Source organism: Aristolochia californica, unplaced genomic scaffold, assembly GCF_029961685.1.
Source record: "Aristolochia californica isolate CCGP_79_NKW_82.1479 unplaced genomic scaffold, dmAriCali1.0.hap1 SCAF_10, whole genome shotgun sequence".
Taxonomy (NCBI): domain Eukaryota; kingdom Viridiplantae; phylum Streptophyta; class Magnoliopsida; order Piperales; family Aristolochiaceae; genus Aristolochia; species Aristolochia californica.
The window spans coordinates 34,892,527-34,962,115 of NW_027181771.1; the positions used below are offsets into that span (position 1 = coordinate 34,892,527).

The window sequence follows — 69,589 nt, forward strand, 5'->3', positions numbered from 1 at the left end:
TGTATGGGAACATGTGATGTCCAGATTTTTCCAAAGTCTTCAATTTCATAAAAGAAAACTAGGAAATGGCCAAGGGGGCATTCCCCCCTCCAATTAATGAGCACCGGATAATATGCTTGGACAATAGGTGGGGCCTCATTATGCTGGTCACAGGGTGCAAAGTAAGATTATACCTGATGAGTCCCTAATAGCTCTATCCCCATCCAGCTGATCTGGGGTTACCCGATGAGCTGTCATCAAAGTTTTCACAAGAGGAGGAGACCTAGGTACTGGATTGGGAATTGCAGGGTCAACTGAGTTGATGATATCCTTCCAACTTCTGATAACTGAGCTTGGAAGATGGGGAGCCCTTGTGAAGCTTACTTGCCTAAAATAAAACAAAATGGCATGTTGCTCCAATAAATCCCTGCATGGACTTTTAATTGCCTTAAAAAATCCTCCATTTTCTTTCTTTCCAAAGGTTCCAAATAATGGCAACAAGATAACATCCAAAGTTCTCTCCACTTGTCCTCCTCAACTATTTGGTCAAGGACGCCAATTAAGCAGAAGAGAAAACAAGATTGTAAACCAAATTTTAGAAGAAAAACACTCCTAAACCTCCCTGAGAGTGGCAGTGAAGGAATCAATGATCTATAGTTACAAAGCTTACAAGTTCAGTCTCCAATAATAATTCACATCGAGCAGAGTTGGTCAATTGTATGAATGTTTCTATTGCTGCGTGCCATAAGTAGTGGATAATTTTTGGAGGTGCTGGGATTTTCCAAATGTTGGATGCTGATATCTTTAGCTTAAGCTCATAGCGTCTAATATAAACATACTTGGACCTGACAGTGCATGAACCAAGGGAGTCTTTTTTTAAGATCATAATGTCCTCAAACCTCTGATGTAATTGCCCTTGAGGATTGGTAAGAGATTTTGAGCCTCTGAAGCCTTATTATCTATTAAACTCTGTCTCAATTTGAGGTCCCAACATCTTACACTATTGATGATGTTATAAGAGTTCCTTACCTCAATACCTTGGTCTCTAGTAATTCTGGAAAGTGTTGAGAAGATTTTGCTTCCCCACCCAGGAATCTAGCCAGAAAGATGTGTTTTCCCTTACTTCTGACATGGATGGAGAGTTCGTTTCCAACATGGTGATAAAGCTTGCAGATATTTTACCAACTAGATGTCCTAGCAGGTGGGCAAGCTGGTGGGAACCATAAATGCTCAACATGTTGGTGTGAACCATCGGTAGCAGATTGAACAAGTTTCGATGTCTGCAAAATGAGTACTGTTTGCCTGAAAATTGAATGAGAACAACCTTAATCAGCTCAAATGATTCATTCTTATTTATATCCAGATCTAGTGCAAATGGACAGTTTATTGTTTTGTGGGGAAGAGTGCAAGGGTTTCAGCTTTCAAAACATCTTTTTCCATCGCAAGAGCATTTGGCCTCAGATTTTTGCTTGTAATTTATTTCAATTTTTCTCATTGTATGGTGTGTTGTACCCTGTATTAATCTCTCTCTCTCTTTCTCTCTCTAATATATGTATATGTGTGTACGTATGTATATGTATATGTATTGGAATATCCTGTCTCTGATCTCTCCTTTGAAGAATATAACATATGCTGCAGCTCATTTTCTTGCTTCTGCTGGAATGGATCATATTATCTGTGTCTGGAATGTGTGGAACCGAGTTCAGCAGAAAGCACGTGTTTTCAGCTGCCGTGAAGCAGCAGTCAAAGATGTGAGATGGTCCTCAGAAGAGTTATCGTTGCTTTCCTGTGGATATGACTGTTCACCAAGGTTAATTGATGTTGAGAAGGGGACAGTAAAACAGGTTTTCGAGGAAGACAAGGTTTTGACTACTGTTAGATTCCAACCTGTCAATTCCAATCTCTCTTCTTCAAGGAGTTCAAAGGTTTCCCTAAGATTCAGGGATATAAGGCTGGGGAAGATTGTATGTAAGCATGTTTGAGGTCTTAGGCCCATTCTTGATATTGAATTTAGCGCTGATACGAGACATTTTTATCTCATCTATTGATGCCACTAGAAGCGATCAGTTCAAATGCTTTTGTTGTTTGGGATGTCCTTAGACAAGTTCCACTATCTATCCAGGTATGTATCTGGAAACCTCGCTCTCTTTCTCATCTGTGTTGTGTCTTAAAGTTAGCATCTATTCTAGATTTTGTTCTCACTTCATTACTTTTAGAGTCGTGGGAAATTTTATTTAGATGACGAGTCTTAGGAAAATTAACTGAAGGGTTCCTTTTTGCATTGGCCATTTTGCAAAGGTGTTCTTATTCTATTTACATTGAGATCCAGTGGATGTATAGATGTAGTATGCCTGTCTACTATAAAAACTAGTTTCTAATTCCGAGCAAAGTGTTTTGTCAATTGAGTCAACGTGCTACACTGTTTGTTTCTGTTCATATCAGGTCTATGCAGAAGCCTATAGTTGCTCCTGCATTAGATACCACCCGTTTGAATCATGCTCAATCAAATGGGAATTATATTGCTATATTCTCCTCTAGGCACCCATTTAAGTTGGGATCAGTACAAGATGTGCGAGCAGCACAGGTATCCGGTTTCCCCATTTAACTGTAACTTCAGTTTGGATGGCACAAAACTTGCATCCGGATCTTCTGATGGGTGTATGTACATTTACAGTTATAGATCACCTGAGCTTGTAAAAAAAAAAAAAAAAGGTGTATGAGCAGCTTTGTATAGACTTTGCTTTTCATCCCATCTTAGCGAATATGATGACTTCTTGGAGTAGGAGTGGTGATGTTTCCATCTTTGAATGAGATGTTTATGTCACAGTTTTCTGCATTGGTTGTCACTCTCATGGTTCTTGCCTTTGTTTGGGAATGAATGCCCACTAATGGGTGAGGTATGATATGACAGCGCCGCGCCCACTAGCCTGTGAAGAATGACCAATCTCAGACTCCATATTATTCTACTGAATTTGCAGTGGCAGTTCTGAAAATGTAATAAGGATGGTGACACTGCGTCTTCTTTAAATCTACCGAAAGGACCATCTTCCTCAATAGCATCATTCAATTGTCTCATCCACAGATTGTTCAAAAAATTCATTGACAGGTGATATTTACTGCCCTTAACAACCTCTCGAATCCTTGTCTGAATCTACATGAAAGAATAGACTTGGCATGAGAGGTGATTTTCGTTAGCAAACAAAAATCATCGCTTTTTGACGTTTTAAGCTGCTCTTGCTGTTATTACCAATTTTGTTTCCTGGTCATAATACTTCTGATCAGAAAACAGAAAAGAATTGCCTCAACAGATATCTACAGAAGAGATGCCACGATCCGTTGACCACTGCAACATTACCTACTCTCAAAACCCAATTTACATTGGCCTAGGCTGGAACCTAGCCAGGATACCCTCCCCCTAGTAACTTTCCCACTGGCTCAGCATAAGGAAATAAATGAATATCTATTCACCATTGACGACGGCTGTCTCACTGTAACAAAAGCTTCTCCAGAACCGAAAGTGGAGTGCAATATTGACATGTATTGACTTCCAAAATTGTGCTTCTCTTTACTTTCCTGCAACTGTCCAAAGAGCAGAAGAAGAAACACGGCAAGATCATCTTTAGCCGACACTGACGAACACCCATTTATCCTTTCACATGAGAAGTGCCCAAAAGCAGGCTCAGATTACTAACAACTGACTAACCTGAAGAACTTTTCGTTACTACTTTACTTAAAAATATTTAAAAAAGAAAAAGAAAAAGAAAAAGAAAAAGGAGATTTCGCTTCACCTGCACCAATCAGCTTCTGCCTGGTTTTGTAATGTTTCGCTTTCTTGATTAACTTTCCTTCCTTTTTCCACATAATGATGTCTTCGGAAACACCTCAATCTTAACTTAAAAGTTCCTTGATTCATTCACTAATCAAAGAATTTTTAAAAGGTAATCAGTCACCCTCCACAGATACTGGAGAGGTGATTCTGATCTCTGGGTCTGAAGAATAAAGATCTTCACCTACCAAGAACTCATGGAGGGATACAAAATTACAAATTACAAAAGACGCATCAACCCAGTTGCAGAAATGTTTCTTTCTTTCTCCCTCGACGTCTACAAAGCAAATGATTCACGGGTGAGGGGGGGTTCACAATCAAAAGGCCTGTCTCATACTTTTTTTTTCGAGATTCAGAGGGGACAAAAGAATGCTACACGAGGACATAATCATGGCTACCACCTTCCATTTGTATGGGGCGAATGGGATGTGGACACGAGAAGGCCACAGCCCTTTTTCAGGAATGCATTTACACAGAGAAGGATCCCCATTAAAGAAACCCCAGCAGTTCCTCCGAGTCAAAAGACATCAAAACTCTCTCCCTCAGTTATCCCGAATCACCTCAAGCACTAGTCAGACACTCCCCCAAATGGCTCCGGGGGGACCCCCCTCCGCCGCGTTAAAACTGTTTCAAATGGTGTGTGAGCTCATCATATTCATATAAAAAGCAGAGGGGGAAGCATTAAACGTTAAAAAACAGTAAGTTTTAAAAAAAATTCTCAACTCCCACATAATGTGCTTGCCACCTTAACTGGTCCTCGTCATCTTTCCCCCAGTCTGGGCAAAGAGAAATCCGAGACGACGACGACGACAATCATCTGCTAAAAGGAACGTCACTTTGTGCGTACTTTTGTGGGAGGGTCCACGAGTCGGGTGAATCCTCGACACGAGGCAATGGGTCGAAAGGTCCATTCATGTGATTGCCTTTCTCAGATTGGCTGCAAAGTCCTCACTTCCAAGCACCCAAACCAAGAACAGTCGACAACCCTAAAAATGGTGGAATCTGTAGAGCTTGGGGAAATCACAAAAATGCAGCAGCCGCACCACTCAGACTCTCCACACCCCCAATCTTTTGATTCCACCATGTCAAGTGGTGACATTTAATATTAACCCCATCCACCATTATTAACCATAATCAGTGTCTTCTAATGTCTCTCCAGGTCTCACTCTGCTCATCAGTATCCTCTTGGTCCACCTTTGAGAGGAAGCCCGACAGACATTTCTGTGGCCATCCACTTTCAAGTTTCTGGTCTCCCATCTCCAATTAATGAACCTCGCATGGATGAAGTGGTGCCCTTCTTCTCCATTTCCGCTCAAGTGTTCTTCTGCTTCCTTTTTCGTTTTTTTTTTTTATTATTTACTATAATATATGTCCTTTAAGCAACCCCACCCCCCATCCTCCTCTCTCAACCCTTCTTTTGTCCAAATTTAGTATTTCTTATGCGTTTGTGTGGATCAACCACTAAAAGGTTTGAATGTTGTCCCTGGACAATATGTATCGAAATTCCGTTTCTTTGTTTCATAATGGTAGCATCCCATCTGAGAGACAGTACCGCCTGGATGAACCCAGTACTCTCTCATGTCTTTGAAAAACAAAATATTATACACAATTGAATGAAAGTTGTCCACTCACTTCAGAAGCTTTTAAGCTCAGAATTCACTCAGTTTAGCTTACAATTATTCATCTACAAGTGTCATTGATGATGGGACATGCTTCCTTACTATGTAGCTCTTTTTGCCCAGGAGCACTCTTTATCTGGTAATTTCATGGTTCATTCACGGAAATCCTTTTGGTCTATTATTAAGCATTTTCTTTAGGTGGGTCATTTCAGATTTTCAGTGATCAGAAGGGGAAAGCAGCTTGACTTTGGCTTCTTCCCTTTCAAGCTTGTCACTGCTCCACCAGGAGCCTGTTCAGGAACATGATAAATCTCGAGTCTTCCATGAGAGTCCGGCTGATTGGAGGGACAAGAACAGTACCTCTAACGTAAGGTCACTGGACCGACAAGAGTGTAAAAACAGTAAGCAGAAAAGAAAAGATGAGGCTCCCCCATCCCTCCAAATTTCAGATCGACCTGAGATCGCTATCCATGAAAGTGAAAGAAAAAGGGTGAAGGACGACAAAGTGCACGTTCAGAGGCCATGATCACAGACAACCAGCTATCAAGATGAGAAGGGGGGAGAAACCCCATCAGATAAGGACTTCTCTCCACAAGGAAAATACCTTTCCAGTGAAATGCCGCAGAGCGAAAGCTATCATATCTTCAACAGAACTCGACTGCTCTCAGGCTTCGTGCTGGTGGCCGTTTGCGTGTAATTCTTTCTCAATGGAGCTTAAAAGAACTGACGGGGATTACACATGGGAGATATTGCCCTACTGTATCAACTTTTTTCGGTAAATGAAGTGGAGAACATGACATTATAGCGTCCACGAAGTTTGATCTTCTGGGTCGTCGATAGCTACTCTTTCCAGAGCATGCATGGCCATGTAATAACAGTACAAGCCAAGTACATGTGGATGCTAAGATTACATGTGGGTCTACCTAAACGCCGATATTACCCACCCACAGAAACTTCTCCTTTCCTTCTCCATTGAAATGCTGAAAATTACTTCACTGAACTGTTCTTAACTTCACTGTACCTTATTCTTCTCTCGATCTGATTCACATGCAGGGTAATTAAAATTTGAAAAGGGAGAAGATGGTTGCATGAGACTGACGTCTACTCTTACCTCTGCTTAAATTAAAAGGTGATTCACATACAGAAGAGTGTAAAATATACAGCACCCAGAAAATCTAATCCCTTGATTGCGAGATTTGGGAAACCAGACATCCTGTGGGCAAGGTTTTAAGCTAAAAAAAGTCGACAATCACAGTTCTATAATAGTAAGACAACAGTTTGTGCGATTTCCCAAGCAGCTGCACATCTCAAAAGTCGCCTTCTTCTTCTACGCCTCTGAAGCAGCAGCCTGGGACGCATGTGACTCGTCAAATATCCCTGCTTTAGGTTGATTCGGAAGTTAGGACAGCTTTATCGAACGTTGATGCAATAATTAAACCTCGTTAATTAAGAGTTATTAAAATTAAAACTGCTCGTCGACACGCTAATGTTGTCCCCCTCATGCAGGATTCTGCTCTTATGAAGTACCCCAAGCATCGTTTTCTGTAATCTAAACCAACAAACAGTTCCAATATTCTACCAGTGGTAGAAAGCAACGGTGACATCTGTCAGGCTTATGCTTTAGATAAGGATTAAAAGTAAAAGAGATAATCTAGCTAGCAAAAAAGCTGCTTCTGCCTTTCCCGCTTACTTTCAGTGGGCAACTTCTGTTCCACATCTCCTGTTTAATCAATCAAAAATTCCTTCTCGACATTCCCCGCAACACAGACTCAAAACGGTGCGTATCTCGTACAAAACATACAATCACAATTCCTAACCCAATGGTACGTGTGCAAGCAGAAAATTACGAACTTCTAGCAGCAACCTGGGTGGGTGGCGGCCGGTGGTGAGTGGTGGGTGGTGGGTGGAGGCCATCGAATGAGGATTTCGAAGTGGGAAGTCAGCAGTTCTGGGAAAGGAGAAGATTAGATTTTTTTATGCATTAATGGTGACAGTCAGTGAGCATAAGTACGAGCACAGTAATGGGTACCTTGAAAAAGACTGCTTCAGGGTGATTGGGTAAAGCAGGAGGAAGGCAAAAGCAATCTAGGGAAAAGATGAAGACAGTGAGATTAGTGTACTGAAAAATGGTCAAATGAAGCAATATAAAAGTGGGGATGAACAGAGGGGAGATGGGTATATGGGAGACACAGGAGAAAGGCAGGGATTTGAGGGGGAGAAAACCCTTGTTTTTTATGGCCTTGAATAATTCAAATCCCATCAAATGTGTCTTATAGTCAATACCAGAGAACATCAATGGCTGTCCCCCCGCCCACCTCTCTCTCTTCCCACGACTACAGGTTCCCGTTAGCCGGCTCGCTAACTGTTCGAGCTTAGTTATGTGCCGTTGGGTTCGATTCGGTCTCCATGAATCTCAGGCCGAGTTCGAGATCCAGGATCAACTTATTTAAATTAACGAGTTGAGCTTGACCAAATCTAGGTTCGGCTCGATAGCTCGCGAGCCGGCTCGTTAATTTAATGAGCAGTGCGGATTTGGGAGAATCGAGACCAGGGAGCGGGACGCTGAGCGCCGAACGGAGTGGGAACGAGAGCGAAGGGGGAATTTTTTTTCCTCCCCTCATCACCGCCGAGCCCCTCCCGTCCGCTGCTTCTGTCGTTGTCAACAACTGCCTTCGCCTTTGTTTCTGTTGCAGTCATTATCCCGACGAAAGTTCCTTGTCGGCGCCGTTGGAAGTTTTTCCCTCCACGTCATTCCTCGTCCTCGGCGGAAACCAGAGGACGAAGGGAAAAATAATTTCCCTCCCCCCACATTGTTCCTCATCCTCGGCGGAAACCAAAAAGGAAAAATAATTTCCCTCACAAACCCCAACCCCTCAGCGAGATCATAAACAAGTGAAAAAAAGTCTAGGGACTAAACTATTAGTGGGTTTTTAATAAATGTTGAAAAAACCTTTTTAGTATAAATACGTTTTTAGGGACTATTAGTGCTTCATTTTTTTTTAAAATATTTTTTTAATTGGAAATTCTTATTAAAAAATCATATAATTTTCTAAGTAAGATTTTCCTGTCAAAATTCTATAGAAATTTTTTGAATAAGTATTTGACAGTTATGCTGTAATACTTTTAGCATGAGGCAATTTTCATAGCAATTTTGTGTTTGATATTTTATTTGATTAAAAATTTATCTATATGTATAGTAATATATTAGACTAATTATTAATTTTTATTTATTTCCCTATAAGAAGCAATAAGAGGTCCATTTAATTTTCCTAAGAAAAATTTAAAATATTTCTTGTAATTTTCTAGTAAGTCACTAATAGTAATAGGATTTTATTTAATTTTTTTTTTTTTGGAAATATGTATCCTAGGAAATATATTTCTTGTAATTTTCTAGTAAGTCACTAATAGTAATAGGATTTTATTTAATTTTTTTTTTTTTGGAAATATGTATCCTAGGAAATATATTTCTAGTTTCCCTATAATATAAATTTTCAACCAGAGCATTAATGAGGCCATAGTACATTTATGGCTAGATTAAAAAATTACAAAATAAGCTAGACAACATTTGGGGTAAAAAAATTAATATTAGTGCGTTCTAATCCATCATAGATATTCAATCTTGTACCTCCCCTATCATTCTTTTTTATAAAATATTTACAAAATTTTATATATAATTTATTTGACATATATTTTATGTAAACTATTAAATGTAGGTTAAGCTCGAACTCGGCTAGAGCTCAAGCTTGAACTCGGTTAAAATTATAGGCTCAAACTCAATTACAATTTTAGGCTCGAGGCTAGGGTCATCTCAAACTGGAATTTGAAATATTTAAACCAAGCTCGACTCGAACATAGGAAGGTTCAGGATCACCTCAATTCAATGCCACCCTTATTCCCAATTTTATCTAAAATGTATGCCTAATTTTATATAAAATATATATAATTTTATATATAATTTATTTAACATGTATTTTTTAAAAAATTTTAAATGAATGTTAAAGTTCGAGTTCGAGTTTAATTTAAATTATTGGACTCGAGCTTAATAACAATTTTAAGTTCAAGACTCGAGTCAGCTCAAGCTCAAATTTAAAATATTTAAATCAAAATCGGCTCAAATATAAGCAGGTTGGGGTTCGGTTTGGCTCGGCTGGATATCACCCAGTGAGTCGTGGCGACATTACGAAGAGAGACACAGGAGAAACTCGCGAAAGGCTCCAAGCACAATGCGCCCGTCTCGGCCCCTCGGTTGAGCCGTCTTCTTTGGTGTTTTCTTCTGTCTGGGTGAATCTGGTCCGTCGGCACTCCCGATTTCCTGCGATTCGGGGAGGGGCTTACAAGGGCGGCGCCAGGCGGGGACCATGTGTAAACCGGCTGAGCCGACACTGTTATGACGTTGAACTGACGTCGCGTGTGCCCCATTGCCCCGCTATTTTAGACTCTTCGGGTGACACCTGGCCCCGCCTCCCCGCCCGCTCATTTAAAAAACTCGCCGAGTCCGACTCTTGTCCTATTTTTTATATTTTATTTTTCCACCATTAATTAATCTTAATTCTTACATCCAATCATGTTTAAGTTTACATATTTACCCTCTCCCTCAATCCTCCTACAATCTCGTGACTGATCCTTAATGTGAGACGCTAAAAAAGCAGCTTGGATGTTGACTTAAGGCCCACTTCATGAATAACACTTAAATAATTAAAAAAGTAAAAAAAAAAGATATAAAATGATAATAAGGTCAACCATGCAACTTACGTGCCCAGACATGAGCCCACTCGACCACCTCCACTCCACCGAGTTGATAACATGCATAAACCAGAGGCCTAATGAATCATAAATCAATAGGCATGAACGAGGGCCAATACGTGAGATTTGAGTGGGCGTGGGCCATTGCCACCGTTAAAGATAGTTAGTTCCACAAAGTGCAGCATGTGCCTTCCCAATAGTTTATACATAGAAGCGTGATACATGTCACGTTCAATGTTGACTATTGAAGAGAGTCCGACATGCTAGAGTTGCATTTGGTCACTGCTCGTCTCTCCTCCCTTCCAGCTTCTCTGCATCAAATCTGGTTCATGCGTTGAACAACGAGTCCGCATGGTTTGTCCTCCTCCTCTTTCTCCTCTCTCTCCCTCGTTACATGTCTTTGCCTTTCCGAGCACGGCTAGGTCCACCTTTCTCATTTTTATTTCAGTTTCAACGTCGCGAGTTGCAGAAATCGTTGAGCTGTTCGGGACAAAATGCAACGGGGGAGGATCTGGAAAGGGGATTTTTCATTTTTCTTTCTTCTTTTTTTCTTTTGGATCGGAGGTTGTGTCATTGGGAAAGCTCCGTCAACCGAATTATGAGACGGGGGGTTGTTACTACTTTCAATGTCTACGGTGTTTCTGTCCATCCCATTTTTGTTTTTGAGGTGGGTGCCGTGCTCGAACTGACCAATCATCGTCTCGGTATGACAGGACACGGCTTTCATTTCGAACTGTCGGTGTTCGCTTCTGAAAGGCTAAACAATCTCCAATCTTACACCAATTATAATGGGGGAAAGAGATCTCCGGGATGCAGCAGAAACTGAGCGTTGTGCATGAATCCCACTTTTGGGCTTCAGTTTTTTACTCTACACCAAGAGAAGACATCTTCTAATTATTGGGCGAATTTCAATTTTTAACAGTGATTAACCAAACTTGACGACTAACATAGGTCTGGTTTTGGATACCAATCTCAAACCCTCGTTTCGATTTCTTTCGAGTTTCACATCAAAAGGAAGCCAGTTTACTTTAGCTGGGGAAAAACATCAAACAGTTTATCTGGGATTATGACGCAGCGAGAGAGGGACTTTGATTGCAATTAGGGGGAACCGTTACATGGAGACGTGCAAGAAAGTTTTCGTCAATTCCGTCTGAAATTTCTTTCTCTCTCCTCTTTTTTCAAGCTCCAGTAAGGATCAGAGCTTTTGCCGAGGAATTGACTCAAACCCAGAAGCTAAATTCAGCTTAACTCTCCCCCTCTCATCTTCCTGGTAAATAATAGTGAGAAACTGGAGAAGAAGGGAGACCGAGAGAGCCGGTACATGGGAGTCAGCGGTCAGAGGGGGTGTTAATGGTTTTTTTTTTTTTTTACGCGGAAGGAGGAAGAGGGAGGAGGAGGATTACGTAAGGGGGGACCTGCCGGTTCTTTGAGGGGCACCCGTGGTTCAAGCACGCATGTTCCCTAGTATATACTGGCGCATTAACAGGAGATTGCCGGTCAAAATCCCAATTTTTCTGTCGTTTGCTTCCGCCTCTTTTAACTCCATGAGATGGTGGATTCTTTACGGTTTACGGGTTTTTCTTGTACCAGAAGCAAAAAGATTAGGGTTAGTTACGAGGATGGCAGTCAATGGGTATTTAAAAAACAGAAAGAAATTCCAGAGAGTTGAAAAAGATGGAGAATTTTAGTCCCTATTACTGTTGTTGTTTAAAATCTCTTTAAGTGGAGTCCAGCCACCTGGATTCTCCCTCTATATATACACTCTTGAACCTCCTCTCAAGCACCTCCGCAAGACCATCTCCCTGTTCCTCCTCCTCCTCTCTCTCTCTCTCTCTCTGTCATTCGTTTTCTTGCCTTTCTCTTTTTAATCTTCTTGCTCGATCAGTTTCGTTCTCTTCATCTTCTTAATCTCACGGGAGTTGCTTGAGGTACCGATACCGTCATGCCTGAAGCTCCGAAGCAGTTGCAGGTGGTGGGTGGTGATAAAAATGTTTCAGACAAGAACAATAAGGCTCTGGAGTTCATTGAGGATGTGACCAGCCAAGCTGACGAAATTCAGAAGCGGGTGCTCGCTGAAATCCTCAGTAGGAACGCCCACGTCGAGTACTTGTCCCGCTACGGCCTCAATGGCAGAACGGACCGGGAGAGCTTCAAGAAGCTCGTACCTGTCGTTGTCTATGAGGATTTGCAGCCCGACATCCACCGCATCGCCAATGGCGACAAGTCCCCCATCCTCTGCTCACAGCCCATCACGGAGTTCCTGACAAGGTGAGTCTTCCTTCGTCTAGTTAATAATTTCTGATTGGTTTAACAAAAAATGTTGTACGGAGATCGATTCTGGGTAATAGTAAATAATTTTTGTTTTGATTGTTTGTGCTCTGCAGTTCTGGGACCTCGGGGGGAGAAAGGAAATTGATGCCAACTATCGATGAAGAGATGGAGAGGAGATCTCTCCTCTACAGTCTGCTGATGCCTGTTATGGACCAGTTTGTTTCTGGTTTGGATAAGGGGAAAGGAATGTACTTTCTGTTTGTGAAGTCGGAGGCGAAGACTCCAGGAGGGTTACTGGCTCGACCTGTTCTTACCAGCTATTACAAAAGCCGCCATTTCAAGGAAAGGCCTCACGATCCCTACAATGTCTACACCAGCCCCAACGAAACCATCCTCTGCCAAGATTCTTACCAGAGTATGTATTCTCAGCTTCTATGCGGGCTGTTGCAGAACAAGGAAGTGCTCCGAGTGGGAGCAGTGTTTGCCTCCGGCTTCATTCGAGCTATCCGCTTCTTGGAGAAGAACTGGACGAATCTATGCGGTGATATTCGGACGGGTGTCTTAAATGCTCAGATTACTGATCCTGGTGTGAGGGAGGCCATGATGAAGATACTGCATCCCAACTCGAAGCTCTCTGATTTTATAGAAGAAGAATGTAAGAAGGATTCGTGGAAAGGTATTATCACTAGGCTGTGGCCCAACGCCAAATACATTGAGGTAATTGTGACAGGGACCATGTCTCAGTACATTCCCATCCTCGATTTTTACAGTAATGGTCTTCCACTAGTTTGCACGATGTATGCCTCTTCCGAGTGTTATTTCGGCGTAAACCTTCAGCCCCTCGCTAAGCCAAGTGAAGTCTCTTACACCCTCATTCCCACCATGGCCTACTTCGAGTTTCTTCCCATTCATCGCAACAATGGTGTCTCTGATGCTATCGCGTTGCCCGATTCTCTATACGAGAAGGAGCAAAATGAGTTGGTGGATCTTGTCAATGTTAAACTCGGGCAAGAGTATGAGCTCGTCGTCACTACTTATGCCGGTAAAATCCCCCACTATGACCTCTTTTATTTTATTTTTTTCCTTTTCCTCTGAACGGTTTTTGTGATTAATGATCTCGATTGCTTCTCATGTAGGGCTCTATCGTTACAGAGTTGGCGATGTGCTCCGTGTTGCAGGGTTCAAGAACAAAGTCCCCCAGTTCAATTTTATTTGTCGGAAGAACGTCGTGTTGAGCATAGATGCCGATAAGACTGATGAGGTAGAGCTTCAAAATGCAGTAAGGAATGCTGTTAACCATCTGGAGCCATTCGGTGCAACGTTGATCGAGTACACGAGCTATGCCGACACTTCGACAGTCCCCGGCCACTATGTTGTCTTTTGGGAGCTTCGCGTTGGCTCTACTCCAGTTCCGCCTTCCGTTTTTGAGGATTGTTGCTTAGCCATTGAAGAGTCCCTGAACAGCGTTTATCGCCAAGGTCGAGTCTCCGACAAATCTATTGGCCCTCTAGAAATCAAGATTGTAGAAACCGGTACCTTTGATAAGCTCATGGACTACGCCCTTAGCCGGGGCGCCTCCATCAATCAGTACAAAACACCTCGGTGCGTCAAATATGCCCCCATTGTCGAGCTGCTCAACTCGAGGATTATTTCCAGCTACTTGAGTCCCAAATGCCCGAAATGGGCTCCTGGGCACAAGCAGTGGAACAGTCAGATCTGAACCAAGGGGCGTCACCTCGCCAGACTAGTGTTTTGTTTCTGGTGAAATTTCCATGCAAATGTGAAGAAAGCGGAGCAGTTTCTGTTAGTAACATCAATCATCTCAGAAGAAGAAAGACTCGCTTTAGGATAACTTTTTTTTCTTTTAGCTGTTGTTTTATATTTTTAGGCCTAATCAGCTATGTACAAAAACACTTCCTGTTCAAGGAAGTTTTTTTTTTTTTTGTTTGTTTTTAATCTTGACAAAGAGTTGTTCTTCCCGTTTTCTAATTAAACTTTGATTCGAAGAGCATTGAATTTTTGCCTTTTCTTTTATCTTCTCCGTTACATTCCTGAACCCCATGGCCTGCATCTTAAACGGCAAAAGGAGATCAATGCTTTACTCCTTTCTCCTTTCTTCTGAACCCAGAATTACTCGATTGCTCTCGTTCTGTTCCTTAAAGATGATGTTGTTCAGTTCCTCAGCAGAAACACTCCCGCAGGCTGCAAAAGATGAATTTGAAATGTAAAGAACTAAATCACTAATTTCTGTAGCTGCGATTTCTCCACAAGAAAAACACAGATTTCGGTGATGTATTGTTGCGTCTCTGGCTTTAAATAAGCTTCAAAATGTTCCAGACCACATTTACGTGCTTCTTTCAGTGGGCGGACATGGCGGATGTCAACCGTTCTCTGATATTAAATGATGCTAAAAATGTGTAGAAATCGCTAACAAATGCACAGAGACGGTAGACTTAAATTTCAGCAGATGAAAAGACGTGAACGACACGCCAAGCATCATGGTCTGAGCAATACTTTGTTCCGTTCGCTGATTCTTGACTTGTTTGAACTTGGGTTTTGCCTCTTTTCTTGTCTTTTGATGAATTGAACCAGAAATTTTCCTGCATCAATCCAATATTTCTGGATACAACTAGACCCATCTCTTTCTAGCCCTTTTTTTCTTGACAAAAAAATAACACAAGGTCAACATTCAGAACCCTCTACTCAATCCAATGCTATCCACAAAAAAATGAACTAGAAGACGTGAGGTATTCTCTTAGCGATAAATTTGAACAAAATTGGAAAAGAACTCATCGGAGTTGCTTCAGAGTTCTTTACGCAATAGCAGACAAAAACTGCCAAAGGGACGGAAAGTTTAAAATCCAAGCAGACAAGATAGAGATGATTCGATCAGAAGCTGTTCCTCCGTTGCCTCGTGTGATGAAACAAAGACTCCATGTATTTTAAAAATGAAAACAATGCATCAGGAAGATGTTTCATGAGACTTTCAGAAGCTGCCATACACCAGAAACCTGCAAAAGAGAAAGCTGTGGAGCTTTAATGAGAGGCACCAACCGATGCGTAGCTATCACCTCAGAGGAAGACAGGCAAAGCAGCAGAACCCGTCTGCTCTTGCTGGTCTAATTACTCAGTACAATTACACGAATGTGAACTTGCTTACGTCCAAACAGTATTCCACTCCTACTCTCCAACGCTTTCATTTCGGCTCTTAAATCCTGAATCTCAATCGGGTAGGACATGGAAGACGAGATGGTGCCAAAGGTGGGATCGCCCAGAAAGGATAAGCACGAAGTCGAAAAGCTGTGCAGGGTAAAATAATTGACAGAGTCTAGTCATTAGTCATTCCCGAGGCTTGAAAGATTACTGCAAAAATATCAGATTCAGCCAAAGTATTCGACGAAATGCCTATGAGAATCCACCCTCATTTAGAAACAAAAAAAATGACGGATAAGTGGCAATGTCCCAATGCTCAATTATTGAGGGTTTGGGCTGGGATCACTCTTACAGCCAGTGATTGGGATGCCATTTACAGCCAAAGAGTAACACTGGATGATTAAGCTACTCTTGCTTGATTCATAACCTAGGCCTCAGGCACTCATCTTCTTCACTCGATTAAAACTTGTTCAAACACTCCCAACTAATTTGATTTGATCAATTGTTAACTTAGGTTGGTTTAGATTAAACCACCAAGAGGAAAAGATTGATCCCCTTTGAGATGGTTTAGGGAGAGGGATACATTCACGTAGGGGGTGGGTAGATCCAACAGTTCTTCTACCAAAAACAGTGAGACATTTCAGGAGCTCCATGTTTTTGTTTTTAAAGGGTCTCATTCCATTTGACAGGTAGCTGCATAGTGGAGTTTGAGTAAGTTCAGCCATGCATGTAAAGGTAACTAAGACAAGTTGGTGAGTGAGAAAGTATTAAAACATGTACCTATACAAATACCTTTTATAGAGAACATTATCGACGTATAAGAAATGTAAAAAGGGTTATACGACTTACCAAATGAACTCGGTTGAAAGATATCGAATCCATTTTAATGATTCACCCTAAATGTAGTTGGACACTAATTAATCTTTCGAGCACTCCAACTCAAATTTAACTCAAAAACTCGACTTGGTTTTGATTGCATCCCTTTCTAACTCATTTTGGTTTGGGTTTGGTATTGATAGAACCATGAATTAAATACTCCTTTATTGAGGTCCACATTGTCAATACATAATTGTGACTAGGGATGACAATGAAGCAAGTTTAACAAGGTACCGACCCGGCCGTGACTCGCTTGAGGGATAAATTTCTCATTTTACACCACAATCTATGGACAAGTGTTACTTTAAACTTGCCCAAACACAATTTGACCTAACGTATTGCAATTCTTATTGGATTTTTTTTTTCTCTCTAGAAAGTAGACTTGTAGTGTGCTAGGCAAATTTGCAGAAAAATGAATTCAGAGAAAAATTCAAACCCTAATTTAACCCGTCCTTCCAAAATCCGGGTTAACTCAAGCTAGTTGCGAGTTAACCCAACGAGTCAGTCGTAAAACTATGCAATGTTACACTGCGCCGCTCTAATAGGGGCCCCCATTCGCCCATTCACGCCACGTTTCTAGCAAATTTAACTATTCTGTTTGGAAAGATACGGTGACGTGTACAGGTCGCCGGGGGTGGGACGCTTTATAGAAGCAGTACAGAAAATCCACGTGGGGCTTGTCGTGTGCGTGTACGTGGGCCTATCATTGACGTCCTGTCGCCTTCCTCCATCAGCTCCCACCAGCCTTTTTGTTCTATTTCGCCGTCTGTTGCTTAGGATGAGAAGGAAACACGCCGGCGGAATAGTAAAACTCGAAGCAATCAGCAGACGCTCACCAGAAAGTAACAGATAACAGGGGGTTCAAAGCGAAGTATGTACGCCTCCAACAATCAGATGAAAGCTCCTTTAATATCTATTATGAATAATTCAAAGTTAAACGAGAGTAATCGGAATGAGCAGAGGCGGCGGGAACTGGAACCACAGAAGCAGACCCAGCAGCTTCTTAAAGCACGGAAGAACAGAGAAGAAAATAATGAATTGAGAATTGTTAGTCAAAGAAACCAATCGATGCATCCAATTGGACGACCCTTTCGATAAAATAATATGGAGGATTAGTGGACAAGCCGGGGGTTGGGTAACCGCCACGTGAGCCGCGTGGAGTTGTCACTGTCGAGAAGGTGACGCCACCGGTAACAGCCTGTCGTCGTGTCCGGCGACGGGCGGCGGCTTCCATACGTGGCAACCTTCGACACGCCCCTGGCTCTCTGTTCACTTTGACCGATCGTGTCCCACCACTCGTGGGAAATTCACTTATTTTATGTTTCTTGACAAGATGAACGGGGACGCCATTGACTGGTAATCGGCATTTATGCGCAATGAGATGGGACAGACGACAGGACGGATCTTCAGGGATGGGTTTTCCTTTTCATGGCGAAAGCCGACTGCGGAAGTCTAGGAAACGTACATCTTTGATTGAAGCAAGACGGAAATAATGTGTGTACGTTAACAGTGAACAGTAACCTCTTCCGGATTCGAATTTTTTTCTCAAAAGTCGTCTGATATATCAGACCAGACAGTCCTGTTTTACGAGACCTACTGCTGGGTTTCTAAATACAATTTCACCTTCTCCTACGTCCGTAAACTCTTCTCAAGTTATTCGGGAGTGCATGTAATATCTATAAAATCAAGCAATAAGAAAAACGTAACAAGCTGCTGCGATGAGACGATGGAGAAGACGATTCTGATTTCTTCCCCGATGGGAACATTTTCTGTAAAGCTGAAATGCTTCGGAAGAGATTGGAACTTTGCAGGAGCGGTGATGCCTGGGAAAGAGTTTATAATTAAGAATAATGATTTTTTACTAAATTACTTATTTTTAATAAATATTAACAAAAATAACCCACTTATAAACTTAATATTAAGAATACCTAACTTGGACCGGTCAACTGCACACAAATACGGTCCTAGTTGACATGTCAGCTTTTACTACTTAAATGATGCCACGTCAGCAATTTATGCATCGCATTAGCATTCCACACAAGTATACCTTTTATCACCCATTTTTTCTTTCATTATTGATTTAACTTCTTTTGTAATTTTAACATATTTTAAAAATATTAATTACTATTTTTAAAATCTTACAAATTTCTTTACATTCTATTTAATATAATAAAAATATAAATTTAGTTTATTAATTATTTAAAAATATTTTATAAAGTAATTAGTATATTACATTATCAATTTAAGATATTATTTAATTTAATTTTTTTAATAAATTAATTTAGTTTTTAAAAGCTTATTTGTTGGTACATAATTTATTACATTTTTTATAACAAAAAATATAAATTTTATATATTAATTAACTAAAAATCATACTCTTACCTATTTAACACCTTTCATTATATAATTAAGATATCTTTTAATTTTAAAAAATATTTTATTTTTTAAAAATATTATTTATTGGTACGTATTTCATTACCTTCTATTTATTGTAATAAAATATCTAAATTTTACATTAATTAGTAAAAAAATATTTTATGTAATTAAAAACTTATATTATCGATTTAAGATATTTTATAATTAAAATTTTTATTTTTATTTTCAAAAATCTTATTTTTCGGTACATTTTACTACCTTCTATTTACAATAATAAAAATATAAAATTAAGATTTTAAAATAATTAATATACTAATTTAATATTTTATTACTATAAATAGAAGGTATTTTATTACTATTTGAAAAATATTATTTTTTAAATATTTAAAATTTTTGAAAATATCTTAAATCAACAATCTAAGGTGTTAAATAGATTTATAATATGTTTTTTAATTAATTAATATAAAATTTTCATATTTTATTAAATTAAATACAAGGTAATACAACACTTATAACTAAGATTAAGAAAAAGTAAAATAAAATTTTTTGAATATTTTTGAACTTTAAAAATATCTTAAATCAATAATGAAATGTGTTAAATAGATTAGAATATGATTTTTTAATTAATTAATATACAATTTTATTATTTTTTATTATAAAAAAGGTAATAAAATATGTACCAATAAAAAATATTTTTTTAAAAAATATTATATGAAATTAAATATCTTAAATCGATAATGTAAGGTATTAATTACATTAGAATTTTAAAAAAAATTAATAAACAAAATTTTATTTTTATTATATTAATTAGAAGGTAATGAAATGTGTAAGATTTTTAAAACAAAAAATGAATGTATTTAAAATGTTTTTTAATTAAAAAAATTAAATCAATAATAAAAGGAAAATAGGAGAAAAAAGGTATGCTAACATGGAGTGTTAACGCAACTGTTGATGATGTGGCAATGTGATGATGTGTCATGTGACGTTGCGTTAAATCATTTGGTTGCTGATGTGGTGCGACATAAATCGTCAAAGCTGACAAGTTGTCTTGGATTGTACGCATGAGCAGTTGACCGATCAAAGTTGGGTATTTTTTATATTAAGTTTGGAAGTTGGTTATTTTTGTTAATATTTGTTTAAAAAAGATAATTTAATAAAATTCCCTCAAGAATAAAAGACAACGTAGAAATAGTATGTAAGACATGCAGAGAAGCTTGCCTGTATAACTCTCTTTGATGTTTATTATTTGCCAAAGGTAAAAGCCTCTTAAACGCTTATTTTTTATTCATTCAATCACCCGTAGGGTGATATTATGGTAAATAGGATAACTTTGTAATAATATAAGCTGGTGTATATCCTCATATGTTAGGCATCGAGGGCATGAGTTAAAGTATTCAGCTCTAGCCTCTCTTATTCGTCTCTTTCCCTTATTTCCCCTCTCCCACGAGTTAGTGTTTCTTTTTTTTCTTCTTTCTTCTCCTAACCCTTTGTAAACATTATCAGAAAGCTCTAGAAATCAACAAGGAACTAACCGAACCATTAAAGAAGAAATAAACCATTAATTATCTTTTTCTCTAGCTCGATGCCCGATGCTCAGAACCACCTAACTAATAATGTTGAAACCAAGTGCATGCATTTGGATAATTTAGAATGTTTTGTTGTTAATTTAAAATTCTTAGTATCGTTTGCATATGTGAGAGCTATGTCTAAATGGATAAATCCAATTCAAGTTTTTCAAGAAAATAAGGAGAGAGAATAGGATCAATTGTGAGCAATGAATCCAAAAGTTATTATGCTATTCATGAAAGTGCATGCATTAATGTTGTGTGTGTAAGGAGGGTGGTTCTTACACCTATTCTTTAGGTGATCGGTGGGGATTAATCTAATGCTTTATATAGTACAACATATCCAAACTCAATGTTGTTTTCATCAAATAATGTGTTACGATATATTGTTTGTGGATTTGTTGGTTGTGTTGGCTATTCTTAGTTCAACCATGTTAGCCCACTAAGGCGTGATTTAACTATAGGCCTATTGTCATGGTGTCATTCCTCTCTTTTTTATAAAAACAACATTGAGTTTAGGCCTATTGTTATGTTTGTAGAGGACATGTTATCCCCTTCAAATTGGCCAACTTGGATGAGAACAATATATGTGAGACAATAGTAGGGAGGCAACATGAAGGAAAAAAAAAAACTCTGAAAAGTCTAATTAGAGGTTAAAACCCTAATTGTAACGCATGAACTAAAAAAATAGTAAAACATGTAAGTAACACAAATAATAAAAAAGTTCAAAACCAATGATAGAGTGATATTGAGTTAGTGTTTCTCTCTTTTCTTCTTTTTCTTCTTTCTTCTCCTAACCCTTTGTAAACATTACCAGAAGGCTCTAGAAATCAACAAGGAACTAACCGAACCATTAAAGAAAATTATCCCCTTCAAATTGCCCAACTTGGATGATAACAATATATGTGAGACAATAGTAGGGAGGCAACATGAAGGAAAAAAAAAACTCTCAAAAGTCTGATTAAAGGTTAAAACCCTAATTGTAACACATGAAACTAAAAAAAATAGTAAAACATATAAGTAACACAAATAATAAAAAAGTTCAAAACCAATGATAGACTGATATTTGAGTTTGACTAGAAAATGTGATAATAATCAAGTAGAAATAACTTGAATAAGACTTTGAGGGAATAGTTTCAATTACTTATAGTTTGTCGAGTTGAGTAAACCCAAATTGTGCTACTTGGAGCTTAAATAGAGCCAAGAGTGACAAAAAAAAGTCACCTAAATGACAACACAAAATCACCCACCTAAGGGTAAGAGAAGAAAACCCATTTAAGGTCAGCATAAAAACACTCAATTAAGGGCAAAACACATCACAAGTATCACTAATGCCTTTGTAACCTAGGAAAAAATTCCTTAAAAAATACTTTATAGAAAACTAAGTAAACTGAAACCACATCTTCTCAAATGAACCAAGTTCTAAATGTTTTTTTCCAACTATAAATAGATTAATTGGTTTTACAAATATGATCTTTAGATCATTCACTACAAACCTCAATGTATAGTGCATATGGATTTTCTCCTTTAAGTCACCATGCAAAACACCATTCTTTATATCAAACCGATTAAAGTCCCATTTTGATAATCCACCAATGCTAATCCAACTTTAAATTTTATTTCACTTTATAGAAGCATTTGCATTCAACCATTTTTTTCATACGACTTAGCAACAATAACCTGTTTTCAATTTTCATGTGTTACTTCAATTTTGGCTAACATTGCATATAACCATTTACTATCTTTATAAACTTCTTCCGAATGTAAGGGTTAGAGAATTCGTGCAATGCTATTGAGTAAAACATGACACACAATTAGTCCAATAATCCACTGCTCGTAAGGAAATTGCTTCCTAGACACTTGTAATTATTAGTGCTTTGATCAAATGGTTCTAAACCTAGAGGTGTTTTATTAGTACACTATACTGCTGATTGAAGTATATTTTAAAGTGGTTATGGGACCACCTTGTGCATTTTTCGATATCAATTAAATCGACAAAGGGAGCATATTGTGTAGTACTAAATTGTTGACTTGTATAGTTGTTTACTATTTGATCCCTCTCTTGTTGAGTTGATTGAGTTGGTGAAATAAAAAATTTTCATAGAATAGCCATATCCAAAAAAGAGACCTTTTATGAGCTTTCACAAGTAATTTATTCATGAAGAGTAGAATCCATGCGAATAAATGCAAAGTAGGTTGAGCTTCTCAATGCATTATATATAATTGAGTAGTTGGTGAGATAAACACTCTTAAGGGAACATATTATTAAGTGAGAATATTGTCGATCTATTTAGCACATACAAAACTATACAGAAGGCCTTTATCCACAAAAGCTTTGGTACTTGTTGAAGTAGTTTGAGTGGTATTTTATGTAATTATGAAAGAGAGAGGTATAAGTTGTAATTAGTGGTTAACTTAAGTATTCTATTTTATTCTTATGTATTAGGACATCCATGCCCCACCTATATAAATAAGAAGGGAGGGGGAGGAGCAAAAACTCATGTTCCCTCTTAACCCCTAAAGTTTCCCTCCTCAACTTGTGCTCTTGCCTTCTCCTTCTCATCTTCTCTTCTCTTCTTCCTTCATTCTTCCTACTTCTTTCTTCTTCTTCTTCTCAAACCAAGTTATCCATGGATTAAACCCTAGAATATAGGATAACACTTCTTATATACAATCTCGTTTAGTTGCGAATAATCCTCTAAAACTTAAGATATATATGCAATTCGCCTCTATCACTATTTAAGGTGGTGATTGTGTTGTTTAATAATTTTTCTTCCATGAGAAAATGTTTTGAAATATTACAAATAGTTAGACTTGTTGTGTTCATGAAGTATAGACATGCGTAATGAAAAAAATACCAATAAAGTGGGAGATGGTCCCCAAACATCAATATGTACAAACTCAGGTCGATGAGATGTAAGTGTCATGCTAGAAGTAAAGGGCAAATGTTTGTGTTTTCCGGTTGGTGACAATTACACATGGATGGAACCATATCTTTATTAAATAAAATTAATTGTTGTTGACATCAATTGTTCAAAGTGTCATAAAAACAACGTCCTAATAGTAGATATCAAGACTCATTGATCTTGCTAAGTGTTGTTGTTGGGGCCTATGAGAGCTAGGGTTGTTACATATATGGACTTGTTAATGCCTTTGAGAGTAACAACAAATGATTCCCTTCATGGAATCTAATTTGACCAGGGATTCCAACTAAAATCGATCGGGTCATGATTGTTTGCTTAGATACCATGAAAAATTGGACAAAAGAGTAAAAGAATAATAAGATGATAAAGAATAATAAGATGATTCATGTGGTTCAGGATAAATTCCCTACTCCACCAAAGTGATTTCCTTCGCTATAAACTGATTGTTCTAACACTTGGTTTTTTTTTTTTATTTCCCTAATTAGAATATAGGATAATTACAATCATGCCCCTTATTAGTGCAAATACAGGAAAGTAGTTTCACCATCTACACAATGCTCAGTATAAACTTTTTATCTTTTTTTTTTTAAGATTTATGAAGTTTTTATTATTTTCTATCTTATCCATATTTTAGAACTCCAAGAGAGCATCCGACACGTCTCGGACTGGCCAAACCCGAGATTATTCCCGAGATGTCTCTCGGAGTCGAACCACCGCTTTGGGGCTTGGACGTCGCCTCGTTGCTTCTCTGAGGTTTACAAAATTTTGAGCAGTAAGACTACTCCCGCGTCGTTTCAATTGAGAATTGAGACCGACTCCCAGGGAAGTTCTGTTTCTGTTGCTTCAAGTTCGAACTGTGATGAACTGGGGTTACTTCGATGGAGGCTTTGTATACGCCATCTTTATCGACATCAAAATTTTCTGTTGCAGTTTCACCCTTTAAACCTAGTCCTCTCTCTGCTTATCAAATCTCTTCAATTTTAACTTCCGGTCACCATAGTCAATATAGTCTACTCTTGAAGTGTACTTCGCGGATCTCCAGCGGCGAGGCTTCGTGCATTTTTGCACATTTTGGACGCGGTTCGCGGCGACGTAACTCGCTAAGGGAAAAACTCAATGATGAAGCTCAGGTGCGTATCAGTAAAGACTTTCTCCATCCGAAGCTCGATTTGAATAGCCAAAATAATGTCCCCAACCAGAACGTGAAATTTGAACTAAAAAAGAATGATGGTGAGTCGGAACATAACTGTTTCCCGGATGGCGGTGGAGGTGGCGGTGGAGGTGGAAGCGAGGTTGGAACTGTGGGCAAATCAAATTCTTCTGGCGAATCCCTCCTCTGGCGTAAATTGGAGGATTGGATTGATCAGTACAAGCAGGATGCTGAGTACTGGGGAATTGGGTCTTGTCCAATTTTTACAATCTATCAAGATTCCAATGGGAATATTGAACGCGTCGCAGTTGATGAGGACGAGATCATTAAAAGAAGTCAAATTGAATCCTGTTCTCTCAAGCTCCAGCAGGTAGAGGAACATGACGTAGGTGGTGTGAATTCAAAAATATCAAGGGCGAAAGTCGTTGCCAGAGAGATTAAAAATGGCAACTATAAGATCCCAGAAAATAGCTCTATCGCTAAGTTTGTAATTGAGGAGAAAAAATCTTTTTCTGTAGAGGGGCCTGGCTCAATTACTTTGAAGGGAGATTCGATTTCACGTGTTGGGATTGCACTCTTGTGTGGATGGTTTGCATTTTGGGTGATTAAGAATTTTTTTTTGGTTAGAAATGACAAGAGGCAATTGACTAGCGAAGAAAAGGAAATGCTAAGAAGAAAAATGAAAGTCAGGATGGAGACAGAAAGAGAAAGCAGTAGCTTGGAAATTCTTGGGGATAACCATGATATTTCTGTTGGAGCAGCCAGGCGGCCTCAGTTAGATAAGCATGAACTCCTGCAAAGCATTTTACAAGCAAAGTTGTCTAAGGAGCCCTTTGCATTATCAGATCACTCAAGTAATATATCTCAAAATTCTACTGATTATAGTCAGAAAATCCTTGAAATTCAAGAGATGGCTAGGAAGGCCAGGGATTTCAAGTGTCTGGAATCTGCTCAACTTGAAAAAGATGAACCAGACATTGATTCATCAGCAACTCAGTGGAGTGTTAGCGGTGAAAAGCACAATAACAACAGTGCTTTGAGCACATCACATCTGGATTGTGAGAAATTTCTGAGTAACGGATCAGATAACAGCAGTTCTCATGTTACCAGTAGGACCTTAGATATGGAAGGCGAGCTAGAAAAGAAGAAAGATGTTGATAATCCAAGTGATTCTGGCAATGTTATCTTCAATATTAATGACATTAGGAGAGAGAGTGGTTCTCATGACCCACTTTATGACAATTCATCTACTTCACAAGAAAGTTCTGTGAGCACAAAACCAAAGATAATAAAATCAGTCAGAGAAGCTAGGGAGTATCTCTCGAAAAGACAGGAACTTTATGTAGGAAATGGGATTTCTGACCATGTTCTTGCAAATTCTACAGACTCTAATGGACAACCAAATCAGGTAATCAGTTGGGGGTACAAAAAGAATGAACTTCCTCATATAATCAATGCTTCAAGTCCCGCTTCAGAAGACAGCATGCATGGAAAAGAGGATTCTCATGACCTTCCCAGATCCTCTGAGCAACCTGAAACATCTCCAGATGATGAGTCGGTGTGCACCAATGGTTTTGAAAAAAATTATGATGCATGTGATCTTTCAATGCATGTAGAATGTTCCTCTGAGGTCTCTACTGATACAAGTAGCTTTCAAAGTGATAAACCTCATAAAACCAGTCAAAGTTGGATTGAAGAAAATTTTGAGGAATTGGAGCCAATAATTAAGAAAATAGGCGATGGTTTCAGAGAGAATTACCTGGCAGCAAAAGACAATGTACAGGAAGATCCCAGCTTGACTTTTGATTTGAATCTACTTAAAGAGGACCTTGATGCGTTGGAATGGATGAAGGATGAAAGTCTTAGAGATATTGTATTTCGTGTTCGAGAAAATGAGCTTGCTGGGCGTGATCCATTTCACATGATGGATGCTGAGGATAAGTGTGCATTCTTCATGGGTCTAGAGAAAGTGGCTGAGAGAAAGAACAGTAAGCTGGTGAGTGTACATAAGTGGATCCATTCTAAGGTTGAAAATCTGGACTATGGAGCAGGTATCCAGTTCTGCTCATTGCATCTTTCCTCATTCCATCAGTGCATCCTTTAAGTTTTATGTTTTAGTGTAAGCTCTTAAATGTTGCGTCCTCAATGTTCCTTCTATATTCACTCTTATAAGTTGAATATTTATTTATTAATTTTTTTTTTCTTTTGTAGATGGTATTAGCTTGGATGACCCACCAGAAAAATTTGTTGCTCGATGGAAAGGTCCCCCGGTTGATGAAGATCCACAATTTCTAAAGAACTTGCAAGGCCAGCAAAAGCTGTTCTCACAAAACCTTGAACATTCACATGCACCAGATCAACGTGTAGTGAATGAGCATAAAGTAGCATCTGAGCAACCTTCTTCGTATGGGTCTCAAAAATTAAGGCATGTAAGTCCCCCCAAAACAGTGATAGAGAGCAGCAGTGGTTCTACCAGAGCTGGCAACAAAAAAGGAAAAGAGCATTGGGAGCATACTAAGAAATGGACCCAAGGATTCCTTGAAGTTTATAATGCTGAATCAGACCCAGAAGTTAAATCTACAATGAAGGAGTTTGGAAAGGATCTGGATAGGTGGATCACCGAAAAAGAAATACAGGAAGCAGCTGATTTGATGACACATATCCCGAAAAGGAGGCGAAAATATATAGAGAAGAAACTGGACAAACTTAAAAGGGAGATGGAAATGTTCGGTCCACAAGCAGTTGTTAGTAAGTATAGAGAATATAGTGAAGCAAAGGAAGAAGATTATCTCTGGTGGCTGGATCTTTCCTTCATACTGGTACATATTATATTAATTCAATACATGCACTTGGTGAAGTCTTGGTCGATTAAAACCAATCTTACAATGGAACTAATAAATAATAGAGCAGAATGGAGTACTCATGTAACCAACTGTGGTGTAGTTATGGCAATGCTTAGGACAAAGACTTGGTGAGAGTCAGAGCTCTATCTTGGGAACAGTTTTTTCAGTGGCTAAAGTTGAAAATTTTAGGGTTTAGATTGGTGAGGATAGTTAGACTGTGCAAACCTAAAAATATTATCTACATAATGCCTAATATTTATAAGTACGTTAGCTTTTTTTTTTTTGAAAGTCTTAAGTACTTTAGTTTCAGTAAAATATTTCTATGGAGAGTGATATAAATCATATTACTTTTTATACATTTTACAATCTTTCCTTCAATATGAATTTGTCACAAGTTGACCTCATTTGACCTGTCTCGAGTGTGAAAACTGAGAAGATTTTATTTTAGTTACAATTTAGGTTGAAAAGTTTCTACATTTGGTTGGGTCAAAGTTGGATCCAACCTGAATCAACCTGGCTCAACTTCCAGCTACGTATTGGTGTGGGTTCTTATCTGTTGTTTCATTTGTCATTTGCAGTGCATTGAACTATATAGAGTAGAAGATGGTGTCCAAGTGGTTGGGTTTTACACCTTAGAGATGGCTCAAGATCTTGAACTAGACCCAAAGCCTCGCCATGTGATTGCTTTTGAAGACCCCTCAGATTCAAAAAACTTTTGTCACATCTTACAGGCCCATCTTGAAATGCTTGGAAACGGCAGTGCTTTTGTTGTTGGCCAACCCCCAAAGGTAAACTATTGAGCTTTGATGTTATGATTTCTGTGATGGATACGGAATCTGTGCATGGTAATTTTGTTGGTTGATGGGTGATAAGCCCTTGCACGAGTAGATGAATTCTAGAAAGGTGGATTCCATTAAGAACCCTCCCAAGGGAAGTATACATGAAAAGGAATACAACAAAGACAAAAATCTACATGTTGTTTTCATTACATGAATACCAGATGTTGGTTTCCTTTGTGCACTTATTAACTATAATTTAATCGGAAGGCTGATGAAATTTCTGGTTGCTGTGGAAGAGATACATATGGGAGGCAAAGGTGGTCTCATTGTGATGCCTTTTCTATTCTAACTGTACCTTATGTTAGTTACACTTTGGAAAACACTCTTATATACTCAATTTTGGCTATGAACCTTTCCAAAAGTTGACTCATATTTTTGTCAACTATGAATAGAACCTTTGAACATTCAAATGGAGGGACCACTGTTAAGAGCGTACATTGTAATTTAGGAGGTTGGTACATAAGGAGGGCAATTTAGTAACTACAGGGAGGTCACTCATGTCTAGTAGGAGTCTAGAGTCCATTAGGAGTGTTTTGTTTGTCCTGATTGATAAAGACTTTTAGTAAGCGGAGTTGTTGTTCCAAATAGAGAGTCTAAATTAGGAAAGTTATTGGGCGTAGGTATTAAAGCAAATAAAGAGTCCAAATTAGGAAAGTCCTAGTTGGTTTATGTTTAGTTTAGGAAAGCCCTATGTTTGCTTAAATTGTAAGTTGTTCGTTTTGCTTTATGAAAGAAGAGAAAGTTTAGCTGACGGCCAGTGGCCTAATGGTCACTGGCGCAATTGATTTTTAGTTCGGTTTTTTTCTTTTTCAAAAAAAGAAGAGAATTTAGAGGGGAGTTTACGCTGAACTCTCTCCTCTTTTGCGTTATTTTCTCTCCTCCTCTGGTCTATTTTCTCACCTGTTCACTCTCCTTCTCTAACTTCCTATTTCCTTCTATTTTCTTCTCTTTCTTTCTTCCCCTATCTAATCCAAAATCCTGGTTTTATAACAACCACTCAATTGGTTGGATCATTAAGAAAACATTCCATCATGTTTTATTTTGGCCTAGCAAATTCCCAGATCCCTGCCATCAGCTTAGTTTCATTATCAGGGACAACTGGACGTCAGTGGTTTCCTCAGGATTAGACCCCTCCTTAGAGGGCATGTCACCTTAAAGTGGATACTTTAAGCTTAATGTTCCTGACAGCTCTCAAGAAGTATCCAAGGCCTGCAGTTGGTGGTGCTATCCATGACTCTTTAAGTGGAATACTCATCTAGTCTATTATGCTCCTTTTATTCTCTTTGATTGTACAGAGTTTTATTTGCTTGCTCCACTCCTTTAGCTACAGAAACACTTTGATTGGCTATATGATCCCCTCATTGTTGAGGGGGATTTGACAGTTGTCATTGGTTGGGCATTATGAAAGAAAACTTTCCCTTGATACTGGATTAGTACCTGGAGGCATACTCCACCCAGACTCGGGCAATTCATTGGCGGATGAACTTGCAAAACATGGGGCATCAAAGCAGCTTCTTGTTGTTTCTGAATCCCCTTTCGTGATTTATACTCTTTGTATTTTCTATTAATTATTCCTTTTTAATGGGATTTTGACTTTTTTTAAATCAATAAATATCTCCCACTCTTTCCTCTCCCCTCCCCCACTGACTATCTTGTTGATATCGTAGCTAGCAGTAAACCTTTTATTAACATCTGATATGGGAAATTTGATTCCAAATGATTTGTCTATTTTTTTTTTTGCTTTTTTATGTAGTTTAGTTTTTCTCGTCATCATGTAGATTATTTCTTAATCTCTTTTTTATTGTGCTGAAAATAAATAAAGAAATAAATAAATGAAGGCATTTTGATGTTTCTGACTATATTATGAATCTCTGCAGGATGTCTTTCGACAGGCCAAAGCCAATGGTTTTAATGTTACCGTGATAAGGAAGGGTGAAATTGAATTGAATGTGGATGAAACATTGGAAGAAGTGGAAGATGATATTATGGAAATTGGAAGCAAAATGTACCATGATGAGATAATGCGTGAGCGATCAGTAGATATGGGTACCTTGATGAAGGGAGTGTTTGGTGTTCGGAAATCCATTAGGAGGTAAGTTTCATTACACTTTTTTAAACTGGGTTTAACTGTATGCAAATATGTTTGACAGATGAACATGCTTGCGGAGATTTTTGTGGCAGAGCAAAAATTAAACTGATGAATTGAACAGAAGACTTGATTTACCTTGTATGTTGAAGGAGGCAGTGGGTCAAAATCACTCTCCTATTGGGACGATTGGTTTGTACAAAAAGCTCGTGATGATCAAATGAATCGTTAATTACTACTTTCACCTAGAGAAATGAATCACCCCATTTCTTAACAAAACGATGGAAAGTGAAATTCCATCTCTCAAAGTTGGAATTTTGCTTTCCATCATTTCTTGTCTTTCATCCTCCTTCCATCTTTCTTCTTCCTTCGTTTATTTCTTATTTTTATTAACTATTAAATGTATAAAATTATTATATATTTAAATATTAAATTATCCGTACTTGATAAATAAATATTTATTATTTATATTTTTTATATAATTACTTAAAAATTATGATTATTTATCATTGTTTGAAATAAAGTAATTACGAATTTAATTCATCACTTTAAATAAATATAAATCATTACTTTATTTTTATTAATTGAATTATTTTAATTATATAACATAAACGTGTATTGAATTATAATTTGTCTTTAAGATTCAAATTTATGTTATCAAATTAAAATTTTATTTTATGATTAGAGTAGTCAATACCAGATTTATATAAACTAATTAAAAGTATTTATAATTTATAATGACTTATAATAGCACGGATACCCTCCTTTCTTAGTTATTTGATCATAAATCTATTTTATCAATAGCTTCCATTTTCACTTATCATAATAATGTTACAATGACATAAAAGTTTATATTTAATTATATTTTTATAGGCTATATTAATTTAAAAAAATTAATTCCTTAAGGAAAATAGATTTTCAGGAATTCATTTTCACCTTTTCTTTCCTGATCTACTTTCCAAAAGCGAGAAGGGTTCCTGTAGTGTTTCTGATAGAAGAGGAAAACCTGGCTTCAGGTTAACGTACTGTTTCGTTCTCCCAAAAAAATCTGATTTACAGATCTCTCCTGAGGTTCGATTTTCTTTGTCAAAAGCGAGGAGGGTCTTTTGTTTGCGTGCACGAACATCTTTGACGGGCTCCAGCGGGGAGAAACTAAGCTCCTGTTTCCTACTGCTTTCTTTTTCTCTGGAGGTATCTATGCATCGTCTGTGTCTTTAATCTATTATTTGGCGAGTTAGGATTTACACTGCTTTTGTTTCCAATATAAATATTGCCCGTTGATTTCTAGTATACCAATTTTTGGTATTTTTAGGATATTTAGGTTAGTGGGTACTCCTCAAAATCGATTTTGTTGCCTTTTACGATCTTTCGATCTGTGAAGAGTGTTCTTGATTTGGTGCGTCAAGTTTTTTCTAGACAGTGGTGACTTTAACTTCAAAAGAAGAGTACGTCCACGTTTCAACATTTGGGTATACGCGTCTTCTCTACTTCAATCAAATCAAGGATTAATGTCGCTTGTAAATTCCTAAAATACCTTTGGGAAGCTGGGTGTCTAATGGTCTTATAGAAGCTTTTCCGCGAAGATGGACATCTGTCTTTCTAAGACAGTACTAAATTCCCATCCAAAAACAAAAGAAAGGGGATCAATCTTATGGTTTATGGACTAGCTTGTTCAAGTAAAATGCTGGTTATAATCTATAACTTGGCAAACATGGATGGAATTTAACTGAGGAAAGGAGGATAGTACATGGATGTTCTTCTAGTTCAATTCAAGATACTGATACACTTGGATTTTTGTTGCTTAAAACGTTATTAAGGAAGCTTGAGGTAGACTGCTATCCATATGCCCTGTTGTGGCCGGCTCTACTGCTTTGCAGTTTTGCAGTAGTTATCTCTTTCTTTTCCCTTGTGTCGCGTGATATGGGTTGCTTCAATGGTTCTTTCTCTTTTTTCAATGAATTGACTTTCTCATTGAAATGTGAATGAAGAATGATGCACTCAAAGTGTTTTTTGCAAGCATACTAGTCCTCTTTTGCTCACAGTCTTCTAGTTGGTATGCTTGTTTTTGACTGCACTTGTTTAATTTTTGCAGGAAGAATGTCAGAATATGAAAATGTTGTTGGAGGGAAACTGAGGCTTAAAGGAAAAGCTTTGGATGTGAAGGCTGGTGGAGTTAAAAAGAAGAAGAAGAAGAATCACAATCATCAGCATGAAAGGGAGTCTCAACTAACAGATACTGCACTTTCAAAAGGTTTCAGATCTTTTTTGGTTCTAGATATGATTAATTTATTTCTTTTACTTGTCTTGGTCTTATATTTCTAGCCTGTTTAAATGCTTATATTATTGTTTTCAAGATTGTGTAATATTGTAATTGAACTGTTCATTGTTATTTCCGTGAAATTCCCCCATCTAGAGAAGCGATTTCAATAACTGTTCAAAATGAAAGTAACTGGAACACATGTGTGTTAGATGTTGTTTTACTGTGGTGCCCTTCTTCTACATAAACATTTTTCGACAAAAAATTGCACATTTTTATGCATAATATGCAATAATTAAATTTCTCATGACTTTTATTTTAATTAGGGTATGCTTATTGAACCAAAGAAAATAGTTGGGTTCTTGTAACATATAATATTAGCTCTTCAGTTTTATTGCGAGACTTTATTTTTTACTTAGAAGTGCACCACTGATTGATATTCTAAGGTACTAGTTGATTCTTGGAAGGGCTTTCTTCAATTTAATGGAATAACTTTTTCTGTAGTAGATTAGTAGTTCTTGAAGGATGCAATTAAATTCTATAAAATTTTTGGGCAGCTTTTGAGAACAGTGCTTCTTTATTGTGTGTTTTTTTTCCTCAATCACATTACTCTTTTATGCTTACATTCTCAGTAACTGAACAATTCGACAGAGGAAGATAATCCTAGCAAAACAACATTGAAATTTTTGTTGTTATGCGTTTTGGAACTATGTGTATTTTTGCGGCTGCAAGGTATAAGATTTAGTAGACATGCAATTCATAGGGCTAGCAGACTTTGCTTCTCGTTCTTTGTTATCCGCATGTCTATGCTCATAGACCCTGGTGATTTTGGCTCTGCTTAGTTTTCTTTCTTTCTCCGACTAGCTTATACCTATGCAAAAAATAAAAAAGTAAAAAAAGCTCACAACTTGTGATTATCAAAGGTGTTTTCTATCAATTGAAGAATCTTATCCTCAATACAATGTAAAGTAATCTTCCAAACCACACTTAACTTTTGAAAGACTTGTAGCAAGTTGAGCTGAACTGATGTGAGATTCTGAAAGGTTATATTTTGTCACATTTAATGATCAAATGTGTTTCGAGTTCAGAAAAGAATAAATCAAGGTGTAGGTAGTGTTAGAGATTGCTGTCATTGATCTTCCAAGATAGAAAAAAGGAATTGAGATCTTCAACCTGGAGGAATATTACACAAAGACTTTGACATGGTCCTGTCCCATAACAGTGAGGATTTTCATCCTTTGCCAATATGCAGGAGTAAAAAAACACGCTTGGATTGTTTGACTAGACCCTGTTTTTATTTGTTTTATTTTTACTTGTTTTCCAGACAAACTTCACTAGTGGTACTTTAGGTAGAAATATGCTTGAACTGTTGCCGTACAGCAGTGGCAATTTGGTGGCCTTGGTTACCTTGAATCCTCTACATTGTTCTTTCTTTATAGTTTAAAAAAAAAAAAACATTGTTCTTTCTTTCAAATACTTTCCAATAATGAGCCATATAATCATTCTTCTATTTTCCTATCAAAAGTAAGTAGCATCCTGTAAAATTAAACTTTTAAATTTGGTTAAGTCTTTTCTGCCTCGAGGGAACTTATTTCGTTCAATATTTTGAACCTTACAGTTCACCATAGCCCACAGTGATACTATTCCTGAGTGACTTGATCCAGTTGGTGTTTACAGCTAGCAGGAATGATTTCTTTTTTTGGTGATGGCTTTGCTCATTAGGTGAAAGTGTGGGACAGGAGGAGCACCCTGCGGAGGATGAAAATGAAATTGAGAAGTTGGGGGATGAAGCACCTCCACCACCTTGTGATGATAATCTTACACCAGCTGAGAGGCGATACATCGAACAAAGAAAGCAGATTGAAACGCATCGGCTGGCCAAAAACTCGAACAAATCGCACCGAGACCGGATTCAAGACTTTAACCAGTATTTGGCTAATCTCAGCGAGCACTATGACATTCCAAAAGTTGGCCCCGGCTAATATGTCTGTACTGAGAGTTGCTCTCCGATACTGGACTTGTTCGGATGGACCGGCGCTGTTCTGGTTGTTGTTTGTAAGTTGTAAATGATCAGGGCAAGTAACTGCAGTTTCTATAGTTTATGAAGACAGGGCTAATGAGCGTCCGAATTGTGTAATGAATTTACATTCCTGAGCTCAAATAGAGCGTTTTGGTAGTTGATACTGAAACCCAACTTTTATTAATTGCTATAGTTAGATATTATATTTGGGAACTTATAAATATGATACAATGACTGTCTTCAGATTTCTCAAACAGCCTCTCGACTCCTCCACGCACCTCTACCCGTAGCTTCGCCATAGATAATTTGTTGCATTAAAAAAAATATAAAGAAGAACTCGAGTAATCGAAGGGCTAAATTATCAAATTAACACCAAGCCAGTTAAAGTGGTTACATTGGGAGCAATTCTGAGCAAGTGTGCTATACCGAAGATCTCCATTTCAGTGTTACTTGTTTTCAGTTCCAAGCAAGAGGCCTTTGAGAGAATATTAATCTCTTTACTTCTGGCTTGAGCAAGATCCTTCAAGAACACAAAAATCAATTTTTATCGTTGGGCTAGCGGAGAAATATTTAGCAAATGTAATTTGTTCAGGAGGAATATACCAGATTCCGCCAATTCTGCAGGTGAATAGTCTTGGCATGCTTGAGATACCCAAGAACAATCCTCCACCGAGGAAGCAATTCTTCTGTGTCCATGAAGTTGACGGCGGCGTGAAGTAGATAACCCAAATCCCTATACTCGTACTTAGAAGGTCATGAGGTTAGGTGCGGAAATCTCCACGGAGTTGTTTTTCATTGGTAATGCATGAGTTACAGCTTCTTGAGACTCCAAGAGACGATCTTGAATGCTGGACTGTTGTAGCAGTAATCCAAGCTCAACTCCACGAGTAGCGGACTTCCCAAAATGAGACTCGGAACCGCTTCGTCGCTCATTTTGACATCATCCAGAAGGATAGATTTCAGATGAGAAAAACTAAACCGAAGCATGGAATCAAGCGAGCAGTAACAGAGATTCAGAAGCCCAAACCGCCCGTGGGTGACCGGCACAGGAGAAAATGATAGGTGGGTCACCCTCATGATCAGTCCCGTAAGATCGTCGGTAACCGTTTCGCCGAGGATGGAGAGCTTCGACGATCTTACGAACGGCGAAGAGGACCCAGGAATCTACGTGGGACGAGTAGCGATGTTCGCAACCGAACCATTTGGAAGTTGGTAAGGGAAGCGACGGCGAAGAGGATGAGAGATCTGTCGACGAAATCAGAGTAGAGGCGAGGGTCATAGGGGTCGGGGAACACGCGTTGGTCGAAGCCCAAGTTGGAGATGAAACTGTAATCTGAACATCAATGATTACAGTAAAATTGACACATCGAATTTGTGCAGCTTACCTAGTTTAATGGCTCTGAGATGGAGAGGAAGGAGATGAAGTGGAGGACGAGATGGTCTAGAAGATCGATGAAGTGGAATGAGCGATCGACGGCCGTCTTTGTCCGACACGGGGGAGAGGGTTTGCTCCGGAGATAAATTTCTCATCACTTAAAAACCGGCCTTGAGAAACCTGTCCTCGGCAGCCATTTTTGCATGGTAGTGTGGAGAAGACGGCTAGGTGGGTACGGCTCATGGTTCAGATTCGATTTCGGAATTGCCGGACCGGTTGGTTCAGTAAAAAATATTTGAAATTCAAACAAGATCTCATTTAAAAGAGTACTATAGGGAAAATACCACAACACTTATCGAATAAAATTTATTTAAATTAATAAAAAAACTCATTTTAAATGAGAACATAATCTCTAGAGAAAGGATACACGAGTCTAAGGATTGTGCTGAGTTGTCCATTTTTATTACGGACGGAGATCTCCAGAGATAGGATACACGAGTCTAAGGATTGTGTTGAGTGGTCCGGACGGAAATCTCCAGAGAAAGGATACACGAGTCTAAGGATTGCGCTACGTGGAGTTGTAAGTAGAAAACTTGTAACGTTTTTGAATTCGATACCGTACACATGGGGATATTAATGAGGAGCGGATTGCCACCTAATATTTCCAAAATAGGAATAAGGTTAGCTTCTCATCTCGGCAAAAAAAAACTGAGTAATCAGAAAAAACCCGGTTTTTGGGAAAGATTGGTTTTTTTTTACCCTAGAAGATTTTATTTTTTATATTTATTTTTATATTTTAAAATAAATTAATTTTAAGAAATTATTATTTCCTTTTTATGGGGGTACGATAGAAAAAATAAATGATTTAAATAAACAACTCTTATATCTTTTAAGATAAGCCGGGGTGAGTTGGGTTTGAATTTCCAACCCCATCAGGGCGGGGTCTTTAAAAACCGGGCCCGAATCCAACCGGGTCTCTGACATCTGCTTCCGTTGCGTTCTTGGGTTGTTGACCGATGCTGCCGGTTACAGGTTCTATTTAATTTAATACGAGTGACCCCCTTCTCTTCTTCCCTCACATGCAGAAGAAGGCTCCGATGATGTCGTCTGGATTTATAATCTAGTCTGAAGTCTCAACAATCTCCTTTCCGGACAAACTCAGCGTCTCCCTTCCGGGTAATTTCTCTTTCCCAATTTTTTTACTCGAAATGAAATGTTGTCGCTGTGATTGTAGGCATGTTGCTGGGTTGGGTGCTTTCCTCCTCATGGGGCGAGAGTTTCTTGAATGCAAATATCCCTGTTTTCGTCGTTTTGGTCTTTCTTACTGGTTTTAATAATGTCTAGCGAGTAAATTTGTCCTCAAATGCTGAGATTTTTTTTGGGATTTCAAGCGTCGAGTTGGTTCACAGCAGAAAGAATAGTTATCTGACTGCAAAAACTGATCTTTATAGGTTTTTTAATCCCGTAAGCTTTATGGCCTTGTGTCTACTTGCCGTGCGATTATATCGGTTTCGTGTTTGTTGTTGACGACAAAGCATGATTTCCATTACCTATTGCAGTAGAAGATTTGAGCAATGGAGATGCCGGAGGCTATACATAGGGGAAAGAAGCCTCGCCTTAGTGAGAACGAGGAGAATGCTGATAGACTCAGTAAATTATCAGATAGCATCCTTTATGAAATCCTGTCGTACCTTCCCACCAAAACGGTTGTACATTTGAGCATTTTGTCAAAAAGATGGAGATACTTGTGGGCTTCCATTCCTTATCTCCAGTTCCCTCAACCTCTACCTCCAGTTTCTGTACCTGCTACTACTGTAGAAAAAATGAGAGCTCGGGCATGGAGGGACAAGTTCGTGGGTTTTGTTGATTCAGTACTATTTGCTCGTAATGCTTCGAAAATACAGAGCTTCTCCCTCAATTGGCGCTCCGAGGGGTCTGCAACTCGTCCGGCTAAATGGATCTCATATGCTGTTAGACATGGGGTTCAAGAAATTGATATCGGTTTCCGTGATGAAGGAAAACTGCCCCCTTGCCTTTTCACTTGTAATTCTCTGACAAGCTTGAAAATATATCTTTCTGACGGTCCTCTCGAACTTCCTTCTTCCATGAGCTTCAGCAGGCTGAAAACCTTGTATTTTCAGTGGGTTAGACTATCAGATGGCTCTAAGATCCGAGCACTCTTTTCAAGCTGCCCTGTCCTCGAGAACTTGACCTTGGACTCCTGCTCGCTTTACCTAGGCTTCAGGGCATTGATTGTTTCGACTCCGGCACTGAAGTATCTGGCTATACTTCATTGTGAGGGTTTTGCCCACACCACCTTCATCCTTTCTGCTCCCTCTATATCATCTTTCAAGTACATTGGCACGCCTGCACCCAACGAATATCGCCTTGCAATTTTGTCATCTTTGATTGATGCAAAGCTTGACTTGCGTAATTCCGGACTGGATATTCCTGATAACACGGCGCTTGCTCGTTTAACAGCAAAAGACCGTAGCCTCCGTGCGGTCAAACTGATTTATGGACTTCGACATGCTAAGACGTTGGAGCTATGTCATCGATGCATTGAGGTAGGATCTATTTCATCTCTTCTTTTCGTTGTTCATCGGTAAAATAGACACAAAAATAATTGATCATTGCTCTTCTTAATCATCACAAAGAATCAATTCTGACTCATCTATGACGAGTTACTGTATATCATCGAAGGATGAAGGATTGTCTTATTTTATTTGACGAATAAAAAAAATGTCTTGGTAATTAGTTGCATTTTTTTCCTTGTTGCAGTTTCTGGGAACATTTGAGCATCTTGATAAGTCTCTACCTTCAATGTTTTCCAATCTGAAATATTTGAAGATCAGTAGCCGCCTTTTTGAAAAAGAGATGCAATCCATTGTAACAGTACTCAAGACCGCTCCTAATGTGCAAACTCTTGTTCTAGAGTCTATCCAGGTAATCCTCATATTTCCGATCTTAGCAGAACTCTTTTTTTTTTTTTTTTTTTCATTTAACTTTCAGTTCATAATGACCCAGGTGAAAGATGTTATGTTGTGGGAAGGTGAGAAGATACCGTGGAAGCATACGATGGATCAACTGAAACAAGTTGAATTGATCAACTTTGTGGGAGCCAAACAGGAACTGGAGTTCCTGAAATTTGTTCTCAGGAATTTCAAGTTCTTGGAAAGAGTATTCATCACCCCCAAGATGCCCATAGCGCAAAATATTCTTAACGAGCAATTATCTTTTCCATCAATCTCTTCAATGGTTCAGATATGGGTCAGAAGGTGAAATTGATGAATTCACAGACTAGGAATGAATGACATCCTTTCTCTTTTGCTGGATTAGAACTCTATTCAAGCTGTTTTCTGTTAATTGGATTTTCTCCGGCTTAGTGTTTATCAGTTTTGGTTTCTTGGGTGGGTTATTTTATTTGATGTTGTTAAGATTGCATTAATCATGTCACTAAGAAAACATTGCCCCAGTGATACTCGATGCAATTGAAACGAAAGAGAAAGAGCCAGGAGAGATCTGTTGCCGGTCTATCGCCCCACAGGCATAGTAAATGTTACATCGTTTGCTGAAAAGCTCTCAGGACTACGCTCAGGGGTTATCTCCCTCACAGTCCTCGCAACAGTGAACTTGGGTTGTTTTGGCGTCTGAACAATGGAGGTCTCACTTTCCAACATCATAGCAACAAAGGACATATCAGGTCTCTCGTTTGGCATGTCTTGTACGCACAGGAGCCCCAAATGGACGCATCTCAGCACTTCGTGTCGTAAACAGGAGTCTCTAATGGAAGAATCCACCAACCCTGCTGCCTTATCCTCACTCCATAGCTTCCATGCCTGCAAAATATCCAGTGTGAAAAAAAAAACTTCGTGTCACTGTGTCTCAGCCTGTGATAAATTGACTGAGATTTGCAGCAGAAGTGCCTCTATGGGAGGCCAATGTCCTGTATTTATCAACAGTAAATGTGAAAGTGTTTGAAGTACTAACATGTCTAAGAAGGTGCAGAGATTGATCTTCATCGTAGAACCCAGAGTTCTTTTTCCCGGTGACGATCTCAAACAGTAATACCCCAAAACTGTAGACGTCGGATTTTGTAGAAAATAGTCCTTCCATTGCATATTCCGGAGACATATACCCACTGTATCAGATTATTAACCACTTTGGTTCAGAAGGACAAATAGAGAATGAACAGTCTACTTCAGATTATTAACCAAAATACAAGTCTGCAGGTTCGGTATATGCGTCGAAATACTTACTATGTTCCCACCACTCGATTGGTGGTCGCATGGTTCTGATTTCCTCCGAAGATCCTTGCAAGCCCAAAATCTGCGATTTTGGGGTTCATCTCTTCATCCAACAAGATATTTCCAGCTTTGAGGTCTCGATGGATTATGCGTAGCCGTGAATCACGATGAAGATAGAGTAGGCCTCGACTTATCCCTTTGATAATGTTAAAACGCTTCGTCCAATCTAGTCCCACCCGTTTACTTGGATCTGTAAAGATGTTTTGATTAACGGTGATTAGTAGTGAATAGATGCTGTCAAGAATTGGTAACTTGTATGGAGTTTCAAAAGAAATAAAACGCCTGAAGGCTGTCTGAAATTTACCCAAAATAAACACGTCCAAGCTCTTATTAGGCATGAATTCGTACAACAACATCTTCTCTTCGCCTTGGACACAACAACCTAGAAGCTTAACAAGGTTCCTGTGCTGCAATTTTGCAAACAGTATGACCTCATTCTTGAATTCTTCCACGCCTTGTCCAGATCCACTTGATAGTCTCTTTACAGCTATTTCCTTTCCCCCGGATAGGTATCCCTGCAAATATGACAACACTGTTTTATATTTTCTCCAATCATGGAGTTTTTCGATTTTCAAACTGTGTTAAAAATGTCGAATTTACCTTGTAAACAGGACCAAACCCTCCTTGCCCTAGCTTGTTTGCACCACAAAAATTGCCCGTGGCAAGTGCTACAGTACTAAAATCAAACAGAGGCAGTTGAGGTACTTTCTCCTTCCTATCTCCATCTCCGAGCTTAAGTTCATGTGGGAAATGTGGTGAATGTTTTTTCTCCTTTCCAACCTTCCATAAATCTGCGTGAAGCATGAAAAACAGACGGTTTCATTGTCTGTGATGAAGTGAAAATACGATTTCCGAGGCCCAGATTCTGCAATTAACAAAATAAATTTCTCTGGTTCTAGCAGACACCTACACTTGAGTTTTCGTCGACACCTCCAAAACATGCAGGGGAGAGAGATTACAACCAGGGCAGCCAAAACGATTGCCACAATGATAATTTTGGGCATTTTATTTTTCTCAACTGCATGAAAAACAGAGAGGAAAGAGAGAGAATCAGCAAATAGTTTTGAAAAACAGAGGAGATATCCAATCATAGCAATTGAGCTCTTGCACTCACTCTGTTTCTGCACTTACGGAAGGGTATTAGCATGACAGAGTTCAGAGATGAATTTTTTTAAGATCTCCCTAGCTAAAGCTGAATTTTCAACCTTACCGAGCTCTGAAGCAGTAACACGCACGTACAGCTGATTCCCTCCTTCCGGAAATCGCCGTATGTCCACCAAATTGCGCCCCCAGAGAAGGCATCCGATTCCGCTAGCGAAGGTATAAGCCCCGCAAGTACAATTATTCAAGCAACTCTGTCTGCATTCCTCTTCATCTTCCACAGCAACCCAATCTTCATGATCAGGTAGCTTTACTCCTTCCAACCTGAAGAAACCGCCGGTTTGTGTTTTTTCAGTATCAATCGCGTTGCTGTCACATTTAAGAGGGATTCTCCTGGAGCAACCACTAGACCAATTCCCCGCAGTCCACTCGTCCATGGACTTTGGCTCGAAACCTTTCAAACAACTACACAGGGGTGAATCGCCCACATTGCAGCTCCCATATTCCCCGCACTTCCCAAATGCCTCGCACGCCTCTGATGGTTCTGACCAAGTCACAGCCCACTCTTTTCTTATCTGATCCCATTTTAACTGCTCTAGCATTCCATCCCATCTTGTACGAAATCTAATCAAATCTGAATTGTTGAACAGAGTGAATGAGAAGAACTTGTTACCGTTTTGATCATCGTAACTGAGCCTGAATCCGAAAAGATACATCGGTTTCTTATCAGCAAGTCCTGTAAACGTCTCTCCATTCCATGGGGCACTACGCCAGTAGCGTATTATTCCATTCCAGACGACGATCTGGGCCACGCTGTCCGTGTCCGCAGATAAAGAGAAATTTCCTGTCGCTGGATCATTGAGTGATTTCCAAGCAGTGTAGATTTTCTGGGTCCGGGTCTGTATGTCCAGTCCAAGTTTCATCCCAGGTAGAAATGTATCAGTTGGGTGGTCGAAGCTTTGCCAGAGTGTTTTGCCTGAATTATTATCCTGAAGAATCAGATTGCCAAAATCAGAAAGCAAAGCAGTTGAATTGCTCGAGAACTCGGAAGTGTTTGTCGACCACAAAGTGGTTTTCTTGGAGTCTGAGATCACCAAATTTCCATCGTCCCCAAAAGTTAGGACTCCGGAGGAATCAGAAAGAGGAGCTTCTCTGTTGGCTACCCACACCACGGTTTGTACAGGAATCTTGTAATACCAAATTCCCACATAGCGTCTGGTTGAATTTCCAGGACTGAAGAAGCCCAAAACGAAATTCTCCCCTGCAGAAATCAGAACCTGGCCGTCTCTAATTGATTGGCGCTGTGTTATGGTGTCGGCTGCATGAAGAGTTGGGAAGACGAAGCAAAACGATATTAAGAAAGAAGAAGCTAAAACACTGAGACCCATCACTTGCAGCTGAATATCACCACAAGCAGCCTAACGGGGAGATCTGCTTACTGAAAGCTTCTGTTGTCTACCCCCAGTTCTTTTGTTTGGAAACTGAGAACATTTTGTTTGAATCTTTCCTGCCATTTGCTTGAATTTCATCACTCCTGCCTCCAAATTTGAACTGCAAAACAGAGTAACAGCGAGTTGACAGGAAGACTTTTCGTTCCAATATCGATTCATTGCACACTCTCTTAACTAATAATGGACCATGGAAGCTTTGATTGTCTGGCAGCTGAAGGTATTAATGGCGCCGCCATGATTGACGATCCCTGTGCTCTGATCATAAAGTTTAATTTTACTAATTACAGCAATTAAAACTATCTAGAGCACCTGAAGAATCAACTTCTGAGCTTCAACCATAAAGCCTCAAGGGTATGGGTTAAAACATCGAGCTCTATCCTCCTTGGCCTCATGACCATCTTGGGAATTCTTCCCTTGTCTCTTTCTCTCCCATAAGATCAAAGGGAATACCTTTAAGGTATTGTTGGCCACAAGTGGGGAAAGAATAATTGGGGTGGCAACTCTAAATCTTACCATTTGTCAAAATATTTGATTTGGGGTCACGAGTCCCTTTCGTTTTCGGAATTTTATAACTTCCAACTTTCTTTCATTTTCAAAATATATGACGCATCCTACGTTCCCCTAGTGAGACTTTGTCTCTACAATTATGACAATTAGGACACAGCTTGGGCCATCGGGATATCACAGCTCCGGCCTCCGGGGCCCGGAGCTTCTACTAGGAACCCTCATAATGTCTCTCGTTCAGATTCTTTTCATCTCAAACAAAAAGTAAAGCACAAGAAGACTACAGTTGGTGGATCATCGTCCCATAGGCAGAGTTAAAGTTACTTCATTTGCTGAAAAGCACTCGGGACTCTGCTCGGGGTTTATCTCTCTCAGAGTCCTTGCTGTAGCGAACTTGGGCTGTTTTGGCATCTGACCGATCGAGGTTTCACTTTCTAACATTAAATCAATGAATGACATATCAGGTCTATCACATGGCAAGTCTTGAACGCTCAACAGTCCTAAATGGATGCATCTCAGCACTTCATGACGTACACAGGAGTCTCTGATACTGGGATCCACCAACTCGGTTGCCTTATCCTCGCTCCAGAGCCTCCATACCTGAAAATATTTACAGCCAAGTGGGCCTCAGTAGCCATTCCCAGAAGCATCCACGGTGATTAATTTGAAAGGAGGCTGTCATGAGTCACAGTAGTTCCTGTTTGGGACTCTTGCAGTCTTGCGTGGCGTCAATGAATAAAAGAAAGGAAAAAGTAAATCGTACTTACATGCCCGAGGAGATGGAGTGATTGATCTTGGTTGTAGAACCCCGAGTTCTTCTTGCCCGTGACAATCTCGAATAGTAAAACACCGAAACTGTAGACATCTGATTTTGTGGAAAATATTCCTTCCATTGCATATTCAGGAGACATGTACCCACTGTGTCAACCATTAAGCTTGTTAAAGGAGCTCAAAACGATCAAGAAGGCTGGCATATCTAGGTTTGATTATATGCGGCGATGTACTTACTATGTTCCCACCACTCGGTTAGTTCTTGCTTGATGCTGATCTCCATCAAAGATCCTGGCAAGACCAAAATCTGAGATTTTGGGGTTCATCTCTTCGTCCAACAAGACGTTTCCAGCTTTCAGGTCTCGGTGAATTATGCGCAGCCTTGAATCACGGTGAAGATAGAGCAGCCCTCTACTTACCCCTTTGATGATGTTGAAACGTTTTGTCCAATCCAGTTGCACCTGCCGTCTTGGATCTGTCAGAATAATGTTTGATTAAGCGGAGTCTTTGATGCTAGACTGATATTTGCTTCCAAATGGCCAGCGGAGACTCTCAGATAAAGGATCGTAATCAAAGTTACCAGAAAGAAAAGCATCCAAGCCCTTGTTAGGCATTAATTCGTACAACAGCATCTTCTCTTCGCCTTGGATGCAGCAACCGAGAAGCCTGACGAGGTTCCTGTGCTGCAAATTAGCAAACAGTATGACCTCGCTCCTGAATTCCATGATGCCCTGCCCAGAACCACTTGAGAGTCTCTTTACAGCTACTTCTTGTCCCCCTTCTAGACACCCCTGCAACGACAATGCCGTTTTATGCCTGCCAGAATCATGAATTGCTTCGATTTTCAAAATCGTTCTGAATTATGACATTTTTGCAGTTCTTAAATACCTTGTAAACAGGACCAAACCCTCCTTGTCCAAGCTTATTTTCATCAGAAAAGTTGTCTGTTGCAAGCGCAACACAGCTATAATCGAACAATGGCAGCTGGGTAACTTTTCTTTTGCTATCTCCAAGGTCAAGTTCTTCTGGTATATCAATGGAAATTTCTCTCTCTGTTCCTATCCTCCATGAATCTGAATGAGGCGTGAAAAATAGAGCAAGTCATTGTTTCAGAATCTGCAGTTAATTACTGAGAAATTTCTCTCGTTGGAGCAAACACTTACCCTTCAGTTTTCGCCGATGCCTCCAGAGAATGCAGGAGGCAGAAATTACCACCAGGGCCGCTAAAGCGATGGTAACTACGATAATCTTTGGCATTCTGTTCTTCCCCGCTGCATGCCCAAACCGAGAAGGAAAAAATATGGTAAAATGAGGATGATGATCGACAACAACCTAAGAGCTGAGGAAAAACAACACATAACAGCACATTTCGTGACATTGAGAGGCCTTGCCATCGCTCTGTTTCTGCTCCTACTAGAGAAACATTAAACCAGAAGAGGGATTGCCCTGTTTTCTTGACATTACCTAGTTCCGAAGCAGCAAGACGCACGTTCAGTTGGCTCCCTCCTTCCGGAAAATGCCTTATATCCAACAAATTACGCCCCCACAGAAGGCACCCAATTCCATTAGCGTAAGTATAAGCTCTACAAGTACAGTTACTGTAACAACTCTGCTTGCATTCCTCTTCGTTTGCGACTGCAACCCAATCTTCATAATCGGGTAATTTAATTCCTTCCACACTGTAAAACCCATCTGTCTCTCTTTCTCCTGGGTCGCTCGAATTACCCTTACAGGCCAAAGGAGTTCTCCTAGAGCAACCACCCTTCCAATTCCCCTTGCTCCACTCTTCTGCAGATTTTGGCTTGAAACCTTTCAAACAAGTACACACTGCTGAACTGCTCGAACTACAGATCGCATACTCTCCACACCGTCCATAGTCCTCGCACACATTTGTGGGCTGCGACCACGATAAAACCCATTCTTCCTTTCTCTCGTCCCAGGCAAACTGCTCTTCTACACCGTCCCATCTTGTTCGATATCTGACGAAATCGGAGTTGTTGAACAGAGTGAACGAGAAGTAGTCGTTGCCGTTTTGATTATCGTAACTGAGCCTGAACCCGAAAAGATATATGGGTCTTTTGTTTGCCACACCGGCGAAGGTTTCGCCGTTCCACACTCCGCTCCGCCAATGGCGTCTTGATCCCTTCCATAGAACGACCTGGGGGGCTCCGTCCGAGTCTGCGCTTTTATAGAAGTCCCCTTCGGCTGGGTCATTAGGAGACTTCCACGAAGTAAAAACCTTCTGCAGGCCGGTTTGGCCATCTAGTCCAAGTTTCATCCCAGGTAGGAACGAGTCAGTTGGGTGGTCGAAGCTCTCCCACAAGTCGTTACCAGAACTATCATCTCGGAGAATCAGATTGCCGGAATCCGAAAGCAAAGCAGTCGAATTGCTGGAGAGCTCGGAAGTGTTTGTCGACCACAGGGTGGTTTTCTTGGAGTCCAAGATCACCAAGTTCCCATCATCTGCAATGGTAAGGATTCCGGAGGAATCCGAAATCGGGGTTCCTCTGTTGGCTACCCAAACTACTGTTTGTATAGGAACCTTGTAATACCAAATTCCGACGTAACGTTTAGTCGAATTGCCAGGACTGAAGAACCCCAATGTGAAACGCTCTCCAGCAGAAAGCAGAGTCTGGCCGTCCCTGATGGATTGGCCTTGAGTTATGGAATCAGCTGCGTGGGAAGTTAGACAGAAGAAGCAAGATGACGCTAAGAAGGATGACAAGATGACCCACGATCTCTCAACACTAAAACCCATACTCCAAACAGAATAATATGACAAAGAACCTCGCTAATATATCCAAATCTTCATTAGGAAAAACCAGAAACAACAAGGAGCTGACAGAGAAGAAGGCTCCGCTTCCAACCCGTTAGTCTGTCTTTGGAGAAAAGAGCTCAATATCATCTGGCTGGGACCGGTGTTCCTATTTATGATGGAAACGCAGTCAGGCGAAATAGTGAAAATTTAACAAAAAGATAAATACAAGAATTGTTCCAATAATGTCTGAAATCTGCTGCCACTTGCAGCAGCCGCCATGGCCCATAATCTTTGAAGGTTTAGCATGATTGCCCAGCGGCTAAGGGAATTACTCCAATTTGACCGTAGTAATTCATTTGATCCATAAAGAGGCCAGACATAAACATCAAATTAGTTCGATTTTCACTTCATGAGTATTCTTTTGATAATGCCAAAGATGGAGTTGGCTTTCTGCCATCATCTCTCTGAACAATTGCTTCATGAAGAGGATCAAAAAGATCACTGACGGGAGATTTTATGCTTTATATGTCTCTTCGGTTTTAATGCGACCTGCTATCATTTTTAAAAATAATCATGACGCCATGTCGGTGCTTAGTTAGAATAACGGGAGAAGCATAGTTGGATAATATGTAATGGTTTTATGTGACCTACCCTATCTTATTCTTATGGATTTTCTGAAATCTGCCATGGTTGGTTGATATAATCTAAACTTTTACCTCTGCTCCTACCGTAACCCTCTGCTCATCATCTTTGGTTCTGCCAACATTTGCCCTGGTTTTATGGTGCATAGAAATGGATTTATGCCCTAAATGAGAGTTATTTACCGGCATTTCTCCCTTTTACCTGTTGCGCAACTCTTCACTGGGTTGGAAATCCTTAAGTCTATTTATGCTCAAGAAATCAACTTGTTACGAGTTTACAAACTATACACCAAGATGTTTCAAGAAAGGTCAAAGGTCAATAGTATGCCTTAGGTCTTGGGTTATTTACAATCAATTATGGCACCAATTGGAAGTTTTTTTTTTCCAAGTAGCTTCAATAGACATGGTGAAATTACAGATAGAATGGATTGCCAGGTGAGCTAGAATGCATTTCAACCAAAAGTTTAACTAAAACAAGTTGGGATTGTTAATAACCATGATGATATCCTTGGTGATCTAATGGTTCAGTGGGATTGATGGTCATCCCTCAAATCTAGCGACCTTCTAACGTTGTCACAGTCATATTTTTCACAGAGCATCTCTCTTCATGTGTAGTGGATTCCCTCGAAGTTGTTAAAGTGAATGCTGGCCGTTTTGGAGTCAGAGGAATCCCAGTATCAGTACCCAGAAAAACTGTAATATCAGACATCGTAGGCCTGTCTGCTGCAAATTCCTGCGTGCAGAGGAGTCCGACATGGATGCATCTCAAGACTTCTACTTCAGAACATGTTGGACGCAGTTTTGGGTCGATGAACTCCAGAGCTTGCCCATCATTCCACAGCTGCCAGGCCTGAAAGTGACGATATGTTAATCTTCATTCATAGAACAGGGAGCATTTGAGCTCGGAAATGATGAGAGATGGCTACTTACGTGACTCAGAAGGTTTGAGAGACTGCTCCTGGTTATAGAAACTACTGTTCTTCTTTCTGCTCACGATCTCCAGAAGTAAGACCCCGAAACTGAAGACGTCTGCTTTTTCGGAAAATCGACCTTCCATGGCGTACTCTGGAGACATATAGCCACTGCATCGTATTGTTTGAAATGAGAAAGGAGCTAAAGAGAGCTGAAATAATGAATTTACAGATGCAGCAACGGGAACAATCTTCTACATACGATCTCTCCCTTGAAAGTAAACTCAGTCCGTACTTACTAGGTCCCGACGACCCGGCTAGTGTTAGCTTGAATCTGATCTCCTCCAAAAATTCTTGCCAGGCCGAAGTCTGAAATTTTGGGGTTTAATTCTTTGTCCAGAAGGATGTTACTCGCTTTCAGATCTCTGTGGATAATCTTCAATCTGGAGTCTCTATGGAGATAAAGAAGCCCACGAGCAATCCCTTCAATAATGTGAAAGCGTTGACGCCAATCTAGTTTTTGTTCGTCTGAATCTGTCAATACAAATTAGAAATCTTCTGTATCAGACCCATGAAAAAGTTGAACTGCACTAAAAACAGAAAAAGCCAAAAAAAAAAAAAAAAACAAATCTTGGATTCGATTAGCATTTCATCACCAAATATAAATGCGTCCAAACTTTTATTGGGCAGGTATTCGTAAAGCAGCATTTTTTCTTCTCCCTGGATACAATAACCCACAAGACGAACTAGATTCTTGTGTTGAACTCTGGAAATCACCAAAACCTCATTTCTGAACTCCTGCAAGCCTTGCCCAGAGCTTCTAGAAAGTCTCTTCACCGCTACCTCCTGTCCACCCGGCAATGTCCCCTGAAGACAACCATTTTAATTAGTACAATGTTTCTTGAATTTGACTCCGATGAGTTCTGCCATGGCATTGTAGTTGAAGAGAAGGCTACCCTGTAAACAGGACCAAAACCGCCTTCTCCGAGCTTATTTGCAGGGGAGAAGTTGTCAGTAACAAAGGCTACCACTTTAAAATCGAATATGGGAAGCTCTCGTCCTCCCTGATGCTTCAAACCGATCGGCCCTGAATTTGTTGTCATGGCTTGATCTGATAGCTCCGTGCCCACAACGAGATTGGCTATTAGCGCTGTTTCATCTCAGTGCCTTGATTCAGAAGCGTAAAGAAGAAAAAAATGTCGACATTGGAAAGGATCCTTACCTCTACGTTTAGCAAGCCACCTCCACACCGCAAATGATACTCGTTCCCAAAACTACAATTGTAACGATTACCTTCACCTGGTTCTTTCCACCTTCGACAAAATGAAATATCTCATTTTTGTTAATCAATGGTTAGTTGCAAAACTTGTTATAAGTAATAAAAATATTTTTTAAATCCTGTTTTACTGTGGAGTATTTCTGATAAGCGAGAATCATCTAAGCCGGAGAAGGGTCCCCGGCCTCTACCTCCATTATGCCATACGAGAAGAGAGAATGGGGAAGGGGAGGAGAGCCACCACCCCTTTCTTCCAACCAATGTGAGACTTTTGCTATCAATAGCATGAGAAGAGGAAAGATAAAGTGACATGAAACGCGTCGACCTGACCTAGTTCTGAAGCTGGAAGACGGACATAGAGATCAACTCCATCTACTCGGAAAATTTGAAGGTCTATCAACTCTGCACTCCAAAACATGCAGCCAATCCCGGCATCGAATGCATAAGCTACACAGGAGCAATTGCAAAGGCACTTACCCTCGCATCCCTTGGCATCATGAAAACTCAACGAGGCAATGGAGTCTGGCGGTTTCATCTTCCGCATCTTCAGAAAGTTGTTTTCCTCCTTCTCCGCGGTGCTACTTCCATTTGCTTCACAACTCAAAGGTTTTTTTCTTACACACCCACCCGACCAATTTCATTCATTCCATTCCTCCCTGAATCTGGGTTGGAACCCCCTTATGCATGTACACAATGGCGACGACAACGGATTGCGGACACCATAAGGTCCACACTTGTCATAAACGTCGCATTCATTCGCCGGAGCCGTCCAGGAAGTAAACCATTCTTTCTTCTTATCATCCCATTCCTGTTCCAAAAGATTTCCCGTCGAATTCAACATGAACCGAGTTTGGTTGAGCTCGGAATCGATAAAAACACCAAATATAAGGTCAACTGATCCTCCTTCAATGGTGATACTGAATCCGTCGAGGTAAACTGAACCCATCCCAGGTACCCCTAGAAATACTCGACCGTTCCATGGTCCATTGCGCCAGTATGGCTCAGAGTTTCTCCAGAGATAAACTTGAGGCGGCTTGATGGGAGAGAGCCCAAGAGAAAATTTTCCCGCAGAAGGATCGGATGTGTCTTTCCATGATTGCAGAAAACGTGATTGATTTGTATTTGACGTGATTCCAAGCTTCATCTTTGGCACGAAGGCATGACATAGATGATCAAAGCTTTGTCATATCGTTTCTCCAGTATTCACATCCAGCAGCACAAGATTACCTGTATCCAAGAGTCTGGCGCTTGAGTTCCTTACGGCAGTTGAAGTAGCAGTCGACCAAAGGAGATTCTCTCTTCCATCGGTGATGACAAGGCTTCCGTTCTCATTAATGAAGATTACCCCGGAAGAATCTGTAAGAGGGTTTTCTCTGTTAGCAACCCAGACAACGGAAACGGGCTGCTCTGGTTCATAACCGTACCATATCCCAACGTACCGATTACTAGAACGACCGGGACTAAAGAACCCCAGCAAAAACTTTCCTCCACCCGAGGCGATGGATTCGCCATCTTTGAGCGCTCTGTTCGGAGTAATTGTGTCTCTGGTCTTGCAGGGTGAAAGGCAAAATACAGAGAAGAGGAAACAAAAAATAAGAGATTTCATACCGACTCCTTTTCTCATTCTGACGCATCTCACAAACTTTGGTTGCTTTGTCCGAAAGAAGTGAAGGAGTTTCAGAGTTCGAACACTATTGGGCGCGTCTGTGGTTTTCTCTTCACCATGACTTGACTTGATTTCATTCTTCTACTTTTCATATCTAAATCAACGTCAATATTTTTTTCATTAACAAAAATATGTGAACGGGGTTGATGGCTGAGTTTATCTTCCGTCTGAAATTCTAATACGTGGGTAGCTGCAAATTATTTAGATGAAAGGAAATGACTATCCGATAGCAGTATTTTTGTACTCTTCCACCATTTTTTCAACGAGCTGATCAGAAGGGAGGGAGACGAACAACAGATTCTTCTTTTCCAAATAATGAAACTTGCTCTGCTTGGAGCAAAACACCCGATTTTCCATCTCAGTTAATTATTATTAGCCAAACCCAAACATGTGTCAAAGCACCGTGTTGTGTTCAAGTAAACTCCAGATACCAGACCAGCTCCGTGTTTGAGAAGTTTCCTCTGAGATTAGTTCATTTGAAACGAAGAGAACCGCTTTAATTCTGCAGTTTGGAGTTCCAGCATAGTCAAAGATTCCAAAAAAACATAAATCACACGATTTAAAGCATAGTAATGGCCCGGTAGCTCCAACAATGGCATCATGTAGTCATTAAAGCACATTGGATTCATTTTTAATCCGTTAGATTCAGATTTTGACCTGTTGGCACTTAGATTCAAAGGGTTAATTTTAAGCAATAAAAGCAAGAACGATAACGGAATAGCCTTTTTTGTTAACTCTATATACTTGATGGAGCTGAATGGAGTTGGATGTAGCCAAACCCCAACGTTCTCATCTTGTTCAATCATTATCAATGCTCTACATTGATTCAGACGAATAGCATAAAAAATTTCAAACGAATATGATTAATATGATCCCTTTCTATCTAACGGCCTTCTAACATTGTTATAGTGACATTATTTACAGATGCTCTCTCTTCAGTGGAAGGGGATCCCCTCGAAATTGTTACCGTGAACGCTGGCTGTTTTGGAGTTGGAGGAGTCGCAGTATCAGTACCCAGAAATAATGTTATAGCAGAAATCATAGGCCTGTCCGCTGCATATTCCTGCACGCACAGGAGTCCGACATGGATGCATCTCAAGACTTCTGCTTCAGAATATGTTGAACCCAGTTTCGGGTCGATCAGCTTCAGTGCTTGCCCCTCGTTCCAGAGCTTCCAGGCCTGAAAATGTCAATATATTAGCCTTCATATAAACAAGGTGGAATTCTTTAGCATGAAAACGATGAGAAACGGCTAGTTACATGGCTCTGAAGGTTCAAAGAGGATTCCTGGTTATAGAAACTGGTGTTCTTCTTGCCGCTCACGATCTCTAGAAGCAATACCCCGAAACTGAAGACATCAGATTTCTCTGAGAATCGGCCTTCCATGGCGTACTCCGGAGACATATAGCCACTGCATCGCATTGGTTGAAATCAATGGGAGCTGAAATAATGGATTTAACACGATATTGTATTGGAAGTAAACTAGTCAGTACTCACTAGGTTCCGACGACTCGCCTAGTCTCTGCTTGAATCTCATTTCCTCCAAATATTCTTGCCAAGCCGAAGTCTGAAATTTTGGGGTTTAATTCTCTGTCCAGCAATATGTTACTGGCTTTCAGATCTCGGTGAATAATTTTCAATCTAGAATCTCTGTGGAGGTAAAGAAGCCCGCGGGCGATCCCATCAATAATGTGGAACCGTTGAGCCCAATCTAGTTTTTGTTCATCCGAATCTGGAAATACAAATCCTCTGTATCATACCGATGAAAAAAATAGAACTTCTCAAAGAGAAGGAGAGGAAAAACCAAGATCTTGAAGCATTTCGTTACCAAATATAAATGAGTCCAAACTTTTATTGGGCATGTATTCGTAAAGCAACATCTTTTCTTCTCCCTCGATACAGTAACCCAAAAGACGGACTAGATTCTTGTGCTGAACTCTGGAAATCACCAAAACCTCATTTCTGAACTCCTGCAAGCCTTGCCCAGAGCTTTTCGAAAGCCTCTTAACCGCTACCTCCTGTCCACCCGGCAAAATCCCCTGAAGATGACCAATTTAATTAGCACAAAGTTTATCGAACTTGATAGCATTAATTCTGCCATGGCAATGTAGTTGAAGAAACTGGTACCTTGTAAACGGGACCAAAACCACCTCCTCCGAGCTTATTTGCAAGAGAGAAGTTGTCTGTGGCAAAGACAACCACTTTAAAATCGAATATGGGAAGCTCTCGTCCTTCTTCATGATTCAAACCGTCTGAATTTGTTGCCGATGATTGATATGATAGCTCCGTGCCCATAGGTATTAGCCTTTTCACACCTTCATCGGTTTGCCCTGAACCTGAAGCTTAAAGATGAGAAAATTGCTGATAAAGGATGACATCTCGCAATTAAAGAAACTACAATATCTCATCCTCACCTCTTCGTTTTCCAAGCCACCTCCACATTAGGAACAAGAAAACACAAATGATACTCGTTCCCAGAACAACCACTGTAATTATCACCTTGACCGGTTTCTTTTCACCTGGCACAATTTTAATTAGTTCACAGTGAATAGCACAACCAACTTATAAGCAAATTTGATGTTGTAAAAACCAATCTAGCAAGGTTAGATCAATCCATTCAGCTGTTGATCCAACAAATTGGGTTTGATTAACCAGGTTTTGAAATGATTCAGACTCTTACAAATTGACCGAAAAAAGGGAATGAATCCGAATGAACACGGATTGCTTCTAACAAGTTCAGTTAAAGGTATTCTTAAGAGCACAAAATCTATCTAATTCTAATATTTATGAAACTATTCGAACATTAAGAATAATAAATCTTCAAACCAAGCAGAAGAGTCACTATCACTATCATTTATGCTCATATGAAACCACATTTGTACAAATGTACCTGTTCTAATTAAAAATAACTTGCAAATGTAAAAATTCCTGCCATTTTTGTTTCAAAAAAGAATGGTAGATGAAAGAAAAGGACATGAAAAAAGTGGAACTGACCTAACTCTGAAGCTGGAAGACGGAGATAGAGATCAACTCCAGCGACAGGGAATATTTGAAGATCTATCAATTCTCCGCTCCAAAACATGCAACCGATCCCGGCATCGAACGCATAAGCCGAACAGGAACAGTTCCTCTTGCACACACCCTCGCATCCCTCTTCATCATCGAAACTCAACGAAGCAATGGAGTCGGGTGGTTTCATGTTCTGCAAGTTCAGAAACGCGTCTTCCTTCTCCCCCACAGCGTTGCTTCCATTGGCTTCACAACTCAATGGACGTCTCCTCACACACCCACCCGACCAATTTCCCTTGTTCCATTCCTCCCTGAATTCCGGTTCGAAACCCCTTATGCATGTACACAATGGTGATGACAACGGATTGCAGACACCATTAGGTCCACACTTACCATACAGGTCACATTCACTGGCCGGAGCCGACCAGTAAATTGACCATTTTTTTCTCTCGTCAAGCCATTCCAGTTGCTCAAGAATTCCTGTCGATTTCAAAATGAATAGAGTTGTGTTGGACTCGGAATCGTTAAAAACATCATATATAAGGTTAACAGATCCTCCTTCACTGGTAATAGTGAACCCGTTGAGGTAATTTGAACTCATCCCAGGTACCCCAAGAAATAGTCGACTGTTCCATGGTCCACTGCGCCAATATGGCTCTGAGTTGTTCCATAGTAAAATTTGATACGGCTTGAGGGTAGAAATTGAAAGAGAAAATTCTCCCGCCGAAGGATCGGAAGCGTCTTTCCAGGAGTGCAGTATTTGTGATTGATTTGTATTTTCAGTGATTCCGACCTTCATCTTTGGCAGGATCACATTAGTTGGATGATCAAAGCTTTCCCATATCGTTTCTCCAGTATTCACATCGAGCAGCACAAGATTACCCGTATCCAAGAGTCTGGCGCTGGAGTTCCTTACGGCAGTTGAAGCAGCAGTTGACCAAAGGGGATTATCGTTTCCATCGGTGACGACAAGGCTTCCGTTCCCATTAATGGAGATGGCCCCCGAAGAATCAGTAAGTGGGGTTTCTCCGTTGGCAACCCAGACAACGGGAACAGGCTCCTCTGAGTCACTTGTGTACCATATCCCAACATAGCGATTACTCGAACGACCGGGCCTAAAGAAGCCCAGCACAAACTTTCCACCTCCTGAGGCGATGGTTTCGCCGTCTTTGAGCCCTCTGTTGGGAGTAATTGCGTCTCTGGCCTTGCAGGGTGAGAACCAGAATACAGAGAAGAGGCAACAAGCAATAAGAGCTCTCATACAGACTCCTCTGATGAGCGTTGCCATCGCAGATACCACATCTCACAGAAGCTTCTGTTGGCTTGTCCCGGAGAAGGGAGAGCAGATCAGAGTTTGCAGGCCTCGGCGCGTCTGTGGATTTCTGTTCTGGGCAGAGTCGAACTCTTGTCGCATACTGAATAAGATCAATTATTTGAGTCGACGATAACCTTTTCTTTCTTTGACAAAAAAATTGTTATCAGAGTCGACGATCAAGTTTGGCTTACATCTCAAAGTCAAATACATCGGCTTTGACTTGAAAAAAGCAATTAATTAAGAGGAAGAAAGGAAATGCCAATTTGTGTACGAAAACCCTTCTTCCCCTCCTCAGATTCTCTACCCACTACAGACCTATCCATTCAATTTCTTAATATTAGAACTTGTGAGAAATAACATTTTATCGTTATATTTTTTTTCATGGGAATTTTAGTATATTATTTAATTTTAATAAAAATAATAACATAAGTAACCAAGTTTTGAAATTAATTGTATAAATACTCAACTTTGATAAGTCAACTGGTATAGTTAAAAATGTGACATAAACTTTCACCACTTAACGTCATAAGTATCTAAAAAGTCTTATGCCATGTCACCCGTCACATCAATAACAAACCACATCATCTTCCACGAAAGGTGACACATTATTTGCCACATCATTAAATACCATTCAAGCCCTCCACGTGAGTTTGTCTTTTTTCTCTTATTTTCTTCCCATGATTGATTTATCTTATTTTAAAAAAAATTATTTCTAATTTTAAAAAATCTTACACATTTCATTCTATTACCTTCACTTTAATATAATAAAAAATATAAATTTTGACTATTAATTATATCAAAAATATTTTTGATATAATTAATACTTTAATTTACTAAATACATTAATTTAATTATTTTAATTTAATACATTTTTTTTAGTAAATAACATTTTAGTTTTAAAATTCTTATTTGTTCATACAAATATTCTTCCTTCTTTTTCATAATAACAAAACATAAATTCGTATATTAATTAAAAAATTTATTCTCAGCTATTTAACAATTTTATTATAAATTTAAATTATTATTTTTTAAAATTTATTTAAAAAATATTTTAGATTTTAAAAATAAAATTTTCGGTATGCAATTTATTATCTTATATTGAATTTATTTTAAAAAATTAATTTTAATCATTAAAGTATTTTTAAAAATTATTTTAAAATTTTATAAATTAAATATTCAGTTTTTAAAAATATTTTAAAATTTTTAAGCTTATTTAAAAAAATATTTTAAACATATTTAAAAATATTTTATACATTTTTAAAAATAATATATACATATTAAAATATTTTAAAAAAATTAAATAATTAAAAATAATAATTTTATAATTTATAAAAACTTTTAATTTTTTCAAAAAAATAATATTTTTATTTATTTCTTCAATGGCATGGCTAGATGATGTGGCCTTTTGTTGATGTAGCAGATAACATGGTGTAAGACTCTTAGGGTGCTGATGTGGTGTGATGATGTGGTACCACATAAACAAACATAGCTTATGTGTCACTTTTGACTGTATACAAGTGTAGTTAACTAGTCAAAGTTTGTGTATTTGTGCAATTAAGTTCAAAAGTTCGATATTTGTGTTATTATTTTTCGTTTGGTGATAAACCTTTCCTTGAACTTTGTATCATAGATTGAAAATGAGATTTTTTGTTGTAAAATGGCCCTTCCATATCTCAGTTGATTGGTAGGGAAACAGACCAAGATGGGGTTTTCTTTTCCAAATAATGAAACTTGATATGTTGTGTGCATAACTCTAATTTTATCATTCTTTTCCATCTGTTGAATTTCTAAAAAAATAATTTTTTTACTAATTTATGTAATTTGACTACATTAATCTCTATTTATAATAAAGTAAATAAATAGATTCTAATTACAATTAAATTACCATTATCCCTATTACACCCAAAGTTAAACAATAAAAATAAGTTCTAGAATAATTTAATACCTTATGTAAGAATCCTGTAAAAATCCATTATATTAATTTTGCCTTTATGAGATTTGTTACTGTGAGAGTCATGTGAGACTCTTCTACACCTACTCTTCAACAAATTCAGTTTTATTAGCCAAAACCAAGTGGCAACTTACCGTTTTTGTTAGATTTACCTCTAACATCTCCGTGTCTTCAAGCAATTCAGAGCTAAGAGAGCCACTTTGGTTCTGGTTTAGCAATTTAGACTTTTAGAGTACTCCAAGGTAGAAACATTGAGTAGAACTGATTTCTGCAATTAAATATTTTTGTTTGTGAATTTTAATTCACTTGTGTAAAATGTTTCTCCCAGCAAATTTCAGATTTCTCTGGGTAAAATGAATTGATAATTATAAATTTGCAGCCACTAATCAACTTCTACCAACGAATTTTGGGAAAAAGTGAATTTTTGGAAAAAAAATAACTAATGAATTTAAAAATTCGTTGGGAAAAGTGCGAAGGTTTATTTTTGTCGAAACATTTTTCTAGCGAATTTATAAATTCGGCAAAAAAATTAATTCCATAAAACTAAATTATACATTTTCTTAGTGAATTCTAAATTTATTACATAGTTTCTTTTGTTTCTAAATGTAAATTTTTATAATATATTTAAAATTTTAAATTAATTTAGTTATTTTTACATAATAATAGTTTTGATAAAGATTGTAGTTTGTTGTATGTTAACATAAAACTAAAAATGAAAATTAAATTATTAAATAAGATCTAAAGTAAACGTAATTAATTGGTGGAATAAATTATAAATTTTATTATCAAGTTAAAAAAATAATATAATTACCAGTCTAAAAATGCATACATTTATTGAAATCGAAATGAAACATCATATAATAATAAAAAAACTACAAATATATAAGACTATTTAAATTATTGAATATAATAATTTATTATAATAACATGAATTTATTAAATTGTATTTATAATAAAAACGTTTCAGAATAAAACTTAGTTTATATGAATTTAAATTAAATTGTACACAATTAACTGCCATTTCGTTCAATTACTTAATTACTATGATATACAATATAAATTACTTCTTTTCAGAATTATCTTCATAGTCGTTATGAAATTAAAATTAAATTAATAACGATGGAAAATTATAAATTATAAAGTTTTTGAAAACATTACTCATAAAATACGTTAAAGACAACAATAAATATTTTATGAATAAAATCTACTTTGAACATTTGTTAAAAAAACCAATTGAGCTCTACATTGATTGAATTGTCTTGTGCCACACTCACGGAAGAATATGAATGGAGGCGTAATATGATGCCTTAGTTTCTAACGGCCTTCTAATATTGTTACAGATATTTGCGTTGGGATAAAGATATACCAGACTGATTACGGGCCACTTCAAGGCTCAAAAAATACTTCAATGGCCCGAGTTCTTTAAGCTTGAACTGCTTATGAAGAAAAACTTTGAAAGTATCTACAAATTCCATATCATTGCTGGCTATTAATATGTCATCTACATAGATTAATAAAGCCATGAAACTTGATCTTTGAGTTTTGGTAAAGAGAGAATAATTAGCTTTGGACTGTTTGAAACCAAGAGAAACAGTGGTTGAAGAAAACTTGTCAAACCATTGTCGGGAAGTTTGCTTTAATCCATACAAGGACTTTGTTAACCGACACACTCTTTTATCACCTTTATCACCAAAAACAGGAGGTAAATCCATATATACCTCCTCAACCAAATCTCCACGAAGAAACACATTGTTGACATCAAATTGAATTAGATGCCAACCTTTAATAGCAACAATGGAAATAAGACACTTAACTGTCACCATCTTAGCAACTGGACAAAAAGTGTCAAAATAATCAACACCCTCTTTTTGTGTAACCCCTTTGCAACTAATCGAGCCTTATACCTCTCGAGTGTCCCATTGGATCTAAGCTTCACCTTATAGACTCATTTGCAACCAATTGTAGCCTTACCAGGTGGAAGAGTAGTTAAAATCCATGTTTTGTTTGTTTCCAAGGTTGTAATTTCTTCAGCCATGACAGTCTTCCAATGAGGAATTTTGACAACTTAAGTGAAGGTATTTGGTTCAAATTGTTGAAAGAGCAAGAGTACAAGCTTTGTGTTTAGATGTAAGACGAGAATAAGAAATGGAATTAGAAAGAGGATACAAAGTACCCGTGTTAGAACCAGCTATCACATTAGAAGATGTTGGAGGTAAAGCTGTTGAAGAGGCCATATGGCAATGAAAATCATGCAGATATCTAGGTAACCTGTGAACCCGAGAAGATCTTCGAAGAGGTAGATCATTAGAAACAGGTAATGTGTGATTGATTTCATGAATGATATGTGGATGCTGATTTTGAGAATAAAGTTCAAATTCAAGAGTTATAGGAGAGAAATGATCATTTGAAGAAGATGCAATATCAGAATGATGAGAAAAAAATATCAACTAATGGTTTACCAAGAACAACTGGAACAAATGAGTGCAAATTCTGAGATAGTGATTTAAAAGGAAATATATGTTCATGAAATGTTATATCTTGGGAAACAAAAAAAATATGATCATCAAAATCAAATAATTTGTAACCTTTGATGGCAAGAGGATATCCAAGAAATATACATCTACAAGCTCTAGGAGCAAACTTGGATCTGTTATGCGATAAGGTTGAAGCATAACACAATGATCCGAAGACCTTCAAATGATCATAAATAGGAGACTTATTCAAAAGCAACTCATGAGGACTTTTGCCTTGTAAGGATGGGGAAGGAATTTTGTTTATTAAATAAACAGCAGTAAGAATTAAATCTGACCAGATATGCAATGGTAAATGAGATTGAAACATGAGTGCTCGAGCCACATTTATAATATGCTGATGTTTCCTTTCCACAACTGAATTCTGTTGTGGAGTTGCTACACAAGATAGTTGATGAATTATACCTTTGCTAGCAAAGAATGAAGGTATGGCAAATTCACTGCCATTATCAGTTCTCACAGATTTGATTTTAGTATGAAATTGAGTGTCAACTAGAACTATAAAATGTTGTAAGAGAACCCAAGAATCAGATTTGAATTTTAACAAATAAACCCAAGTACTACGAGTATAATCATCAACTATTGTTAAGAAGTACCATCCAAGGAAGAAGATTGAAATGGTCCCCATATATCACAATGTATTATTTCAAAAGGACAGCAGGATTTTGTCTGACTTTGTAAAGGAAAAGGCAATCTCTTGTGTTTAGCAAGAGGACAGATATCACAAACCATTGAATTAGGAACAACAATTTGTGGAACAATAGAGGATAACAATTACATTCGAGATTTAGATGGATGACCCAATCTCTTATGCCAAATGTCAAAAACTGAAAGTCTGAAATTAAAACTAAAAACAGAATTAGAAAACACATCTTTAGAAGAGTTCACAAGTGAATCTGGTCTCTGTAGTAGATAAAGTCCTTCACAATCTTTACCCTTCCCAATCATGCTCCAATGGATGGGGTCCTGAAGAAAACAAAAGTCATGAAAGAATGTTATACAACATGAAGAAGATTGAGTAAGCTAGCTGACAGAAATTAGATTAAAGTGGAAGGAAGGAACACACAAAACATTGTATAATGTGTGTTGAGGAAACAAATGAATGGATCCAATATGTGTAACTAGCGCAGATGAACCATTTGGCAGTTTGACAAATGAATTATGAATAGGCTGATAGGAATCAAAAAAAGATATAGAATGAACCATATGGTCCGTGGCGCCAGTGTCAATGATCCATTCACCACTAGGAATCAAACCAGATTTAACAGTGTTAAAAGAAAAAACAGAATGGGAAGATGTATAATCAAACTTACTAGATAAATGTTCAAGTGGAGATGTTACCATATTAGCATTGTGTGGTGAGGAAGATTGAGTATGGAGTAATGCCAAAAGCTATTGACATTGCTCTGGAGTTAAAGGTAATGAAGGACTAGTTGATGATTCTGCTGCAACATTGTTAACATACGCAGAATGATTAGTAGAAAAATTGGAAGAATTAGAAGAATTGGAAGACCTGCTTTTAGATCGATATCCTGGAGGATATCCATGCAACTTAAAACATTTCTCCAATGTATGTCCTGGTATGGAACAATGAGAGCAAATAGGTCTACGAGTATTAGACTTATTCTGATGAACTAGTTTAACAACAACAATAGTAGCAGCTAAAGGTATGGCAGGTAACATCACAGATCCAATCTCACGTTGACGTTCTTCTTGAATAATCAGAGAATACCCTTTATTAATTGAAGGCAGAGGTTCATTAAGAAGGATCTGACCTCGAATGTGTGAGAATGAATCATTTAGTCCCATTAAAAACCGCATGACATACTCTTGTTGCTGCATATCCATCAAAGATCTCAACACGCTACAAGAACAACCAGATAGTAGACTGTAATTGAGTAACTCATCCCAGACACCTTTCATTTTTGTAAAATAGGCACCTACAGCAAGATCGTCTTGAGTGAGAGATGCAATGGATTTCTGCAGTTGATAAATGTGAGGTCCATTCCCTTGCGAAAACCTCTCATTGAGATCGGACCACATCGCATGAGCAGAATCGACATAAATGACACTGGCAGTTATCTCTCGTGAAAGAGAATTCAAAATCTAAGAGAGAACCATGTTGTTGCAACGAGTCCAAAAATGAAACATATAAGATGTTTCAGAAGGAGATGGTAAAGATCCATCAACGAAACAGACCTGTTCTTGGCAGTTAACACCATTAACATTGAGCGACGCCATGTGTTGAAATTTTCATCGGTGAGAAGCTGAGTAACAAGAACATTTCCCGGACTATCTCCATGATGAAAGTAATATGGATTCGAAGAATCCATTGGACGAACGGAACTCGAGATCTCGTCTAGCTTTGATACCATGACAAAATGTGCTCTGGAATTTGTATGAAAAACAGAGGAAACATACACCTCTTTTTGTTATATCAAAAATAGAGTACATAAGTTACTATTACTGTTGGGAAAACAGAGTACCATCGCAGAAGGTACTGTAAGTGTTTATATACAGAAACATAAAATAAGTAAGTCGGCTAACTTAAAACTATACAACTCAGCAACTCAGTATTACAACTCAACAACTCAGCATGACACTTTACAACGAAGCATGAATACAGCAACCGAAGACTCCTAATATATAGGAAGAAGATCTCGTCTTTCCTCATGCTTCAAACAATCTAAACTTGTTGTCGTTGAATGATCTGATAGCTCCGTCCCCTCTGGGTGGTTTTCTATAGCCATTTTCCTTTGCTTCATCGTATTGCACAGATTTTGAAGAACACAGATGACAAAATTGCTGATAAAAGATGACATCTCGCAATTAAAAAACACTACAATATCTCATCTTTACCTCAACATCTTCCTAGCCATCTCCATATCAGGAACAAGAAAACACAAACGATTATCGTTCCCAGAACTACCACTTACCTTCACCGGCTTCTTTTCACCTGGCATAATTTTAATTAATTGATAGTGAGTTGCACAACTTACTTATTAATCAATTTGACGTTATAAAAACCAATCCAACAAGGAGACCGACTCCTTTGGAGATGGCTCAACTGGGTTTGGTCAAATGTATTCTTAATAGCGTAAAATCTATCTAATTCTAATCTCTTTATGAAGTTATTCGAACATTACGAATAATCAAATCTTCAAACCAAGTAGAAGAGCCATTGTCATTTATGCTTATATGAAACCACATTTGTTTAACTACACCTGTTTTAACTTTTAAGAGATTAAAACAACTAAATTTGATTGCTTATTAAAAATAAGTTACAGGGGAAATATTTTTTGTCTTTTTTTTTTCTAAAAAGTTAGTTGAGCAAAGAAATTGACATGAAAAGAGTGCACCTGACCTAGCTCTGAAGTCGGAAGATGGAGATAGAGATCAACTCCATCAGATGGGAATCTTTGAAGATCTATCAATTCTCCTCTCCAAAACATGCAACCGATCCCAGCATCGAACGCATAAGCCGAACAGGAACAGTTCCTCAAGCACACTCCACCGCATTTCTTTCTTCTTCATCAAAACTCAACGAAGCAATGGAGTCTGGCGATTTCATGTTCTGAAACTTCAGAAACCCGTCTTCCTTCTTCCTTGCAGCGCTGCTTCCATTTGATTTGCAATTCAATGGATTTCTCCTCACACACCCACCCGACCAATTTCCCTTGTTCCGTTCCTCCTAGAATCTGGGTTCAAAACCCCTTATGCATGTGCACAATGGTGATGGCAACGGATTGCAGGCACCAAAAGGTTCACACTTGCCATAAATGTTGCATTCATTCCCCAGAGTTGTCCAAGAAGTAAACCATTTTGATAGGCCGAGAAGATCGGGACGATTTCCCCTGGTCCATTGATGGGTTAGGTACTTGGCTTTCCGCAACTTAAACGGCTAGTTTTTTCGGGTTGTATCTGACTAAGAACTCTCAAATTAAGCGAGTTTGGGCGAGAGTAGTCATAGGATGGGTGACCTCCAAGGAAGTTGCTAGGTGTTTGATATGGTATCAGAGTTGGACACAACGTTCCACGTTCGAATCCCGGCGGAATCGGTAGGGAACGGGAACGGTGGGTGTTAGAGCTAGGTGGTTCCGGTCCACCTGGGTTAGGTTCCGTCCACCCTGGACCACCTAGGTTAGGTATTTGGTTTTCCACACTTAACAGACCGGTCTTTTGGGTGTATTGGCTAGCCGTTGTCATGGTATCAGAATTGGGCACGCCAATCCCGTGAGAGGCGGTAGTTTTTCGCACCTAACAGATCGATATGTTGGGTTTATTGGTTGGCCGCTGTCAAATTCAATATGAACCGAGTTTGGTTGAACTCAAAATCGCTAAAAACATCAAATATAAGGTCAACTGATCCTCCTTCAATGCAGAGACTAAATCCGTCGAGGTAAACTGAACCCATCTGAGGTACCCCTAGAAATACTCGACCGTTCCATGGTCCATTGCGCCAATATGGCTTAGAGTTTCTCGAGAGATAAACTTGAGGCGGTTTCACGGGAGACAGCCCAACAGAAAATTTTCCCACTGAAGGATCGGATGTGTCTTTCTATGATTGCAGAAAACGTGATTGATTTGTATTTGACTTGATTCCAAGCTTCATCGTTGGCAGGAAGGCATGACATAGATGATCAAAGCATTGCCATACCGTTTCTTCGTATTCACATCCAGCAGCACAAGAGTCCCTGTATCCAAGAGTCTGGCGCTTGAGATCCTTACGGCAGTTGAAGCAGCAGTCGACCAAAGGAGATTCTCTCTTCCGTCGGTGATGACAAGGCTTCCGTTCTGATTAATGGAGATGACCCCGTAAGAATCTGTACGAGGGTTTTCTCTGGTAGCAACCCACCCAAAGAGGGTTCATAACCGTACCATATCCCAACGTTCCTATTACTAGAACGACCGGGACTAAAGAACCCCAGCACAAACTTTCCTCCTCCCGAGGCGATGGATTCGCCATCTTTGAGCGCTCTGTTCGGAGTAATTGTCTCTGGTCTTGCAGGGTGAAAGGCAAAATACAGATAAGAGGAAACAAAAAATAAGAGATTTCATACCGACTCGTTTTGCTCATTCTGACGCCATCGCATCTCACAAACTTTGGTTGCTTTGTCCGAAAGAAGTGAAAGAGTTAAAGAGTATGAATACTATTGTGCAGGTCTTCTACTTTTCATATCTAAATCGACGTCAATATTTATCTTCCGTCTGCAAGTCTAATACGGGGTAGCTGAAAATTATTTGAAGTAATAGGATGAAAGGAAATGACTATCCGATAGCAGTACTTTTGTACTCTGCCACCATTTTTTCAATTTGGTGCCAAGTTTTAATTGTACGAAGTGACGTTGGCCCCTTCTTGTGCTGAGCTGATTAGAAGGGACGGAGACGAACAACAGATTCTTCTTTTCTAAATAATGAAACTTGCTCTGCTTGGAGCATAACACCCGATTTTCCATCTCAGTTAATTATTATTAGCCAAACCCAAACAGGTGTCAAAGCACCGTGTCCTGTGCAAGTAAACTCCAGATACCAGACCAGCTCTGTGTTTGAGAAATTTCCTCTGAGATTAGTTCATTTGGAACGAAGAGAACCGCTTTGATTCTGCAGTTTGGAGTTCCGGCATAGTCAAAGATTCAAACAACATAAATCACACGATTTAAAGCAAAGCAATGGTCCGGAAGCTCCAACAATGGCATCATGTAGTCGGTAAACCAGATTGGATTCATGTTTAATCCGTTAGATTCAGATTTTGACCTGTTGGCACTTAGATTCAAAGGGTTAATTTTAAGCAATTAAATCAAGAACGATAACGGAATGGCCTTTTTTGTTAACTCTATATACTTGATGGAGCTGAATGGAGTTAGATGTAGCCAAACCCCAACGTTCTCATCTTGTTCAATCATTATCAATGCTCTACATTGATTCACTTCACTTCACTTGTCTTCTGCCACACTCGAAGAGCATAAAAAATTTCAGACGAATACGATTAATATGATCCCTTTCTATCTAACGGCCTTCTAACATTGTTATAGTGACATTGTTTACAGATGCTCTCTCTTCAGTGGAAGTGGATCCCCTCGAAATTGTTACCGTGAACGCTGGCTGTTTTGGAGTTGGAGGAGTCGCAGTATCAGTACCCAGAAATAATGTTATAGCAGAAATCGTAGGCCTGTCCGCTGCATATTCCTGCACGCACAGGAGTCCGACATGGATGCATCTCAAGACTTCTGCTTCAGAATATGTTGAACCCAGTTTCGGGTCGATCAGCGTCAGTGCTAGCCCGTCGTTCCAGAGCTTCCAGGCCTGAAAATGTCAATATATTAACCTTCATATAAACAAGGTGGAATTTTTTAGCTTGAAAACGATGAGAAACGGCTAGTTACATGGCTCAGAAGGTTCAAAGAGGATTCCTGGTTAAAGAAACCGGTGTTCTTCTTGCCGCTCACGATCTCTAGAAGCAATACCCCGAAACTGAAGACATCAGATTTCTCTGAGAATCGGCCTTCCATGGCGTACTCCGGAGACATATAGCCACTGCACTGGTTGAAATCAATGGGAGCTGAAATAATGGATTTAACACGATATTGTATTGGAAGTAAACTAGTCAGTACTCACTAGGTTCCGACGACTCTCCTAGTCTCTGCTTGAATCTGATTTCCTCCAAATATTCTTGCCAAGCCGAAGTCTGAAATTTTGGGGTTTAATTCTCTGTCCAGCAATATGTTACTGGCTTTCAGATCTCGGTGAATAATTTTCAATCTAGAATCTCTGTGGAGATAAAGAAGCCCGCGGGCGATCCCTTCAATAATGTGGAACCGTTGAGCCCAATCTAGTTTTTGTTCATCCGAATCTGGAAATACAAATCCTCTGTATCAGACCGATGAAAAAAATAGAACTTCTCAAAGAGAAGGAAAGGAAAAACCAAGATCTTGAAGCATTTCGTTACCAAATATAAATGAGTCCAAACTTTTATTGGGCATGTATTCGTAAAGCAACATCTTTTCTTCTCCCTCGATACAGTAACCCAAAAGACGGACTAGATTCTTGTGCTGAACTCTGGAAATCACCAAAACCTCATTTCTGAACTCCTGCAAGCCTTGCCCAGAGCTTTTCGAAAGCCTCTTAACCGCTACCTCCTGTCCACCCGGGAAAATCCCCTGAAGATGACCAATTTAATTAGCAGAATTTTTATCGAACTTGTTACTCATTAATTCTGCCATGGCAATGTAGTTGAAGAAACTGGTACCTTGTAAACAGGACCAAAACCACCTCCTCCGAGCTTATTTGCAAGGGAGAAGTTGTCTGTTGCAAAGGCAACCACTTTAAAATCGAATATGGGAAGCTCTCGTCCTTCCTCACTATTCAAACCGTCTGAACTTGTTTCCGTTGACTGATATGGTAGCTCCGTGCCCACAGGTATTAGCCTTTTCACACCTTCATCGGTTTGCCCTGAACCTGAAGCTTAAAGATGAGAAAATTGCTGATAAAGGATGACATCTGGCAATAAAGAAACTACAATATCTCATCCTTACCTCTTCGTTTTCCAATCCACCTCCACATTAGGAACAAGAAAACACAAATGATACTCGTTCCCAGAACGACCACCGTAATTATCACCTTCACCGGTTTCTTTTCACCTGGCACAATTTTAATTAATTCACAGTGAATAGCACAACCAACTTATAAGCAAATTTGATGTTGTAAAAACCAATCTAGCAAGGTTAGATCAATCCATTCAGCTGTTGATCCAACAAATTGGGTTTGATTAACCAGGTTTTGAAATGATTCAGACTCTTACAAATTGACCGAAAAAAGGGAATGAATCCGAATGAACACGGATTGCTTCTAACAAGTTCAGTTAAAGGTATTCTTAAGAGCACAAAATCTATCTAATTCTAATATTTATGAAACTATTCGAACACTAAAAGAATAATAAATCTTCAAACCAAGCAGAAGAGTCACTATCACTATCATTTATGCTCATATGAAACCACATTTGTACAAATGTACCTGTTCTAATTAAAAATAACTTGCAAATGCAAAAATTCCTGCCATTTTTGTTTCAAAAAAGAATGGTAGATGAAAGAAAAGGACATGAAAAAAGTGGAACTGACCTAACTCTGAAGCTGGAAGACGGAGATAGAGATCAACTCCAGCGACAGGGAATATTTGAAGATCTATCAAATCTCCGCTCCAAAACATGCAACCGATCCCGGCATCGAACGCATAAGCCGAACAGGAACAGTCCCTCAAGCACTCACCCTCGCATTCCCCTTCATAATCGAAACTCAATGAAGCAATGGTGTCAGGCGGTTTCATGTTCTGCAACTTCAGAAACCCGTCTTCCTTCTTCCCCGCAGCGCTGCTTCCATTTGTTTCACAACTCAATGGATTTCTCCTCAAACACCCACCCGACCAATTTCCCTTGTTCCATTCCTCCCAGAATCTGGGTTCGAAACCCCTTTTGCATGTACACAATGGTGATGACAACGGATTGCAGACACCATTAGGTCCACACTTACCATAAAATTCGCATTCATTCGCCGGAACGCTCCAGGAAGTTAACCATATTTTACTCTCGTCACGCCAATCCAGTTGCTCAATAATTCCTGTCGAATTCAAAATGAATAGAGTTGTGTTGGACTCGGAATCGTTAAAAACATCATATATAAGGTTAACAGATCCTCCTTCACTGGTAATAGTGAACCCGTTGAGGTAATTTGAACTCATCCCAGGTATCCCAAGAAATAGTCGACTGTTCCATGGTCCACTGCGCCAATATGGCTCTGAGTTGTTCCATAGTAAAATTTGATACGGCTTGAGGGAAGAAATTGAAAGAGAAAATTCTCCCGCCGAAGGATCGGAAGCGTCTTTCCAGGAGTGCAGTATTTGTGATTGATTTGTATTTTCAGTGATTCCGACCTTCATCTTTGGCAGGATCACATTAGTTGGATGATCAAAGCTTTCCCATAACGTTTCTCCAGTATTCACATCGAGCAGCACAAGATTACCCGTATCCAAGAGTCTGGCGCTGGAGTTCCTTACGGCAGTTGAAGCAGCAGTTGACCAAAGGGGATTATTGTTTCCATCGGTGACGACAAGGCTTCCGTTCCCATTAATGGAGATGGCCCCCGAAGAATCTGTAAGTGGGGTTTCTCCGTTGGCTACTCAGACAACGGGAACAGGCTCCTCTGAGTCACTTGTGTACCGTATCCCAACATAGCGATTACTGGAACGACCGGGACTAAAGAAGCCCAGCACAAACTTTCCACCTCCTGAGGCGATGGTTTCGCCGTCTCTGAGCCCTCTGTTGGGAGTAATTGCGTCTCTGGCCTTGCAGGGTGAGAGGCAGAATACAGAGAAGAGGCAATAAGCAATAAGAGCTCTCATACAGACTCCTCCTCCTCTGATGCGCGTTGCCATCGCAGATTGCACATCTCACAGAAGCTTCTGTTGGCTTGTCCCGGAGAAGGGAGAGAAGATCAGAGTTTACAG

General features: G+C 39.1%; 7 protein-coding genes and 1 pseudogene across 8 annotated transcripts; 4 read left to right on the forward strand and 4 right to left on the reverse strand.

The window, feature by feature from the left end:
- Positions 1-11,932: 11,932 nt before the first annotated feature.
- LOC137938358 (indole-3-acetic acid-amido synthetase GH3.6-like) lies at positions 11,933-14,415 on the forward strand. Its single transcript, XM_068783338.1, has 3 exons — positions 11,933-12,435; positions 12,552-13,480; positions 13,575-14,415. Exons 1-3 carry the CDS (start codon positions 12,110-12,112, stop codon positions 14,156-14,158), a joined length of 1,839 nt encoding a protein of 612 aa, XP_068639439.1. The 5' UTR covers positions 11,933-12,109; the 3' UTR covers positions 14,159-14,415.
- A 9,715-nt stretch (positions 14,416-24,130) lies between these two features.
- LOC137938338 (uncharacterized) lies at positions 24,131-30,490 on the forward strand. 2 transcript variants are annotated; one of them, XM_068783317.1, is made up of 4 exons: positions 24,131-26,533; positions 26,694-27,301; positions 27,904-28,113; positions 30,042-30,490. In XM_068783317.1, exons 1-4 carry the CDS (start codon positions 24,211-24,213, stop codon positions 30,258-30,260), a joined length of 3,360 nt encoding a protein of 1,119 aa, XP_068639418.1. In that variant the 5' UTR covers positions 24,131-24,210; the 3' UTR covers positions 30,261-30,490. The 2 variants fall into 2 exon arrangements, with proteins under 2 accessions (XP_068639418.1, XP_068639420.1); XM_068783319.1 differs by lacking the exon at positions 27,904-28,113.
- A 719-nt stretch (positions 30,491-31,209) lies between these two features.
- Positions 31,210-34,761, forward strand: LOC137938411 (uncharacterized). Its single transcript, XM_068783376.1, has 3 exons — positions 31,210-31,441; positions 32,343-32,501; positions 34,230-34,761. Exons 2-3 carry the CDS (start codon positions 32,348-32,350, stop codon positions 34,487-34,489), a joined length of 414 nt encoding a protein of 137 aa, XP_068639477.1. The 5' UTR covers positions 31,210-31,441; positions 32,343-32,347; the 3' UTR covers positions 34,490-34,761.
- Positions 34,762-37,007: 2,246 nt separating this feature from the next.
- On the forward strand, positions 37,008-39,297 carry LOC137943190 (F-box/LRR-repeat protein At4g14103-like). Its single transcript, XM_068788884.1, has 4 exons — positions 37,008-37,078; positions 37,462-38,469; positions 38,684-38,848; positions 38,930-39,297. The coding sequence occupies exons 2-4, from the start codon at positions 37,477-37,479 to the stop codon at positions 39,182-39,184; spliced, it is 1,413 nt and encodes a 470-aa protein (XP_068644985.1). The 5' UTR covers positions 37,008-37,078; positions 37,462-37,476; the 3' UTR covers positions 39,185-39,297.
- A 138-nt stretch (positions 39,298-39,435) lies between these two features.
- LOC137943191 (uncharacterized) lies at positions 39,436-50,766 on the reverse strand. The gene is made up of 21 exons (XM_068788885.1): positions 50,313-50,766; positions 49,953-50,213; positions 49,303-49,496; positions 49,003-49,213; positions 48,646-48,880; positions 48,430-48,517; positions 48,028-48,285; positions 45,501-46,578; positions 45,200-45,307; positions 44,925-45,109; positions 44,617-44,827; positions 44,274-44,511; positions 44,033-44,183; positions 43,569-43,865; positions 41,420-42,728; positions 41,120-41,227; positions 40,810-41,000; positions 40,514-40,724; positions 40,162-40,399; positions 39,893-40,043; positions 39,436-39,741 (listed from the first exon to the last, which is right to left on the reverse strand). The coding sequence occupies exons 1-21, from the start codon at positions 50,764-50,766 to the stop codon at positions 39,436-39,438; spliced, it is 6,483 nt and encodes a 2,160-aa protein (XP_068644986.1).
- A 1,402-nt stretch (positions 50,767-52,168) lies between these two features.
- LOC137943192 (G-type lectin S-receptor-like serine/threonine-protein kinase At1g11330) lies at positions 52,169-55,585 on the reverse strand. Its single transcript, XM_068788886.1, has 7 exons — positions 54,283-55,585; positions 53,703-53,807; positions 53,416-53,618; positions 53,117-53,327; positions 52,786-53,020; positions 52,549-52,699; positions 52,169-52,468 (listed from the first exon to the last, which is right to left on the reverse strand). Exons 1-7 carry the CDS (start codon positions 55,583-55,585, stop codon positions 52,172-52,174), a joined length of 2,505 nt encoding a protein of 834 aa, XP_068644987.1. The 3' UTR covers positions 52,169-52,171.
- A 5,901-nt stretch (positions 55,586-61,486) lies between these two features.
- LOC137943193 (uncharacterized) lies at positions 61,487-62,335 on the reverse strand. The gene is made up of 2 exons (XM_068788887.1): positions 62,294-62,335; positions 61,487-62,200 (listed from the first exon to the last, which is right to left on the reverse strand). The coding sequence occupies exons 1-2, from the start codon at positions 62,333-62,335 to the stop codon at positions 61,487-61,489; spliced, it is 756 nt and encodes a 251-aa protein (XP_068644988.1).
- Positions 62,336-66,095: 3,760 nt separating this feature from the next.
- LOC137943194 (G-type lectin S-receptor-like serine/threonine-protein kinase At1g11330) lies at positions 66,096-69,517 on the reverse strand (annotated as a pseudogene).
- Between the last annotated feature and the right edge of the window lie 72 nt (positions 69,518-69,589).

What these genes read in the sequence shown, in the direction of transcription:
- LOC137938411 (XM_068783376.1), top strand. Translation starts at nt 32,348, where the DNA reads ATGTCAGAATATGAAAATGTTGTTGGAGGGAAACTGAGGCTTAAAGGA. An exon ending in AGATACTGCACTTTCAAAAG is followed by an intron (nt 32,502 to 34,229) that starts GTTTCAGATCTT and finishes TTTGCTCATTAG; the next exon opens with GTGAAAGTGTGGGACAGGAG.
- LOC137943191 (XM_068788885.1), bottom strand. Translation starts at nt 50,766, where the DNA reads ATGAAGCTTGGAATCACGTCAAATACAAATCAATCACGTTTTCTGCAA. An exon ending in TCTTGCTGCTTCGGAACTAG is followed by an intron (nt 45,308 to 45,500) that starts GTAATGTCAAGA and finishes TTGGGCATGCAG; the next exon opens with CGGGGAAGAACAGAATGCCA. An exon ending in AACCGAGTGGTGGGAACATA is followed by an intron (nt 44,184 to 44,273) that starts GTAAGTACATCG and finishes TGGTTGACACAG; the next exon opens with TGGGTACATGTCTCCTGAAT.
- LOC137943193 (XM_068788887.1), bottom strand. Translation starts at nt 62,335, where the DNA reads ATGGCGTCGCTCAATGTTAATGGTGTTAACTGCCAAGAACAG. An exon ending in GTGTTAACTGCCAAGAACAG is followed by an intron (nt 62,201 to 62,293) that starts GTCTGTTTCGTT and finishes GTTCTCTCTTAG; the next exon opens with ATTTTGAATTCTCTTTCACG.
- LOC137943192 (XM_068788886.1), bottom strand. Translation starts at nt 55,585, where the DNA reads ATGGCAACGCTCATCAGAGGAGTCTGTATGAGAGCTCTTATTGCTTGT. An exon ending in GTGGCTTGGAAAACGAAGAG is followed by an intron (nt 53,619 to 53,702) that starts GTGAGGATGAGA and finishes CTTCAGGTTCAG; the next exon opens with GGCAAACCGATGAAGGTGTG. An exon ending in CTTTGAACCTTCAGAGCCAT is followed by an intron (nt 52,469 to 52,548) that starts GTAACTAGCCGT and finishes TGACATTTTCAG; the next exon opens with GCCTGGAAGCTCTGGAACGA.
- LOC137938338 (XM_068783317.1), top strand. Translation starts at nt 24,211, where the DNA reads ATGGAGGCTTTGTATACGCCATCTTTATCGACATCAAAATTTTCTGTT. An exon ending in TGGATCTTTCCTTCATACTG is followed by an intron (nt 27,302 to 27,903) that starts GTACATATTATA and finishes TGTCATTTGCAG; the next exon opens with TGCATTGAACTATATAGAGT. An exon ending in TTGTTGGCCAACCCCCAAAG is followed by an intron (nt 28,114 to 30,041) that starts GTAAACTATTGA and finishes GAATCTCTGCAG; the next exon opens with GATGTCTTTCGACAGGCCAA.
- LOC137938358 (XM_068783338.1), top strand. Translation starts at nt 12,110, where the DNA reads ATGCCTGAAGCTCCGAAGCAGTTGCAGGTGGTGGGTGGTGATAAAAAT. An exon ending in ATCACGGAGTTCCTGACAAG is followed by an intron (nt 12,436 to 12,551) that starts GTGAGTCTTCCT and finishes TGTGCTCTGCAG; the next exon opens with TTCTGGGACCTCGGGGGGAG. An exon ending in CGTCGTCACTACTTATGCCG is followed by an intron (nt 13,481 to 13,574) that starts GTAAAATCCCCC and finishes CTTCTCATGTAG; the next exon opens with GGCTCTATCGTTACAGAGTT.
- LOC137943190 (XM_068788884.1), top strand. Translation starts at nt 37,477, where the DNA reads ATGGAGATGCCGGAGGCTATACATAGGGGAAAGAAGCCTCGCCTTAGT. An exon ending in TATGTCATCGATGCATTGAG is followed by an intron (nt 38,470 to 38,683) that starts GTAGGATCTATT and finishes TCCTTGTTGCAG; the next exon opens with TTTCTGGGAACATTTGAGCA. An exon ending in TTGTTCTAGAGTCTATCCAG is followed by an intron (nt 38,849 to 38,929) that starts GTAATCCTCATA and finishes ATAATGACCCAG; the next exon opens with GTGAAAGATGTTATGTTGTG.